Genomic DNA, 71,867 nt, shown 5'->3' on the forward strand with positions numbered 1-71,867 from the left:
ATCCATTTATTTCGTCTTTGATAGGAGGAGATATAAAACTGATTTAATTGATGAATGGTAGATGAGTAAAATCATCAGATAGATGTCAGAAAACAGACAAAATAGGTTTATTAATATTAATTATAACCATTTTTGTTGTTATGAAGAAGTAGAAGAGTTAGTACTTATGCTGCAGAATATACCACTGATATAACAAATATCTGCAGTTTGTCTACTGCTTTTTACAAAGAGCACTTAATCCATTTACAAACAAAATAAAATTGTGGAAAGATGAAGATGAGTGATTATTTACATTTCTATAAAAATGATGCCTAAAGGTCTGTCAAAAGTGACAACTGACGAGTCCTGCAAGGTCTAAACACACATGTTTATAAAATCACTGACGAGTCATGGAGAATCTAAACACCTGTGATAATAACTACACGGACAAATCATAGAAAGTCCAAACACCCATGGTAATAACATCACTGACAAGTCATAGAAAGGCCAAACACCCATGGTAATAACATCACTGAAAAGTCATAGAAAGTCGAAGCACCCATGGTAATAAAATCACTGAAAAGTCATAGAAAGTCGAAGCACCCATGGTAATAAAATCAGTGAAAAGTCATAGAAATTCGAAGCACCCATGGTAATAAAATCACTGAAAAGTCATAGAAAGTCGAAGCACCCATGGTAATAAAATCACTGAAAAGTCATAGAAAGTCGAAGCACCCATGGTAATAAAATCACTGAAAAGTCGTAGAAAGTCGAAGCACCCATGGTAATAAAATCACTGAAAAGTCATAGAAAGTCGAAGCACCCATGGTAATAAAATCACTGAAAATTCATAGAAAGTCGAAGCACCCATGGTAATAAAATCACTGAAAAGTCATAGAAAGTCGAAGCACCCATGGTAATAAAATCACTGAAAAGTCATAGAAAGTCGAAGCACCCATGGTAATAAAATCACTGAAAAGTCATAGAAAGTCGAAGCACCCATGGTAATAAAATCACTGAAAAGTCATAGAAAGTCGAAGCACCCATGGTAATAAAATCACTGAAAAGTCATAGAAAGTCGAAGCACCCATGGTAATAAAATCACTGAAAGTCATAGAAAGTCGAAGCACCCATGGTAATAACATCTCTGACTATCATGGAAGCTCCAAACGCCCGTGGTTCAGACATTAATATGTCTCTTATAGAATATAATTAGCCATATTTACTTCTTAGCCCAGCATTCCAATTCACTTACATGGTCTCTCCGTACCTCCATAAACAATTATTGTTATCGTTATTCCTCAGAAAGTTCAGAAGGGAATGGATCTCTCTCAAATTTCTTGTGTAGGGTTATCTTTGTGCGTAGTTGTACACCTCACATTTTGGCTTTGATGGGATTACACGACGGCTGACCGGCAGTCATATTTGATTTTGACAATTGAAGTTTTGTTGCTGCTATATCTCAAAAAGAACTCAAGGAGTCTATCTCAAATTTCATACGCTGGTTCCTCTTTGTTCCTATTTTTTATATCGTGTATTGGGACTGGCTGAATAACAAGATGACGGAAAAGCAGTCCTCTAGCATTTTGACAGTTGAATTTTGATATCGCATTTTTTCAGAAAGTCCTTGTAGGTTCTCCTTCATGCGTAGATTTGCACATTTAATTTAAGGCCGAGCCATATTCCAGATGGCCGACTGGCAGTCACATTGGCTTTTGACAATTGAAGTTACATGTAGTAGTGTTTTTCTCAGATAATACCGAAGGGATCTCTCGCATTTTCTAGGTTCCCATGGGTGGCTAGTTATACACATTCCATTCCATTTAAGACCGATTGGAAGGCAACATATATAATTACATGTACAGATAAAGGAAACGATGAGAAATGCCCTTCTTTCCTTTGACCAACTTAAAACATTCAATGGTGGGCACCATTAAATCCCTCTGGTATTTCTTGTTGTTTATCATTTTAGCACATTAATATGTCAATGACAAACGATTCGGTTGACTGTGGTCCCGACATGACTGAGGAGTCCTAGAAGGTAGAATAACCTCCAACATCACTGAAAAGGCTAAAGATTTAGACAATGTAAACTGGACAAGGATCTTAGAATGGTTTGTCCTGCTCGCTACTGTCTGTGGTTCATGGTAAATTGTTTTATTACTGACCAAATCAAATGTTTCTCTGTATGGAAATAAATTCAAATTACTACTTTCTTTTATTTGATACGGTGTGGCACGATGGGTTGCTATATAAACTAAATGAGATCGGTATAACGTCGAAATCATGGCATATTTTGAAATCAATATATACTGATATAACAAGTTGTGTTATGTTTAATGGTTTGAATTCAAGATGGATACGGACGGAGAGAGGGATTTTACAAGGGAGTGCGTTGTCTGCCAAAATGTACTTAGTTTTTATAAATAATTTATTAGACATGATTGAAAATTGTAATTATGGTGCACTTGTTGTAGATTTAAGAATCAATGTACCAACACAAGCTGATGATATATGTCTAGTTAGTACACAGCGTAAAAGTTTACAAAATATGCTTGATATATGTGATTTATACAGTAAAAGGTGGCGCTTCACCTTTTCTGCAGTTAAAAGTAAAATAATGCGTTTCACAAGAACAAAGAAGCGAAACTATGTTGTTAGAAATCTGTATCTATATGAGCAAATTCTTCCTGTAGTTAAGGACATCACACACGTTGGTGTGATATTAAACAATAATTGTAACAGTATGGAACGCACAGTGCGTGCTTGTAATAAGCTTAAAAGTGGTGTCATGAGTTTAATAAGAAGCGGTGCTCATCCTTGTGCCTTAAATCCCTTGACTGTGTGTAAAGTAATTAAATCAAAAGTATATGCTTCTGCCCTGTATGGATGTGAATTGTGGTGCCTTCCAAAATGTGAACTTGTTATGCTAGAAAGAGCTCAGAGGTTTATTTTAAAATCAATTCAAGGATTTCATACAAGAACTCGTACGGATATGTGTACGGGACTTCTTGGATGGTTCAGTATAGAGGCATATATAGACATGAGGAAATTAATGTTTTTTGGTAGATTATGTAACCTCGATAAAAACTGTATGTCATATCAGATATTTTTCACTCGTATTTTTATGTCAGACATGGGATCAGATATGTACAAATATGGTTTTACAAGTGATATATTGATTATTCTAAAGAAATACAATTTACACATGTTCTTACAAGAATATTTATCAAATGGTGTGTTTCCAGTGAAGAGTTCATGGAAAGCGAAAGTAAAGTATAATGTACATTTATATGAAGAAAGAGCATGGAGAGAAAGGATGCGTAGTGATTGTGATTTTAATAGATTTATTTTGGTCCATGATAATTTGTTTCCTCATACACAAATTTATTGGAGATTATTGATAAAACATCCGCAAATTAGAACATCAGTCTACAATATAATGTCATTAGTTGTTGATTTAAGAAGTCCAGAGACGGATAAATTAGATTTATGTCATAGGTGTGGGAAAATGTATAATGATATATATACGCATATTGTGTTACAGTGTGGATTTACGGAAGAGGTGCGAGATCGGTTTATGGTGTGAGCTTTTAAGTATAGATGGAATCGGTTTCAACGTATACTTTACATTCCCATTCAGACTTCCAATTATTTCATATACTTATAGGTGGTAGAATTATGTATGATTTGAACAGTATAGATATAATAGAATTTCGCCACGTTTCTGTCAGATATGTTTCAAAAATGTTAAATGATTTTTTCAAATAGTTATAAATCACGTCTAATTATGACTATTCTTACTACTTGTATGTGTAGTAAATTGATTGGGTTCATTGTGCATATATATATACTGAAGTGTTAATTTTTCCCCCTGATTTTTATTATTATTATTACTATTATTTTTTATTTATTTACTATTATCATTATCATTATATTATTGTCTATCAATTATTTTGCACCATTATACTGCACTGTAGATAGTACTAAATAGTTGTATGTACATTTACTCAACTAGTTGTCACATCACTTATATTATTCGTTGTACAGATTAAGCCATGTTGAATGTTGTATTACATGTATGTTATTCTATTTATGTAATCTTCAAACTGGAGGAAATAAAGAGAATAATAATACACATTCCATTCCATTTAAGACCGATTGGAAGGCAACATATATAATTACATGTACAGATAAAGGAAACGATGAGAAATGCCCTTCTTTCCTTTGACCAACTTAAAACATTCAATGGTGGGCACCATTAAATCCCTCTGGTATTTCTTGTTGTTTATCATTTTAGCACATTAATATGTCAATGACAAACGATTCGGTTGACTGTGGTCCCGACATGACTGAGGAGTCCTAGAAGGTAGAATAACCTCCAACATCACTGAAAAGGCTAAAGATTTAGACAATGTAAACTGGACAAGGATCTTAGAATGGTTTGTCCTGCTCGCTACTGTCTGTGGTTCATGGTAAATTGTTTTATTACTGACCAAATCAAATGTTTCTCTGTATGGAAATAAATTCAAATTACTACTTTCTTTTATTGGTGTGGCACGATGGGTTGCTATATAAACTAAATGAGATCGGTATAACGTCGAAATCATGGCATATTTTGAAATCAATATATACTGATATAACAAGTTGTGTTATGTTTAATGGTTTGAATTCAAGATGGATACGGATGGAGAGAGGGATTTTACAAGGGAGTGCGTTGTCTGCCAAAATGTACTTAGTTTTTATAAATAATTTATTAGACATGATTGAAAATTGTAATTATGGTGCACTTGTTGTAGATTTAAGAATCAATGTACCAACACAAGCTGATGATATATGTCTAGTTAGTACACAGCGTAAAAGTTTACAAAATATGCTTGATATATGTGATTTATACAGTAAAAGGTGGCGCTTCACCTTTTCTGCAGTTAAAAGTAAAATAATGCGTTTCACAAGAACAAAGAAGCGAAACTATGTTGTTAGAAATCTGTATCTATATGAGCAAATTCTTCCTGTAGTTAAGGACATCACACACGTTGGTGTGATATTAAACAATAATTGTAACAGTATGGAACGCACAGTGCGTGCTTGTAATAAGCTTAAAAGTGGTGTCATGAGTTTAATAAGAAGCGGTGCTCATCCTTGTGCCTTAAATCCCTTGACTGTGTGTAAAGTAATTAAATCAAAAGTATATGCTTCTGCCCTGTATGGATGTGAATTGTGGTGCCTTCCAAAATGTGAACTTGTTATGCTAGAAAGAGCTCAGAGGTTTATTTTAAAATCAATTCAAGGATTTCATACAAGAACTCGCACGGATATGTGTACGGGACTTCTTGGATGGTTCAGTATAGAGGCATATATAGACATGAGGAAATTAATGTTTTTTGGTAGATTATGTAACCTCGATAAAAACTGTATGTCATATCAGATATTTTTCACTCGTATTTTTATGTCAGACATGGGATCAGATATGTACAGTTATGGTTTTACAAGTGATATATTAATTATTCTAAAGAAATACAATTTACACATGTTCTTACAAGAATATTTATCAAATGGTGTGTTTCCAGTGAAGAGTTCATGGAAAGCGAAAGTAAAGTATAATGTACATTTATTATGAAGAAAGAGCATGGAGAGAAAGGATGCGTAGTGATTGTGATTTTAATAGATTTATTTTGGTCCATGATAATTTGTTTCCTCATACATTTTGGAGATTATTGATAAAACATCCGCAAATTAGAACATCAGTCTACAATATAATGTCATTAGTTGTTGATTTAAGAAGTCCAGAGACGGATAAATTAGATTTATGTCATAGGTGTGGGAAAATGTATAATGATATATATACGCATATTGTGTTACAGTGTGGATTTACGGAAGAGGTGCGAGATCGGTTATGGTGTGAGCTTTTAAGTATAGATGGAATCGGTTTTCAACGTATACTTACATTCCCATTCAGACTTCCAATTATTTCATATACTTATAGGTGGTAGAATTATGTATGATTTGAACAGTATAGATATAATAGAATTTCGCCACGTTTCTGTCAGATATGTTTCAAAAATGTTAAATGATTTTTTCAAATAGTTATAAATCACGTCTAATTATGACTATTCTTACTACTTGTATGTGTAGTAAATTGATTGGGTTCATTGTGCACATATATATACTGAAGTGTTAATTTTTCCCCCTGATTTTTATTATTATTATTACTATTATTTTTTATTTATTTACTATTATCATTATCATTATATTATTGTCTATCAATTATTTTGCACCATTATACTGCACTGTAGATAGTACTAAATAGTTGTATGTACATTTACTCAACTAGTTGTCACATCACTTATATTATTCGTTGTACAGATTAAGCCATGTTGAATGTTGTATTACATGTATGTTATTCTATTTATGTAATCTTCAAACTGGAGGAAATAAAGAGAATAATAATACACATTCCATTCCATTTAAGACCGATTGGAAGGCAACATATATAATTACATGTACAGATAAAGGAAACGATGAGAAATGCCCTTCTTTCCTTTGACCAACTTAAAACATTCAATGGTGGGCACCATTAAATCCCTCTGGTATTTCTTGTTGTTTATCATTTTAGCACATTAATATGTCAATGACAAACGATTCGGTTGACTGTGGTCCCGACATGACTGAGGAGTCCTAGAAGGTAGAATAACCTCCAACATCACTGAAAAGGCTAAAGATTTAGACAATGTAAACTGGACAAGGATCTTAGAATGGTTTGTCCTGCTCGCTACTGTCTGTGGTTCATGGTAAATTGTTTTATTACTGACCAAATCAAATGTTTCTCTGTATGGAAATAAATTCAAATTACTACTTTCTTTTATTGGTGTGGCACGATGGGTTGCTATATAAACTAAATGAGATCGGTATAACGTCGAAATCATGGCATATTTTGAAATCAATATATACTGATATAACAAGTTGTGTTATGTTTAATGGTTTGAATTCAAGATGGATACGGATGGAGAGAGGGATTTTACAAGGGAGTGCGTTGTCTGCCAAAATGTACTTAGTTTTTATAAATAATTTATTAGACATGATTGAAAATTGTAATTATGGTGCACTTGTTGTAGATTTAAGAATCAATGTACCAACACAAGCTGATGATATATGTCTAGTTAGTACACAGCGTAAAAGTTTACAAAATATGCTTGATATATGTGATTTATACAGTAAAAGGTGGTGCTTCACCTTTTCTGCAGTTAAAAGTAAAATAATGCGTTTCACAAGAACAAAGAAGCGAAACTATGTTGTTAGAAATCTGTATCTATATGAGCAAATTCTTCCTGTAGTTAAGGACATCACACACGTTGGTGTGATATTAAACAATAATTGTAACAGTATGGAACGCACAGTGCGTGCTTGTAATAAGCTTAAAAGTGGTGTCATGAGTTTAATAAGAAGCGGTGCTCATCCTTGTGCCTTAAATCCCTTGACTGTGTGTAAAGTAATTAAATCAAAAGTATATGCTTCTGCCCTGTATGGATGTGAATTGTGGTGCCTTCCAAAATGTGAACTTGTTATGCTAGAAAGAGCTCAGAGGTTTATTTTAAAATCAATTCAAGGATTTCATACAAGAACTCGTACGGATATGTGTACGGGACTTCTTGGATGGTTCAGTATAGAGGCATATATAGACATGAGGAAATTAATGTTTTTTGGTAGATTATGTAACCTCGATAAAAACTGTATGTCATATCAGATATTTTTCACTCGTATTTTTATGTCAGACATGGGATCAGATATGTACAGTTATGGTTTTCAAGTGATATATTAATTATTCTAAAGAAATACAATTTACACATGTTCTTACAAGAATATTTATCAAATGGTGTGTTTCCAGTGAAGAGTTCATGGAAAGCGAAAGTAAAGTATAATGTACATTTATATGAAGAAAGAGCATGGAGAGAAAGGATGCGTAGTGATTGTGATTTTAATAGATTTATTTTGGTCCATGATAATTTGTTTCCTCATACATTTTGGAGATTATTGATAAAACATCCGCAAATTAGAACATCAGTCTACAATATAATGTCATTAGTTGTTGATTTAAGAAGTCCAGAGACGGATAAATTAGATTTATGTCATAGGTGTGGGAAAATGTATAATGATATATATACGCATATTGTGTTACAGTGTGGATTTACGGAAGAGGTGCGAGATCGGTTATGGTGTGAGCTTTTAAGTATAGATGGAATCGGTTTCAACGTATACTTACATTCCCATTCAGACTTCCAATTATTTCATATACTTATAGGTGGTAGAATTATGTATGATTTGAACAGTATAGATATAATAGAATTTCGCCACGTTTCTGTCAGATACGTTTCAAAAATGTTAAATGATTTTTTCAAATAGTTATAAATCACGTCTAATTATGACTATTCTTACTACTTGTATGTGTAGTAAATTGATTGGGTTCATTGTGCACATATATATACTGAAGTGTTAATTTTTCCCCCTGATTTTTATTATTATTATTACTATTATTTTTTATTTATTTACTATTATCATTATCATTATATTATTGTCTATCAATTATTTTGCACCATTATACTGCACTATAGATAGTACTAAATAGTTTTATGTACATCTACTCAACTAGTTGTCACATCACTTATATTATTCGTTGTACAGATTAAGCCATGTTGAATGTTGTATTACATGTATGTTATTCTATTTATGTAATCTTCAAACTGGAGGAAATAAAGAGAATAATAATACACATTCCATTCCATTTAAGACCGATTGGAAGGCAACATATATAATTACATGTACAGATAAAGGAAACGATGAGAAATGCCCTTCTTTCCTTTGACCAACTTAAAACATTCAATGGTGGGCACCATTAAATCCCTCTGGTATTTCTTGTTGTTTATCATTTTAGCACATTAATATGTCAATGACAAACGATTCGGTTGACTGTGGTCCCGACATGACTGAGGAGTCCTAGAAGGTAGAATAACCTCCAACATCACTGAAAAGGCTAAAGATTTAGACAATGTAAACTGGACAAGGATCTTAGAATGGTTTGTCCTGCTCGCTACTGTCTGTGGTTCATGGTAAATTGTTTTATTACTGACCAAATCAAATGTTTCTCTGTATGGAAATAAATTCAAAGTACTACTTTCTTTTATTAGAGATTTGTTAACGTTGATAAGTGTATAAAATACCACACATGTGCGTAATAAGTATAGCTTGTACTTTATCTTGTTTTTGGTGCATGCACACTCAGTACTTCATTCCATAACATAGATGTAATTGAAAATTTCTCGAAGTTTTATCTTGAAGTAAAATAAGAAGCTTTAACTTTTCGAATGTGGTAATGGTATAAAGTAAGGAACTTTTGTAACCGAAGAAAAAAAAATCTTATTCGTCTGCTCCTGTTTTTGATTGAGAAAAAAAAAGTTAGCGGTGTAGCATCTTTAATGATTTAGCTGAAAACGTTCATTTTACAACGATTTGATAACTTGAGATAGATGCATGTGTAAGAATGAACCTACATGCTTTTTCATTGCCCATAATAAATAAACTTGCTAATAAATTTCTATAATTCTACATGCACGTATAGGTGAAAACTCCGGGTAAGTAATTACGTTTTGATCTTTTTATCTATTGTTATAGAATGTAGGCGTAGCGGAAACATACCAATAATACTACAAGCGAATTAAGAATATAAACTTTGTTTACCTGTGATTTTATTCAAAATGCTTTTAAAATAATTCCCCGACACCAACTCTGGTAAAGACAAAGGGAGGTGTTTATGTAGGGAACCATTTGAAGTTAAGTTATAGTCTGTTTCAAAATCTAACACCAACTCAGGTAACTTTTGATCTAGGTAATTTTTTAACTAATATGATAAGATACATTATAAGATACAATAAATGTACAATTTTGTTAATTGCAAGTATTAATTTAAGTATTTATATCAATTATTACTATTTTTTCCCAAAATAATCATATGATAATACACACTGCGTTTTATCTCCATCTATGCACAACATGTATATTTTACAATAGCACTTTTTTACACAAAGCCTACTTTAAAAAAAATCATAAATCAATAGAATTTAAAGTTTTATTAAATCATCATATATTTTATTATATCATTTAAGCACTAAGGTAATTCAATGGTTTCCAAAATAATCTATAATGATAAGATACTTTATCAAAGTGTCTCATACATTTGGATGTACATATGGTATGCAAAATATTTCATTTCTAGCTAATTTAACCAAGATGCAGCAGCTGTGATGCTGAGTCGTCGTATGTCATCAAGTCGATGGTTACAGTCTGGTAGCGGTCTTTCAGGGTTGCCAGGCGTCTGTCGATGTTTACATACTTCTTCTTGCGGGGTTGGATTGGAGCTCCAGCATCTCTCTGTATCCGGCTGATGTCGTTCATGTTCTGCATGTCCTTGAACATCTGTATAATGGTGTATATGTTGGGGATGTGAGTGCATAACTCGTCTCTTCAGTTTCCCATGCCATGCTTCCAGGTGGTTTGTAGTGCGTGGACCCTCAGTCAGGAAGTGGTTCCATGTCGTTTTTTCTCCATCTACCCACTGTTCTGTCACGTAGTCGGTGAATGGTAGGAGTGGATGAGGGATATCGGCATCATTGGCATCCTCCAGGGTCTGGAACAAGACGTCCTCTACACGCTCCATGGGAATGAGGGGCAAAACAGCAACTCGGCACACAAGGAGTCTCACGTCGTCGTTGTCGCGGTACAGTGTCTGAAGTCCTGTTGACTGAGCCTTTCTCCATATGCACTGAATGAAGTGAAATAAACATCCTTTGACATCTATTCCAGGGAAGACACTTCGGGTAGCATTGTGTGTGGCGATCTCAAAGTCGACGAATGCAGTAGTCGGGTGGAAGGGAATGTTGAAGTTGGTCATATGCTCCTGAAGTAACGTGAAGAAGCGGATGTAGATGGTCTGGCTCTTTCCGGGAAGTAGTGCATAAATCATCGGAGTCATGAGGCCGTTGTAACGTTGAAAATGGACCCTCGTTGAAATCTGACCTCGGGTCATTTTTCAACGTTGAAAAATGACCCCGAAAACCGTTGAAAACTGAACTTCAAGCGCACTTTTTACACCGACTCGTTGAAAATTGACCCCGTTGAAAAGTTACCCCATAAGAACTCTTTTTTACACAACAACACAACACGACACCAAAACACCACGAAACCACACAGCATGACACAGCACAGCAACACACCAACAACACTACACAGCACAACAACACATCACACCACACAACAAAACACAACAAAATAACACAACATCACACAAAATAACATCACACAACACAACAACGCTACACACTAAACACAACATCACACAACCACACAACACAAGACAACATTACATTACAAAACAACACGACACAACATCACAACAAAACATCACACAACACAAAAACACACAACACCTCAACACACAACCACGCAACAACAATACAACATCATCCAACAACAACACTACACAACACAACATCACACAACACAACAGCACATCGCTCAACATAACACAAATACACAACACACAAACACGCAACAACAACACAACACCACCCTACAACAACACACAACACCACAAAAACACAACACACCTCACAATACAACACAACAACAAAACATCTCACAACAACACAACACACAACCACGCAACAATACAACACCACCCAAAAACACACGACAACATCACACAACATAACAAATCACAAAATCACACAACAAAACATCACACAACAACAAAACACAAAACACAGCCACACAGCACACAACAACACACAACACAACAACACACTAATGACACACAACACAATAACATGACACAACCACACATAAATACACAACACATCACACAGCAACACAACACCACACAACATGACAACACAACAAACAAAAAAACACCACACAACAAACAACACACAACACAAAAACACACAACCACAAAACAACACAATAACACAACACAACACAACCATACGCATAACAAAACATAACTGATACATACGCAGATATATAATACATGCATTCTTGTATTGCAGGGAATAACTATATACTAACAAATACTGAATATCTGACAAACGTAAAATCGTCAAAAATGTTATTATAAAAAATCATTAAGAAACAAATTAATTATCATCATCAAGCTTTATTTCCCCCTTTAGAGGATATTGAATACAATCAAATCCACAAAAATATAAAGAAAAGAATAACGAAAATAAAAGTTAAATAGGTCGGAGCTCGCTGCTGGAATATACAACTTATGAATAAGTTATATAGCCGCGCAGATCAGTAACGTTGGTTAACCTCAATGGTTCACAAAAGGCATCGCGTAACGCGTTTGACTTTGGTCTGCAACACTGTTGAAGGGGATTCCTGTACTGGCTCCTAAAAGGCTACGGGTGAAGGAGGAATGATCCAAATTTTCAATGAAATTGAGGTCCATTTTCAACGTTACACCGTCAATCTGTGATAAAATGAAATTACAGTAAATTGGAAAATGCTAGTACAGATGTTTTACAAAATCTATATTACCTAAAACTGAAAACTAAAACAAGTCAGAAATTCTAAGAAAATAATGAGAAATTAAAAAATCTAGTACAGTATTTCTATTAAATATTTACACTAAAACTGAAAAGAAACTCAAGTATAAATCAATAAGAAACAGTAAATTGGAAAATTCTAGTACAGATGTTTTACAAAATCTATATTACCTAAAACTGAAAACTAAAACAAGTCAGAAATTCTAAGAAAATGACGAGAAATTAAAAAAATCTAGTACAGTAGTTCTATCATATTTTTACACTAAAACTGAAAAGAAACTCAAGTATAAATCAATAAGAAACAGTAAATTGGAAAATGCTAGTACAGATGTTTTACAAAATCTATATTACCTAAAACTGAAAACTAAAACAAGTCAGAAATTCTAAGAAAATGACGAGAAATTAAAAAAAAATCTAGTACAGTAGTTCTATCATATTTTTACACTAAAACTGAAAAGAAACTCAAGTATAAATCAATAAGAAACAGTAAATTGGAAAATGCTAGTACAGATGTTTTACAAAATCTATATTACCTAAAACTGAAAACTAAAACAAGTCAGAAATTCTAAGAAAATAATGAGAAATTAAAAAATCTAGTACAGTATTTCTATTAAATATTTACACTTATAAAGCTGAAAAATAGCACAAAAATGTATAGACTCAGACAAAGTCTAGTAATACAAAGACAAGTTGATAATTCAATGTACAATGTTGACAATTCAAATATCAGAGCAAGTATGATTTTTTTCTGAAATATGCCACTGTTTTATACACTATTCTACAGCAGCTTGGCAATAATTAACTGTTACTGATTTACTGATCGCCTATCAGACGAGTTGATTTACCTGAGATTTACCTGTGATCTTGCAATGAGAACAATTTTGAGATAGAGTATAACTCCATATCAACAAACCTTAATCCCTTTGTAAACACCCCACCTTAGTTGGTGTTCGGGGAAGACCCCCAATAAACTGTTACATGATGATGTATGGAATTGATATATTCATGTTGCCGATTATCTTCCATCTGATAACAATTCATTCCTTAAATAATCGCAATTTGAACAAAAAGTGATTAAATAATGATAAAGGTTTTATTATGAAATATGATTTTCTAGATCCCTACCCATTCACTACTTTATATGGAGGATGTGGTCACATTCATATCAATTATACATGTAGCTATTGTTACCGAGAATGGATTCCATTCATGCGTCTTAGTAACTAGCTGCGCATAATCATTTCCATTAATAGTTAACTCTTTGGATTTTTTTTTAAAGCTACATTTTAATCTTTGACCCATTTTCGCTTACGATTGAATTTCTTTTATTTAGCAATGAATTAGAAATCGCTTCCCCGCTAAAAGGACACAGGCCTAGGGTTAAATATTGTTAGACGCAAAATTAAATTGTCGCGAAAAAAGCTATTCACATTAAAACGCAAAATCAACTCGCCACAAAAGTTTAAAGTGTAAAGAGATAGCAGAAAGAACAACTGCTCATTCCTAATTAGATTGTATGGACATGTGCCCAAATCTACTGGTTACAAAGACTTCTTAGATAACCATCCAACTGTGGAATACCGCCTAAGTCGGACAACTTCCTTTATTACTCGGTATTAGCCGAGTTGTAAACATCTCACGGATCTAACTATGGCTGATGTATATATGTACACGATTTTGTGTGTTATCGGCGCCCGGGGTAAGGTTTTTATTACAGTAGTACATATAGTATAGGACTGGTAAATTACTTTATTTATTATAAAAATGCGACATAAACATGCCATAAACCTTTTAAGATTGATCTCGATCACGTTTGGTTTTTTCGTTGGCAATGGAATCTATCACTTTCACAAAAAATACCTAAATTACATTTGCAGGAAAATGAACCTCACACGCTATCTACTGTGAAATGTTACACGGGAAAATAGAGACGATTATCAGAAGTTTTACTTCATATGTTGTATGTGGAAAATATGTATGATACATCCATGAATAGATGGGGGAAGATCTCGTAAATTTAAACTTGTCAATTTTGATGATCTGAAGTTGACGAGTATAATTGACCCTGTATTTATTTTTTGTCTGCGTAGTAAATACATATCATGAATCTTGGTATTATAAATACTGATAAAATTAACTTCTAAATAATCCAGATTATATTTCAAATATTTTGTTTTGTTTTGTTTCGGCAGTGTTTAGTCGTCCTCAATAATGTTGGACCTTTTTTCCTATAAAGTAAATAAGCAGCTGTTGTAAAGTGCAGTCAAAGTTTAATCTACATTCTTTTTATTTTTGTTTCGTCATCTATGTCTTTATTTATATAAATACTTTTCCATTTACATGTGTAGACTACTAATATTGAAAACTGATTATCCTAATTAGTGTGGTGAAACTTAAGTCGGTATGGTTTCAGAAAAGTGTAAATTAGCCTGTATATGTTTGGATACCAACCATGAAAAAATACACCGACGATCTTTATGTAATACGACAGAGATGTAGAACATGTAGGGTGCCGATCAGTGCCACTACAATGCAATTGTGGAATTTATTTCGTTTTCTCCATCAGGTGCAATGTCCATTTATCATCAAAACGCCTCTTTATGTTTTCAAAATACCACTGATGTAGCCATTGACTTTTCGTGTGGTGACGGGGACATGATCGTCCTGGATTCAGTTTATACCCACGGGACCAATTTGCCATCAGAATGTTCAAAAAGTGTACCACTTACCAAGGCTCAGTGCTGTCATTACGATTTACGAGAATACTGCTCCTCTGCGTCCACGGAAATTAATTACAAACACTGCGACCTCCAATTAAATTGTTCTTTGGGCGGCACTTTAATGGACGGGACATGTAAACGGTCACAGACAAGCTACATATTGGTCAACTTTTACTGTATATCAGGTAAGTTACATTTTGGCAGACTTTTACTGCATATCAGGTAAGTTACATTTTGGCAGCTTGTCTGTGACTGTAGCTTGTCTGTGACTGTATATCAGGTAAGTTACATTTTGGCAGACTTTTACTGTATATCAGATAATAAAAATTGGTTGTATAATAATGATAATAAATATTCATCGTCGATGATTAATGCACACATATATGTGCCATATTTCCACAGAGAAATACCAAGAAAAACTTTTAATATGGTTCTAGAAAGAAATTAATTACTTACAATGCATTGTTCCTTATTTTACAAACACAGAGAACTCAAAACACTTAGTTGTAGCAGTATTGCCAAAATTTTATATTGTCTATAGTATTGTAGTATAAGACTTTCATGTGTGGATATGAAGGAGATTCTAAACGAAGCGAAAATCAAAGTACAAGAAGTACTGAGAGACTCGGCTCAGGAAAACCAGAAACTGGACCCAGTAAATTATTTTATTCAAAAAGTGATAATTAACACGTCGAATGTTGATGTACAATCGAACAATGAATCCAGTAAATGCGCGCTTTCCTCTGCGCGCACAGAGTTATAATGATAACAAGATTTGCCAAGATGACATTACGGAACTAGAAATAATAAACGCTCTTAAACATATGAAGAACGGCAAAGCTGGAGGTCAGGATCATGTTGTATTAGAACACATTCGATATGGAGGCGCGCACCTGTTTAAAACACTAGCTTTCTTATGTAACTCTTATTTTCGAAATCGAAGACTATCCACCTTGTTTTAAGTACGGACTAGTTATTTCCTTATATTAAGGATGGAAAGAAAGACAGATTCGACACAAACAACTATCGAGACATCACATTGACTCCAGTGTTACAAAAGTTGTTCAAAAAAATTGTCCCTGAAAGAATATTAAAGTTCTGCATTAAAATTGACTTTCCACATCGATTACAGCAAGGCTTTAGGCCCAAGTGCGGAAGTATTACTGCTGCATTCACAGTAAAGGAAGCTATATGCCACCATCTTGAACGCGATACAAGAGTCTACGCTGTATTTCTAGACAACGCAAAGGCATTCAATAGTGTATGGGTAAACGGCCTCATTTTTTAAGATATACAATATGGGACTCAATGGCCAAATATGGCGAATTATTTCTAATGTATTTAACGACGTAACTTCGTGTGTTATATGAGGAGGAAACCGGAAATCCAAACAAGGTCAAGCAAGGGGGTCGGTTAAGGTCGAACATTGTCTTCGTGGTTCTTCCTAGTAATGATAAATGATCTCATTCACGAACTGGATTCCTTTAACTTCGGTCTTCATATTCACGATCTACATTTACCAGGGACACTCTTAGCCGATGATACCCTACTTATGGACTGCTCTACTGGTAATTTGCAGAACCTCTTGGATATAGTATTCGATTTCTCCTACAAATGGCGCTTGAGTTATAATCCAATAAAACGTTCTTTAAAGATGTTTCACAGTGGCAGCAGAAAGCGCGTTCCACAGACTCCAATGGGTCACCACCAAAGAGTACGCGGGAATAAATTTTACTGCAAATCATCACTGATAAATACATAAGTCATCATGTGCCAAAGGGAGAAAGATACTGAATTCTCTGATAAGTGTTGGCATACACAGTGGAGGTATGAACCCATTGACAAGCTGTAATCTAGTGCAATTAATGGTTCAGTAACGAATTCTGTATGGATCAGAGCTTTGGGCCAATCCAACACAGCAATCTCGCCAGGAACTCCACATTGTACAACAATACGATGCGCGGAGGTGCCAAGGTTTAGAGCAAACGTCTTCATCTCTAGTTACAACACGCGCCATCGGGCTATCAGACATCTACGTCGAGGTTGAATGTAGAAAGCTCATGTAACTTCGGATGGAAAATTATCCTCACGATTAGACTGTGCTCCTTTATATTCGAATATATACATTCACATATGTAAAGATGAAAACAGAGAGTTTTGTTCACGATACACTCATAATTGCGAGAAATCTCAACATCTCCTCCCTGTTGCTGGACTGAATATATACATTCACATATGTAAAGATGAAAACAGAAAGTTTTGTTCACGATACATTCATAATTGCGAGAAATCTCAACATCTCCTCCCTGTTGCTGGACTAAGTGTTCGATTGATTTTGTCCTTTGCAAACAACATGGAATAACGTTTGCAGAAAAAACAGTCGAGGTGTTATAAAATCTGACAATACGCTTTGATGTCTTCTAAAAGGCTACAACATACAACTCCATTCACTACACTCATGGTCATAATCTGCTGTGGCTACGTGTCTAGAATACCCAAAATATACATGGAAGCTCGGAGAAGTTGTAAAATTATCCTATCGTTATGAGAAAAACACGGCGACATGTAAAATGTGTAAGAAAGAAACTGATAATATAGCGATTTATTTTCTAGTCCTATTTCCGACAATGATTTCAGAGATGAACACTCTTCTATGATTGTTTATATGCTTTGTTGTTTTGATTTGATGTAAACAAAAAATATGGCTGATTTAAATCTCTTACCAGGGGAAATAAAGAAAATATATATATATATCATGAAAATTGCTGTATATTTTAACGCAAATCCCGTCATTTTGTATGAGTGATAAACCAGTATTTCACCCGTAGGTATGAGATGAGATAAACCAGTATTTCACCCATTGGTATGAGATGAGATAAACCAGCATTACACCAGTAGGTATGAGATGAGATAACCAGTATTACACCCGTAGGTATGAGATGAGATAAACCAGTATTACATCAGTAGGTATGAAATGAGATAAACCAGTATTACATCAGTAGGTATGAGATGAGATAAACCAGCATTACACCAGTAGGTATGAGATGAGATAAACCAGTATTACACCAGTAGGTATGAGATGAGTTAAACCAGTATTACATCAGCAGTTTGAGATTTAAACCAGTATTACATGTTGTATATGAAAACATATTACATAGGTATGAGATGAGATAACCAGTATTACACCTGTATGAATGGATAACCTATTAGTATAGAATATTTCGTAGGTATGGATGAATAAACCAGTATTACACCCGTAGGTATGAGATGAGATAACCAGTATTACACCATTGGTATGAGATGAGATAAACCAGTATACACCAGTAGGTATGAGATGAGATAACCAGTATTACACCAGTAGGTATGAGATGAGATAAACCAGTATTACACCAGTAGGTATGAGATGAGATAAACCAGTATTACACCATAGGTATGAGATGAGATAAACCAGTATTACATCCGTAGGTATGAGATGAGATAAACCAGTATTACATCAGTAGGTATGAGATGAGATAAACCAGTATTACACCAGTAGGTATGAGATGAGATAAACCAGTATTACATCAGTAGGTATGAGATGAGATAAACCAGTATTACACCAGTAGGTATGAGATGAGATAAACCAGTATTACACCAGTAGGTATGAGATGAGATAAACCAGTATTACACCAGTAGGTATGAGATGAGATAAACCAGTATTACCAGTAGGTATAGAGAAAATATAATATATATGATAAAAGTTTAAGTGTTAGATAGTAAACATATTATCCATGTTGTTTAATTATATATAAACCATATTACACGTATTAAATAATATTTCTAGGTATGGATGAGAAATAATACAGTAAATAGGTATGAGATGAGATAACCAGTATTACACCCATGGTATGAGATGAGATAAACCAGTATTACACCAGTAGGTATGAGATGAGATAACCAGTATTACACATGGTATGAGATGAGATAAACCAGTATTACACCAGTAGGTATGAGATGAGATAAACCAGTATTACACGTAGGTATGAGATGAGATAAACCAGTATTACTCAGTAGGTATGAGATGAGATAAACCAGTATTACATCAGAGTAGGTGTAAGATAGTATAACATATTACACGTAGTATGAGATGAGATAACAGTATTACATCAGTAGGTATGAGATGAGATAAACAGTATTACACAGTAGTATTGAGATAACCAGTATTCCTGGTATATAGAAACAGTATTACCAGTAGGTATGAGAGAGATAACCGTATCCATGGTATGAGATGAGATAAACCAGTATACATCAGTAGGTATGAGATGAGATAAACCAGTATTACACCTAGTATAGTAGATAACAGTGATGAGATGAGATGAGATGAGATAAACAAGTATTACATCCGTAGGTATGAGATGAGATAAACAAGTATTACATCCGTAGGTATGAGATGAGATAAACCAGTATTACATCAGTAGGTATGAGATGAGATAAACCAGTATTACACCCATTGGTATGAGATGAGATAAACCAGTATTACACCAGTAGGTATGAGATGAGATAACCAGTATTACACCCATTGGTATGAGATGAGATAAACCAGTATTACATCAGTAGGTATGAGATGAGATAAACCAGTATTACATCAGTAGGTATGAGATGAGATAAACCAGTATTACATCCGTAGGTATGAGATGAGATAAACCAGTATTACATCAGTAGGTATGAGATGAGATAAACCAGTATTACATCCGTAGGTATGAGATGAGATAACCAGTATTACATCAGTAGGTATGAGATGAGATAAACCAGTATTACACCAGTAGGTATGAGATGAGATAAATCAGTATTACATCAGTAGGTATGAGAGATAAACCAGTATTACACCCGTACGTATGAGATGAGATAAACCAGTATTACATCAGTAGATATGAGATGAGATAAACCAGTATTACACCCGTAGGTATGAGATGAGATAAACCAGTATTACACCCGTACGTATGAGATGAGATAAACCAGTATTACATCAGTAGGTATGAGATGAGATAAACCAGTATTACATCAGTAGGTATGAGATGAGATAAACCAGTATTACACCCGTACGTATGAGATGAGATAAACCAGTATTACATCAGTAGGTATGAGATGAGATAAACCAGTATTACACCCGTAGGTATGAGATGAGATAACCAGTATTACATCAGTAGGTATGAGATGAGATAAATCAGTATTACACCAGTAGGTATGAGATGAGATAAACCAGTATTACACCCATTGGTATGAGATGAGATAAACCAGTATTACACCCGTAGGTATAAGATGAGATAACCAGTATTACATCAGTAGGTATGAGATGAGATAAACCAGTATTACATCCGTAGGTATGAGATGAGATAAACCAGTATTACATCAGTAGGTATGAGATGAGATAAATCAGTATTACATCAGTAGGTATGAGATGAGATAAACCAGTATTACACCAGTAGGTATGAGATGAGATAAACCAGTATTACACCCATTGGTATGAGATGAGATAAACCAGTATTACATCAGTAGGTATGAGATGAGATAAACCAGTATTACATCAGTAGGTATGAGATGAGATAAATCAGTATTACATCAGTAGGTATGAGATGAGATAACCAGTATTACACCCATTGGTATGAGATGAGATAAACCAGTATTACACCAGTAGGTATGAGATGAGATAACCAGTATTACACCCATTGGTATGAGATGAGATAACCAGTATTACATCAGTAGGTATGAGATGAGATAAATCAGTATTACATCAGTAGGTATGAGAGATAAACCAGTATTACACCAGTAGGTATGAGATGAGATAAACCAGTATTACACCCATTGGTATGAATTGAGATAAACCAGTATTACATCAGTAGGTATGAGATGAGATAACCAGTATTACATCAGTAGGTATGAGATGAGATAAACCAGTATTACACCCGTAGGTATGAGATGAGATAAACCAGTATTACACCAGTAAGTATGAGATGAGATAAATCAGTATTACATCAGTAGGTATGAGATGAGATAACCAGTATTACACCAGTAGGTATGAGATGAGATAACCAGTATTACACCCATTGGTATGAGATGAGATAACCAGTATTACACCCATTGGTATGAGATGAGATAACCAGTATTACATCAGTAGGTATGAGATGAGATAACCAGTATTACACCCATTGGTATGAGATGAGATAAACCAGTATTACACCAGTAGGTATAAGATGAGATAAACCAGTATTACATCAGTAGGTATGAGATGAGATAAACAAGTATTACATCAGTAGGTATGAGATGAGATAAACCAGTATTACATCCGTAGGTATGAGATGAGATAAACCAGTATTACATCAGTAGGTATGAGATGAGATAAACCAGTATTACATCAGTAGATATGAGATGAGATAAACCAGCATTACATCAGTAGGTATGAGATGAGATAAATCAGTATTACATCAGTAGATATGAGATGAGATAAACCAGCATTACAGCAGTAGGTATGAGATGAGATAAATCAGTATTACATCAGTAGGTATGAGATGAGATAAACCAGTATTACACCCGTAGGTATGAGATGAGATAAATCAGTATTACATCAGTAGGTATGAGATGAGATAAACCAGTATTACACCCGTAGGTATGAGATGAGATAAACCAGTATTACATCAGTAGGTATGAGATGAGATAAATCAGTATTACATCAGTAGGTATGAGATGAGATAAACCAGTATTACATCAGTAGGTATGAGATGAGATAAACCAGTATTACATCAGTAGGTATGAGATGAGATAACCAGTATTACACCAGTAGGTATGAGATGAGATAACCAGTATTACACCCATTGGTATGAGATGAGATAAACCAGTATTACACCCATTGGTATGAGATGAGATAAACCAGTATTACACCAGTAGGTATGAGATGAGATAACCAGTATTACACCAGTAGGTATGAGATGAGATAAACCAGTATTACATCCGTAGGTATGAGATGAGATAACCAGTATTACACCCATTGGTATGAGATGAGATAAACCAGTATTACACCAGTAGGTATGAGATGAGATAACCAGTATTACACCCATTGGTATGAGATGAGATAAACCAGTATTACATCAGTAGGTATGAAATGAGATAAACCAGTATTACATCAGTAGGTATGAGATGAGATAAACCAGTATTACACCAGTAGGTATGAGATGAGATAAACCAGTATTACACCAGTAGGTATGAGATGAGATAAACCAGTATTACACCCATTGGTATGAGATGAGATAAACCAGTATTACACCCATTGGTATGAGATGAGATAAACCAGTATTACACCAGTAGGTATGAGATGAGATAAACCAGTATTACACCAGTAGGTATGAGATGAGATAACCAGTATTACACCCGTAGGTATGAGATGAGATAAACCAGTATTACACCAGTAGGTATGAGATGAGATAAACCAGCATTACACCAGTAGGTATGAGATGAGATAACCAGCATTACACCAGTAGGTATGAGATGAGATAAACCAGCATTACACCAGTAGGTATGAGATGAGATAACCAGTATTACACCCGTAGGTATGAGATGAGATAAACCAGTATTACATCAGTAGGTATGAGAGAAAGTGAGTGTATAATTTGATATTTTTCTTTCATGTCTTTCATATCTTATAATGTTTTAAGTTGTTATTGATTTATGTTAACCAATAAATTATGCATTTGTTTATATTTTGTAATGTTGTTCTTCTACATATTACTATAATACCATATTCACTTGTAATTATACCCTATTTTTATATATTTTCTATAAGACTTTTATAGGCTTGAACTGTTGTCCGATTCCTGTTTTTAACATGTATCAATTTACACTGTTATGTAATTAATTAATTTATCAGACAAATTGAAATTTAGTTTACAGGTTTGTTCATCACATTTTTTTCCTGTAACCACGATAAATGATCAGCCATACTATAAACTCCTTATTGTCTGGGGACTGTTTGGTCCATGCGCCAGTTACTTTTATTACACATGCATGTAGAGCTTTCTTACTATAATATGACCTTGTATTTGGTTACCAGGACGTGAAATAAAAGACGTGAACGAGAACGGAAGTGTAACCATGACTACTGTTCTACTGCACAGTCCCGGATACCTTTCTGACACCCATCCTGGCGCGCTGCCAGCAAACTGCTCTTTCACATGTTCTGTAGCAGCGCCGCATCCAACACGTATCAGGATACAGACACTTAACTTGAAGTTTACAGAAATAGAAAGTTACTGTGGCCAGTCGCTGACCGTTACATACGATGGGGACAATCCGACGGTTCTTTCGTGTAAATCAGGAATCAATCGTGTGATTTCCATACAGACTCATTATCTTGAAATCCAAGTAAACAACTTTTTGAATATTTTCTTCTTCTCTTCTCATAGAGGGCAAGTATTCGCATTGCAAGATTCCTTGCTTATCATTGAGATGTTTATCATTTATGTTTTGGGTCAACACACTTATAATTTACTTCGTACTATGACTCGGGTAATAGCGAACTATTCCAACCCATATATTACGTAGGAAACACATAAATCATAACAGAACCTGGGCCTTCTGTATATGGGAACAAACAGGCTAATAATAAAAATCCAACCAGACAAATGCAACATTATTCACATCACACGAAAATGTAACGAAATACTCCATGACTGCACTCTACATAAGTGGACATCACTCTACACAAGTATTAGCTTCCCAAAAATCTAAGAAGGCTACCATACAGCATTATTTATAAGGCAGCAATGATAGGAAATTGGCGAATGGTTTTGTTCGCAGTTCACAGTTAGCTGGTATAGTGGATCTTTTTCCTAATGCTAAAAATTCAGTTACCAACTCATATACAATGTACGAAGTACGGATATTCTTGGACAGTGTGTGAAATACAAGGATACGCATGTAAACAAGCGTAATATATCGGTTAAAACCAGACTTTACTTTGGCGCATACAGTTCCCCAAATATCTTCTAAGTAAAGCCCACATTTTGTTTCCTACAAGCAGTTCATGATCAGCTACGTAGCTAACAGTTAGGCTATATATAGACGAACAAAACTCGGCATATCACCGAAATTTGAAAACTCTCTAGACTTATTCAAAACATGTAGCGTTGCCTTGTATGATTTCTGAGAATAATGGCCGACAATGAGAAAAAAGCATTCGGACTTTTCTGGGTTTGTCTAATGATAATTTGTTTGCGATAATTTCCCCACTGGTACCCCTTACGCACATGACATCTTCAGCAACAAGTAACCAATCAAAACACGAAAATAGATTTGGCCAACCAATCAAAGTGAACAGATTATTTTTAACCACGTGAAATCCCAACAACATGGCAGGCAAAGCGACCGATGATGGTAGCAACCAGGATGGTAGCAAAAATGGGATTGTTGCAAAAACAACCTTAAAAGGGACATGCACATAAATAATACCACCACAAATGCAAAATGATAACTAGGCTTCTTAAAACAAAATTTATATATATATATATATAAATACATATGTGAGAATAAATTCACCATATATAAAAATAAAACACGCATACACAGTACTTATATGACCCAAACTTGTATACTGGAATCCACAGATCGAAAAGTCAACAACAACACCATAACACAAATTCAGTTACTAACATGAACCAGACGAATATCCTATTTTTATATCTAGTGGTTTGATAAATCACAAACGTCCCATCCGAGGCCTGTTAAAAGAATCATTTTCAGCGCGACATTAACATTGTTACGTCGATTGCACGTCAACATTGCTGACGTCATCGACAATGCACGCCATGGTTACACCGCATAAAGTCTTTAAACATTGAACGTCTTTCAGTTGGCATTCATAGCTGATATGAATATGAACTGGGCAGAGGCAAATTCTATGAAGCGCCCTAGCCCCCGGCTCGGGTACTATGCCATCCCTCGACAATACTATCAGACCATGCCCTCAAAAGAAGGCAGTAATATGTAATTATTCTTCTCCGTTTTAATAACGTACATAGAGGTGAACGTCATAGCGATGTTCAGGAGCGGTTTCTAGACTTAAGTTATATGTGTACATATGTGTATATCCTTACAGACGTACATAGCGACAATATAACCCTAGCGTGTGGCAGTGATGTGGGGGACGGGCAAGTGACATTACCTATGCCAACAGTGACCACGGGGATCTATTCCCACCACTCAGAAAGTCATATGAAGAGTGAAACAGGTATATCTAAGCGTTATTCTCAATATTTTTGGGGTTTATGAAGTCCTAACGTCTTAGGCGTAATTAGCATTAATATCCAATTTTTCAGTATTATTCAGCGTCAATGAAAAAGAAAGTCCGTCCGTTTCTGTCAATGACTTCCAGAGCCCATAAGATACTGATGTATATTAAATTATTTGTTTAATTATGTTTTAATATCGAGATGCACCTGTGAAAATCATCGCTTCTGTCGTCATCCTGATTTGTTTAATTTTGTTTTAATATCGAGATCTACCTCTGAAATCATCTTTCCTGTCGTCGCCATCCTTTTTTGTTTAATTTGGTTTTACTATTGAGATCAACCCTTGAAAATTTTCGTTCCTGTGGTCGCCATTCATTTTTGTTTAAGTTTGTTGTAATATCGAGATGCACCTGTGAAAATCATCGCTTCTGTCGTCATACTGTTTTGTTTAATTTTGTTTATGATATCGAAATGCATCTGTGAAAATCATCGCTTCTGTCGCCATCCTGATTTGTATAATTTTGTTTATAATATCGAGATGCACCTGTGAAAATCATCGCATCTGTCGTCATACTGTTTTGTTTAATTTTGTTTATGATATCGAGATGCACCTGTGAAAATCATCGCTTCTGTCGTCATCCTGATTTGTTTAATTTTGTTTATAATATCGAGATGCACCTGTGAAATCATCTTTCCTGTCGTCGCCATCCTTTTTTGTTTAATTCGGTTTTAATATTGAGATCAAGCTGTGAAAATCATCGTTCTTGTCGTCGTCATCCTGTTTTGTTTAATATTGTTTTACAATATTGAGATCCACCCATGAAAATCATCGTTCTTGTCGTCATCCTGATTTGTTTAATTTTGTTTTGATATCAAGATTCACCCGTGAAAATCATCGTTCTCGTCGCCATCCTGCTTTGTTTAATTTTGTTTATGATATCGAGATGCACCTGTGAAAATCATCGTTCCTGTCGTCGTCATCCTGTTTTGTTTAATATTGATTTACAATATTGAGATCCACCCATGAAAACCATCGTTCCTGTCGTCGCCATCCTGCTTTGTTTAATTTTGTTTTAATATCGAGATCCACCTGTGAAAATCATCGTTCCTGTCGCCATCCTGATTTGTTTAATTTTGTTTATAATATCGAGATGCACCTGTGAAAATCATCGCTTCTGTCGTTATCCTGATTTGTTTAATTTTGTTTATGATATCGAGATCTACCTCTGAAATCATCTTTCCTGTCGTCGCCATCCTTTTTTGTTTAATTCGGTTTTAATATTGAGATCAAGCTGTGAAAGTAATCGTTCTTGTCGTCGTCATCCTGTTTTGTTTAATATTGTTTTACAATATTGAGATCCACCCATGAAAATCATCGTTCCCGTCGTCGCCATCCTGCTTTGTTTAATTTTGTTTTAATATCGAGATCCACCTGTGAAAATCATCGTTCTTGTCGTCATCCTGATTTGTTTAATTTTGTTTATGATATCGAGATGCACCTGTGAAAATCATCGTTTCTTTCGTCGTCATCCTGTTTTGTTTAATATTGATTTACAATATTGAGATCCACCCATGAAAACCATCGTTGTTCTGTAACAAATAGTTACATTATACAATTATTTCGTATCATATTACGTGTCATAGATTCGGTACATCGCCGCTTTAAAACTTTATAGTTACATTAGAGTTATCCCCCTTTTGTTTCGCTCTTTTCGCAAGATACGCCATTGGAGGGCCTCGCACCATTAGTTTGGGTGGTCCAAAAATGTGAGTTTACAGAGTTTATAATCGTTTAGACTAAATGTAATTTCATTCCTATTGTATGTTATGTTATCGATCACTCATATTTACTATGAATAGGAAATATACAGTCGACATATTAAAGTAAATCATGTCAAATTAAGGTCATATCGTTTCGAGTAACATTTATTTCATTATAGCATAGTGTTGTTTGTTATGTGTTCTGTCTATCAGAAAGAGTAATTCTTCTTTCTGTTTGTTTCAGTTCTTCACTTTGTTTCATCGTGATTAAAATAAACCTCAATGCCGAGATATGGATTCGGGTTTTTTGTGTAGTATTTCGCCCCCCTCGTATCAGGATAGTGAAGAAATTTCGGACACTCTGTAATCGTGTTTCAATGCAGCCCGATAGACACTTGTACAACTACTCGTACTAGTCTCAGTGACCAATGGAACTGTTTTCGAACAAGTAATTTCGTACAAATTAGTGTCACACGTACCACTACTTGAAAACTACTCCATATAAGACTTTCCATATATATTACACATATACAGCCTCAATTTGTGTACAGTTAACTAGAACATTCGTACAAATATGTCGATCAAATCATCTGTAACTCAGGAAAACATTCTTGAAAGCCGAAGGACACGGGTCCTGACTGAGAAGGCCAAAGAACAATATGAACAAACATTAACCAAATTCAAGGATAAATTGTCCTCTGCTTGGGGAAAGTGCCAGTCTGAGTTGGACAATGTTATGTGTGCTAGTGATGATAACGTAGAAAATCTGAAAAAAGTAAGACTTTCTCTGTCAATAGTATATGGTGGATATTGCATGATTTCAGATGAATATACATCCTACATGGACACAATCAACTCTGCAGAAAGCTAAGGTGAAGTAGCTCATCACGCAACAAATTTCAAAAGATCAGACTTCATAGTAAAAAACGTCCTTAAACAGATAGATGTAAAAATTAGTTCCGCAGAATATGAGACTCGTTCCAATCGGTCATCGAGGTACTCCGATCATTCTGGTCGCACTTCACGACACTCCGATCGCATCTCACAACATTCGAACTCTAGCTCTGATGCCGCTAGAAGGAGAGCTAAGGCAGACGCTGCTAAGGTTCGCGTCGCATATGTACAAAAGGAAGCTGAGTTACGTAAACATCAAGCATTTATTGAGCAGGAGGAGAAATTACACTTAGCAAAATTAGAACGTCAAAAACAAGAACTAAATGCGGATATGTATGTTTTACAAGAACGCAAAAACTGTGCCGCAGCGGAAGCGGAAGCTGATGCACTTGAAACAATTAGTGCTGCAGGTAAAAGTATACATATTCCTGCACATCTCAATGTTCCTGTAGTGGATACTGTGTTGCGTACAGAGAAATATGTTAATTCGCTCACAAACATTGAAAATGGGTCGCTTTACGACACAAGGGAACCGAACATTGAAAATGTGTCACATTACGAAGCAAGAGAACCGCACTTTGAGAATATGTCGCGTTACGAAGCGAGGCAACCCAACATTGGAAATGTGTCGCGCGACGAAGAAAGACAACCGAACATGGAAAATGTGTCGCAAAATGAATTGAGACAACCAGTCATGAAGGAGAGCACTGTCGCGTCTGAACTTTCGCAATTTCTATTAAAAAAAGATCTAATATTCTCGCGACTACACAAGTTCGACGATTCACCCGAAAATTATGCTGCCTGGAGAACTGGGTTTTGTAACATCATGGACGAACTCAATGTCTCGCCACCTGAAGAACTTGACTTGTTAATACGTTGGTTAGGACCTGAATCGGTGAAACACGCGACAAGTATCCGTGCAGCAAGTACGTCAAACCCAGTTAAAGGTCTTTCACGACTATGGGACCGTCTTAATGAAAGGTACGGAAGCCCCCAAATGGTCGAGAGCGCACTCAAAACAAAACTAAACAATTTTCCCAAGATCACGAACAAGGAGTTCAAGCGATTATATGAACTTGCTGACATTCTTTCGGAAATTGAATCTGCCATGGAAAACCCGACATACCGAGATCTTCTCTCATACTTTAACACCACTGCTGGGATAAATCCTATAGTCTCTAAGTTGCCGCACAACATTCAGGAAAAATGGACAAATCATGCTGTTCGGTATCGTAAACAATTTGATGTTGTTTTCCCACCCTTTTCATGCTTCACAGAATTCGTGCGCGAGATGAGTCAGATAAAGAATGATCCAGGATTTGTCTATGACAACGACACTGCGAAAGACAGCAGTATTCAGAAACAGGACAGAAATCCTGTTAGTCGTGCCCCCGCAAAGAAACGTGGAAACCAGTCGGCACCTCATGTCTCTACTTTCAAAACTGAAATCTCACCTACAGGAAACATGGAGTCTATCGACAGTTCATCGCTTTGTCCGTTGCATCACACAGGCCATTCGTTAAACTCCTGTCGTCAATTTCGATCAAAACCTATTGGAGTTAGGAGAAAATACCTTAAAGAAAAGAGGTACTGTTTCAAATGTTGTGACAGCACTGATCATGTGTACAAAAACTGTTCGAAGAACATAACATGCAATGTATGTCAAAGCACTGAACATCCGGGAGCTCTACATTTCGACGGCGGGGAGAAAAGTCGTGACAAAGAACCAGTAAAAACAGTCACCATACCACATAATGAGAAAGTTACGGCAAATTGTACGCGTATTAACAATGCCAGGGGCCAAAGTAAATCGTGTGCCAAAATCCTCATGGTAAATGTTCACCCTACACAAGAGCCACAGAATACAGTAAAGATGTATGCGTTGTTAGATGAACAAAATAATAGATCTCTTGTACGCCCTGCGTTTTTCCAACTTTTTGATAAAAAGTACGAAACTGTAAACTACTCGCTATCGACATGCTCTGGACTTGCTTCAGCTACAGGGAGGAAAGCATGTGACTTTACTGTCTCAGCACTTGATGGTTCATTTAATGCGGACCTACCATGCTTACTTGAATGTGACAATATTCCGAACGAGCGAGAGGAAATTCCAACTCCGGATGTTGCTTTGAGTTATCCACATCTTTCTGACCTCGCACAATACATTCCTGATCTCGACCCTAGTGTAGAAATTGTCATGCTTCTAGGCCGTGATATCCCTGAGGTACATCACGTGCAAGATCAACGTATTGGTCCTTCCGGTTCACCTTACGCGCAACAACTCCATCTAGGATGGACAATAATTGGAGAAACGTGTTTAGGTACTATGCATCGTCCCGACACAGTCAATGTCAATAAGACTTATCTCATCAAGGACCGACCATCGCTTTGCAAACCTTGTCCCTACGGTCTCCGAGTGAAGGAACATGCACCCTCAGATACCACTGCGCACGACGAGTGTGAACACTCAATCTTCCAAAGAACCAGAGATGACGAAAAACTGGGTCTCTCTCGTGAGGACCAGGAGTTCCTGAAAATTATGGATAGAGACTTTATAAAAGACTTACATGGGCGATGGACAGCTCCACTACCATTTAAACCACATCGACCGCGTTTGCCAAACAACAAGTCCCAAGCAGTAAAGCGAGCTCATATACTTGACAATACACTGCGTAAGGATCCCATCAAGAGAGCACATTTCATAACCTTCATGCAGAAACTGTTTGAGCAAAAACACGCCGAACTAGCTCCACCGCTTCATGACGGTCAAGAATGCTGGTACTTGCCAATCTTCGGAGTGTATCAGAAGAGAGACCAAATCCGCGGAGTCTTTGATTCATCGGCTAAACATGACGGGCTGTCGCTCAACAATGTCTTGATGTCCGGTCCAGACATGACCAACAATTTACCAGGGATCTTGTTGCGCTTCCGCAGAGAGCAGGTCGCAGTAACAGCCGACGTCCAGCAAATGTTTTACAACTTCTTTGACTGTGAGGATCATCGAAATTTCTTGAGGTTCTTATGGTATCAAGATAATGACATGTCCAAGGACTTGGTTGAATACCGCATGTGTGTGCATGTATTCGGCAATACCCCCTCACCTGCGGTTGCTACGTACGGCCTTCGGAGAACTGCATGTGAAAACGCTGACAACTTTGGCTATAATATGAAGGAGTTCGTTGAGCAAGACTTTTATGTTGGTGACGGGCTTATGTCGCTGCCATCTGCACCAGAAGCTATTGACCTCATGAAACGTACGCAACAAGCTCTCGCTACAGCTGGCATAAGGCTTCACAAAGTGGCTTCAAACTGCACACAAGTGTTAAAATCATTCCCCCAAGAAGACCTCGCAAAAGACTTAAAGGATCTGGAGATAGATACAGACAGCTTACCTGTCCAGCACAGTCTCGGACTCAGTTGGGATCTTGAATCGGACTCATTTCTGTTTCGCATATCTCCAGATGACAAACCGTACACTCGTCGCGGTGTTCTTTCAGTGACTAATAGTTTGTTTGATCCACTAGGCTTTATCGCACCTGTTGCAATCGGAGGGAAAATACTGCTGCGCTCTATGACTACGGGTATGTTCGACTGGGATGAGACTCTTCCTTCAAAGTTCTATAATGAGTGGGAACGATGGAGAGATTCATTACATGATCTTCAGGACCTCAGAATTCCACGTCAGTATACTTCATCATCCTTCAAAGAGTGCGAGAACATCAGCGTCCATGTTTTCTCAGACGCTTCTGAGAAAGCTATAGCCTCTGTCGGTTACTTGTTGACAGCGTGTGAAGATGGAACTCAAGAGCTAGGGTTCATCTTGGGTAAGACCAAGGTTGCGCCTCTTCATACCACGACGATACCACGACTTGAGCTGTGTGCTGCTGTTCTTGCGATAGAAATCGCGGAAACTATATCTGAGCAACTCAATCTGCCGTTAAGCATCTTTCGCTTCTACACAGATAGTAAAGTGGTTATAGGATACGTGTATAACCAGACTCGCCGTTTCTATAACTACGTGTGTAATCGCGTAACGAGGATCCGCAAGAGCTCAACTCCTGAACAGTGGAACTTTGTATCAACGGAACATAACCCCGCTGACCAAGGAACTAGACCTATTCACGCAAAGGACTTGTTGGAAAGCAAGTGGCTCCACGGCCCCATGTTTCTCCTCGAAGGAACAGAGTTCTCCGATGACCTTGTTCCAGAGGTATCGGCTGACGATAAGGAAGTTCGGCCAGAGGTATCCTGTCTCCTCATCAAGGCAAAAGTATCAGGTGAGACAATTCTTAAGCGCTGTGAAAAGTTTTCCAATTGGCATCAGTTGGTTACGGCTATGGGAACTTTGATTAAATTAGCAAGGCGAATTGGTGGAGGGAATTTACCTTCAACTCCGAGTTGCCTCGAGTCCTTCTCGCGTGCAAAAACTTTCATTCTACAACTTGTTCAGCGAGACACCTTTCCGACGGAAATCGAATGTTTGTCATCTGGCAATCCATGTCCTAGAGATAGTCGCATATCTGCTTTGAACCCGTTTCTGGACCAGCATGGTCTCCTGCGCGTGGGAGGACGTTTGAAACACGCAAAGATAGACACCAACGAGAAATATCCGATCATCATTCCCAGCGCTCATCATATATCCACTCTCATTGTGAGACACTATCATGAACAGATGAAACATCAGGGTCGCCATCTCACCGAGGGATCTATCAGGTCGGCTGGCTTTTGGATTGTTGGTGGCAAGCGCCTTTTATCGTCTATCATTCATAAGTGCGTCACGTGTAGGAAGTTTCGAGGCAAGGAAGGGAACCAGATAATGTCAGATCTGCCAAAAGATCGTGTCGTACCAGGACCGCCATTCTCCTCTGTGGGCGTCGACGTTTTCGGCCCGTGGAATGTTGTCGCACGTCGGACAAGAGGTGGTGTTGCCAACAGTAAACGATGGGCCGTGCTATATACATGCTTGACGACTAGAGCCATTCACATTGAAGTCGTTGAAGAACTTAGCACCTCAGCATTCATCAACGCGACTCGTAGGTTCATCGCCATCAGAGGAAAAGTGACGGAATTCAGGTCAGATCGAGACACCAATTTTGTGGGCGCTACCGACTTGATGAGAATCGACGCTGTAAAATGTAGAGGATGGTCCATTGAAGGAGTTTTTGTTTAGAAGTGGAACAGTATGGATCTTTAACCCTCCACATTCCTCCCATATGGGCGGAGTGTGGGAGCGGATGATAGGTGTTGTTCGACGGATCTTAGACTCTATGCTTTACCATACTACGACTAAGGACCTAACTCATGATGTGATTACTACATTTATGGCGGAAGTCACTGCAATGATAAACGCGCGACCTTTACTTCCGGTCTCTACTGACCCGGATAATCCAACAGTTCTGAGTCCCAGCATGTTACTTACACAGAAACCAGCTGAAACAGGAGAGTACATCACCGACACTAACAGTAAAGACATGTACAGAGCTCATTGGCGTCGAGTTCAAGCGTTAGCCAACGTTTTCTGGAAGCGTTGGCGTCTCTAGTTCCTTCAGTCTCTCCAACAACGTCGCAAATGGACTGTTCGCAGACGTGATATGCAACCTGGAGATATTGTGCTAGTTATAGAAAAGGACTCCCATAGGAACAACTGGCCCATGGGAATCGTGAAGGAGACTTTCCAAGGTGACGACGGTCATGTGCGCACCGTCACAGTTCAGTTATATCGCAATGATGAACAAAAAATCAAAAACTATGTCAGACCCATCCCGGAACTTATCGTACTCTTAGAAAAAGAGAATCAGTAATTTGTGCCAATCATGGGAAATTCAGAGACTAATTTCATGGACATTTCAAGTGTATTAATGAACTAGTTGATTGCCCTGTAGGTTAAAGTGACCACTACGAACTGAAGTATACTTGAAAGGCTTATTAGTTGTATGTTTAACTATAGTGGTATTTCCCATACTCAATACCAGACGGGAAGTGTTCTGTAACAAATAGTTACATTATACAATTATTTCGTATCATATTACGTGTCATAGATTCGGTACATCGCCGCTTTAAAACTTTATAGTTACATTAGAGTTATCCCCCTTTTGTTTCGCTCTTTTCGCAAGATACGCCATTGGAGGGCCTCGCACCATTAGTTTGGGTGGTCCAAAAATGTGAGTTTACAGAGTTTATAATCGTTTAGACTAAATGTAATTTCATTCCTATTGTATGTTATGTTATCGATCACTCATATTTACTATGAATAGGAAATATACAGTCGACATATTAAAGTAAATCATGTCAAATTAAGGTCATATCGTTTCGAGTAACATTTATTGCATTATAGCATAGTGTTGTTTGTTATGTGTTCTGTCTATCAGAAAGAGTAATTCTTCTTTCTGTTTGTTTCAGTTCTTCACTTTGTTTCATCGTGATTAAAATAAACCTCATACGCCGAGATATGGATTCGGGTTTTTTGTGTAGTATTTCGCCCCCCTCGTATCAGGATAATCGTTCCTGTCCTCGCCATCCTGCTGTTTAATTTTGTTTTAATATCGAGATACACCTGTGAAAATCATCGTTCTTGTCGTCATCCTGTTTTATTTAATTTTGTTTTGATATCAAGATTCACCCGTGAAAATCATCGTTCTCGTCGCCATCCTGCTTTGTTTAATTTTGTTTATGATATCGAGATGCACCTGTGAAAATCATCGTTCCTGTCGTCGTCATCCTGTTTTGTTTAATATTGATTTACAATATTGAGATCCACCCATGAAAACCATCGTTCCTGTCGTCGCCATCCTGATTTGTTTAATTTTGTTTATGATGTCGAGATACACCTGCGAAAATCATCGTTCTTGTCGTCATCCTGATTTGTTTAATTTTGTTTATGATATCGAGATCTACCTCTGAAATCATCTTTCCTGTCGTCGCCATCCTGTTTTGTTTAATTCGGTTTTAATATTGAGATCAAGCTGTGAAAATCATCGTTCTTGTCGTCGTCATCCTGTTTTGTTTAATATTGTTTTACAATATTGAGATCCACCCATGAAAATCATCGTTCCCGTCGTCGCCATCCTGCTTTGTTTAATTTTGTTTTAATATCGAGATCCACGTTTGAAAATCATCGTTCTTGTCGTCATCCTGATTTGTTTAATTTTGTTTATAATATCGAGATGCACCTGTGAAAATCATCGTTCTTGTCGTCGTCATCCTGTTTTGTTTAATATTGATTTACAATATTGAGATCCACCCATGAAAACCATCGTTCCTGTCGTCGCCATCCTGCTTTTTTTAAATTTTGTTTTAATATCGAGATCCACCTGTGAAAATCATCGTTCTTGTCGTCATCCTGTTTTATTTAATTTTGTTTTGATATCAAGATTCACCCGTAAAAATCATCGTTCTTGTCGTCATCCTGCTTTGTTTAATTTTGTTTTGATATCAAGATTCACCCGTGAAAATCACCGTTCTTGTCGTCATCCTGCTTTGTTTAGTTTTGTTTTGATATCAAGATTCACCCGTGAAAATCATCGTTCTCGTCGCCATCCTGCTTTGTTTAATTTTGTTTATGATATCGAGATGCACCTGTGAAAATCATCGTTCCTGTCGTCGTCATCCTGTTTTGTTTAATATTGATTTACAATATTGAGATCCACCCATGAAAACCATCGTTCCTGTCGTTGCCATCCTGCTTTGTTTAATTTTGTTTTAATATCGAGATCCACCCATGAAAATCATCGTTCCCGTCGTCGCCATCCTGCTTTGTTTAATTTTGTTTTAATATCGAGATCCACGTTTGAAAATCATCGTTCTTGTCGTCATCCTGATTTGTTTAATTTTGTTTATAATATCGAGATGCACCTGTGAAAATCATCGTTCTTGTCGTCGTCATCCTGTTTTGTTTAATATTGATTTACAATATTGAGATCCACCCATGAAAACCATCGTTCCTGTCGTCGCCATCCTGCTTTTTTTAAATTTTGTTTTAATATCGAGATCCACCTGTGAAAATCATCGTTCTTGTCGTCATCCTGTTTTATTTAATTTTGTTTTGATATCAAGATTCACCCGTAAAAATCATCGTTCTTGTCGTCATCCTGCTTTGTTTAATTTTGTTTTGATATCAAGATTCACCCGTGAAAATCACCGTTCTTGTCGTCATCCTGCTTTGTTTAGTTTTGTTTTGATATCAAGATTCACCCGTGAAAATCATCGTTCTCGTCGCCATCCTGCTTTGTTTAATTTTGTTTATGATATCGAGATGCACCTGTGAAAATCATCGTTCCTGTCGTCGTCATCCTGTTTTGTTTAATATTGATTTACAATATTGAGATCCACCCATGAAAACCATCGTTCCTGTCGTTGCCATCCTGCTTTGTTTAATTTTGTTTTAATATCGAGATCCTATGAAAACCATCGTTCCTGTCGTCGCCATCCTGCTGTTTAATTTTGTTTTAATATCAAGATTCACCCGTGAAAATCATCGTTCCTGTCGTCCTCATCCTGATTTGTTTAATTTTGTTTTGATATCAAGATTCACCCGTGAAAATCATCGTTCTTGTCGTCATCCTGATTTGTTTAATTTTGTTTTGATATCAAGATTCACCCGTGAAAATCATCGTTCCTATCGTTGCCATCCTGTTTTTGCTGTTAATGCAAGTACTGGCCTTCGTCATCTGTTACAAGAAAAACCTTATTAAATCTGTAAGTATACCTCAATAAGCCCAAGGGTACGGCCCACCAGGTAAATCATAAGAGAAAGGATACGTAAAGTTTCTAGTGATATTATGAATGCCTATTTCTCACATTTTAGGTATACTTTAACATAACTATGTTGAAAAAGTGTCTGTGCACCAGGTCTAACCTTAAGTATTACTGTCGTCTCGTCGATTTTTAGGTCGCCTAAAACGAAGTCTCAAGTGACCTATTCTAATCGCCTTTTGTCCGTCGTCGTGCGTCGTCCTTCGTGCGTCGTGCGTCGTGCGTCGTCCGTCGTATGTCCGTAAACAATTTACATTTTCGACTTCTTCTCAAAAACCGCTGAAGCAAATTGAAATTTTGCACAAACCTTCAAAGGCATAAGGCCAATCAAAATTGTGAATTATATGGTCACCAACCCCCTGGGGCTATGGGGGGCCAAAAGGGGTAAAATTGACTATAATTTCAAAAATCTTCTTCTCCACTCACAGATGTGATGGAATCAAATACTCTTCATAGATAGAAAGGTCTAAAGGTCCTTTACAAAAATTGTGAATTATATGACCCTGGGGTCTCAGGTTTCCCCTTTGGGAGGGGGTTAAGTTTCCTATAGTTTATATTGGAAAAACACATTTATGAATGTTATTTGCTTATTTTTCATAGGAAATTAGTCAAACTGGGTAAGAATTATTAGCCTGAGATAGCATTTTATCGTCATATCCATATTGGTTCTGGCCGACACCCAGGGGCCTTAGGGCCGGGGCCAAAATGGGTCAAATAGGCTAAAACTTAAAAAATCTTCTTCTGAATTCACAGATTTGATGGAACCAAATACTCTTCATAGATTGGAAGGTCTTAAAGCCCTTTACTAAAATTGTGAATTTCATGGCCCTGAGATCTCAGATTTTCCCCTGGGAAGGGGGTCAAATTTACTATAGTCTACATAGGAAAAACACATTTATGAACATTATTTGCTTAGTTTTAATAGGAAATGAGTCAAACTGGATTAGAATTATTAGCCTGAAATTGTATTTTAACACCATATCCATATTGGTCCTGGCTGACCCCCAGGGACCAGAGGGGCGGGGCCAAAATGGGTAAAAATGGCTAAAATTTCAAAAAATTTCTTCTGAGTTCACAGGTTTGATGGAACCAAATAATCTCCATAGATTAAAAAGTGAAATTTATAAAATCACTGACACTGACTGACTTCTAGTTTGGTTTTGCCGGCAAAGCGAATTATAATTTTAAGCATAAGGTTTGGTGACATAATACACTATATATCAAAATGAAAAACAAAAAATAAAAATTCTAATACGAAAGTTCAACTTTAAAGGTTATTTTAATTCGTAAATAATTTTTTATAGATTTGAACCAGTTTTGCTAAGCTCTTTCTGTAGCAGCACTCAGGTGACCGAGAAGGTGACTTAAGAAGTGATATTTAAGCATAAAAATATCACTTGTTTATTCAGTGAGACTTGTGCATATATAACTAGAGTAGACAAGACTTGATCATAATCATCTTGATCAATACTAACTACTCGTGTCTATTCCTCAATTTCCCATACCAGTAAATGGTTTCCTTTCAGAATGGAGATTCCAATCGAGACGACATACCTCTTACAGAGACAGATCCAAATCAGACTGATATTGGGATGTTCAATAACAGGGTTGTACCGATGACCAAACCTGCACTTCCTTCAATACAGGAAACGGGGTCTATTCATTATTTGGAACGAAATGAAAATAAAGGGAAACCCGAAATGCCTACAAATTATAATCATCCCGTTGAACGCTCTTTAAATAGATTGTTTCCTGGTGAAAGGTTGCCTTCTATTGATAGACGAAGTAGAAGCAGTAAATCAGAAAACTGGGAACAGAAAAAAAAAAGAAAATGACTAAAGTATCGATCATTGATAACTCGCTTGAAATTGATACTAATACAGTATCTCCCCTGGATAGGCCGGGTGGTAGTGGATATAACCAGGAGACAGACCGAAAACGTGATAGAAAGAAGAAGAAAGAGAGATCTAACAAAGTACCTGACAGGTGAAGGCTTTCTGCTCCACCAGCTGACAGGCCGGATCATCACGGTTGTGCTGTCTTGGCAAAATTAAGCTTATTTATACATGTCAACATCACAAACCCCACCAGTAAATGGAGCCTGACAGGAGGCTGAAACAGGGGGTGATATGAGGCTGAAAAGAGGGTGAAAGGAGGCTGAAACAGGGGGTAATATGATGCTGAAACAGGTGGTGGCAGGAGGCTGAAACAGGGGGTGACAGGAGGCCTAACAAGAGGGTAATAGGAGGCTGAACCAGGGTGTGACATGAGGCTGAACCAGGGGGTGGCTGGAGACTGAAACAGGGGGTGACAAAAGGCTGAACCAGGGTGTGACATGAGGCTGAACCAGGGGGTGGCAGGAGGCTGAAATAGGGGGTGACAGGAGGCTGAACAAGGGTGTGACATGAGGCTGAACCAGGGGGTGGCAGGAGGCTGAAACAAGGGATGGCAGGAGGCTGAACCAGGGTGTGACATGAGGCTGGATCAGGGGGTGATAGGAGGCTGAAACAGGTGGTGGCAGGAGGCTGAAACAGGGGTTGACAGGAGGCTGAAACCGGGGGTGATAGGAGGCTGAAATAGGGGATGACAGGAGGCTGAACAAGGGTGTGACATGAGGCTGAACCAGGGGGTGGCAGGAGGCTGAAACAGGGGATGGCAGGAGGCTGAAACAGGGGTTGACATGAGGCTGGACCAGGGGGTGATAGGAGGCTGAAACAGGTGGTGGCAGGAGGCTGCAACAGGGGTTGACAGGAGGCTGAAACAGGGGGTGATAGGAGGCAGAAACAGGGGTTGACAGGAGGCTGAACCAGGCGGTGACAGGAGGATGAAACAGGGGGGACAGGAGGCTGAAATAGGGGGTGACAGGCGGCTGACCAGGGGGTGACAGGAGGATGAAACAGGGGGAAAGGAGGCTGAAACAGGGGGTGACAGGAGGATGAAACAGGGGGGACAGGAGGCTGAAATAGGGAGTAACAGGAGGCTTAACAAAGGGGGTGATAGGAGGCTGAAACAGGGGGGACAAGAGGCTGAAACAGGGGTTCACATGAGGCTGAAGAAGGGGTTGACAGGAGGCTGAAGAAGGGGGTGACAGGAGGCTGAAGAAGGGGTGATTGAATGCTGAAACAGGGAGTGATAGGAGGCTGAAACAGGGGGTGACATGAGGCTGAAACAGGGGGTGACATGAGGCTGAAACGGAGTGATAGGAGGCTGAAACAGGGTTGACAGGAGGCTGAAGAAGGGGGTGATTGGAGGCAGAAACAGGGATTGATAGGAGGCTGAAACAGGGGGTGACATGAGGCTGAAACAGGGGTTGACAGGAGGCTGAACCAGGGGGTGACAGGAGGCTGAAGAAAGGAATGATTGGAGGCTGAAAAAGGGAGTGATAGGAGGCTGAACCAGGGGGTGACAGGAGGATGAAACATGGGGTGACAGGAGGCTGAAACAGGGGGTGATAAGAGGCTGAACAAGTAGGAACAGTATCTCCCCTGGATAGGCCGGGTGGTAGTGGATATAACCAGGAGACAGACCGAAAACGTGATAGAAAGAAGAAGAAAGAGAGATCTAACAAAGTACCTGACAGGTGAAGGCTTTCTGCTCCACCAGCTGACAGGCCGGATCATCACGGTTGTGCTGTCTTGGCAAAACTAAGCTTATTTATACATGTCAACATCACAAACCCCACCAGTGAATGGAGCCTGACAGGAGGCTGAAACAGGGGGTGATATGAGGCTGAAAAGAGGGTGAAAGGAGGCTGAAACAGGGGGTAATATGATGCTGAAACAGGTGGTGGCAGGAGGCTGAAACAGGGGGTGACAGGAGGCCTAACAAGAGGGTAATAGGAGGCTAAACCAGGGTGTGACATGAGGCTGAACCAGGGGGTGGCTGGAGACTGAAACAGGGGGTGACAAAAGGCTGAACCAGGGTGTGACATGAGGCTGAACCAGGGGGTGGCAGGAGGCTGAAATAGGGGGTGACAGGAGGCTGAACAAGGGTGTGACATGAGGCTGAACCAGGGGGTAGCAGGAGGCTGAAACAGGGGGTGACATGAGGCTGAAACGGAGTGATAGGAGGCTGAAACAGGGTTGACAGGAGGCTGAAGAAGGGGGTGATTGGAGGCAGAAACAGGGATTGATAGGAGGCTGAAACAGGGGGTGACATGAGGCTGAAACAGGGGTTGACAGGAGGCTGAACCAGGGGGTGACAGGAGGCTGAAGAAAGGAATGATTGGAGGCTGAAAAAGGGAGTGATAGGAGGCTGAACCAGGGGGTGACAGGAGGATGAAACATGGGGTGACAGGAGGCTGAAACAGGGGGTGATAGGAGGCTGAACAAGTAGGAACAGGAGGCTGAAACAGGGGGTGACATGAGGCTGACCAGGGGGTGACAGGAGGATGAAACAGGGGGAAAGGAGGCTGAAACAGGGGGTGACAGGAGGATGAAACAGGGGGGGGACAGGAGGCTGAAATAGGGAGTAACAGGAGGCTTAACAAAGGGGGTGATAGGAGGCTGAAACAGGGGGGACAAGAGGCTGAAACAGGGGTTCACATGAGGCTGAAGAAGGGGGTGACAGGAGGCTGAAGAAGGGGTGATTGAATGCTGAAACAGGGAGTGATAGGAGGCTGAAACAGGGGGTGACATGAGGCTGAAACAGGGGGTGACATGAGGCTGAAACGGAGTGATAGGAGGCTGAAACAGGGTTGACAGGAGGCTGAAGAAGGGGGTGATTGGAGGCAGAAACAGGGATTGATAGGAGGCTGAAACAGGGGGTGACATGAGGCTGAAACAGGGGTTGACAGGAGGCTGAACCAGGGGGTGACAGGAGGCTGAAGAAAGGAATGATTGGAGGCTGAAAAAGGGAGTGATAGGAGGCTGAACCAGGGGGTGACAGGAGGATGAAACATGGGGTGACAGGAGGCTGAAACAGGGGGTGATAGGAGGCTGAACAAGTAGGAACAGGAGGCTGAAACAGGGGGTGACATGAGGCTGACCAGGGGGTGACAGGAGGATGAAACAGGGGGTGACAGGAAGATGAAACTGGGGGTGAGATGAGGCTGAAACAGGGGGTGACAGAAGGCTTAACAGGGGGGTGGTAGACGGCTGAAACAGGGGTTGACATGAGGTTGAAACAGGGGTTGACAGGAGGCTGAAACAGGGGGTGACAGGAGGCTGAAGAATGGGATGATTGGAGGCTAAAACATGGAGTGATAGGAGGCTGAAACAGGGAGTGATAGGAGGCTGAAACAGGGGATGATAGGAGGCTGAAACAGGGGGTGACAGGATGCTGAAGAAGGGTGTGATTGGAGGCTGAAACAGGGAGTGATAGGAGGCTGAAACAGGGGGTGACATGAGGCTGAAACAGGGGTTGACAGGAGGCTGAAGAAAGGGGTGATTGGAGGCTGAAACAGGGAGTGATAAGAGGCTGAACCAGGGGGTGACAGGAGGATGAAACATATGGGTGACAGGAGGCTGAAACAGGGGGTGATAGGAGGCTGAACAAGTAGGGACAGGAGGATACAACAGGGGGGCATGAGGCTGAAACAGGCGGTGACAGGAGGATGAAACAGATGGGACAGGAGGCTGAAACAGGGGATGACAGGAGGCTGAACCAGGGTGTGACATGAGGCTGGACCAGGGGGAGATAGGAGGCTGAAACAGGTGGTGGCAGGAGGTTGAAAGAGGGGGGGATAGGAGGCTGAAACAGGGGGGCACATGAGGCTGAAACAGGGGTTGACAGGAGGCTGAAACAGGGAGTGACAGGAGGCTGAAGAATGGGATGATTGGAGGCTGAAACATGGAGTGATAGGAGGCTGAAACAGGGGCTGACAGGAGGCTGAAACAGGGGATGATAGGAGGCTGAAACAGGGGGTGACATGAGGCTGAAACAGGGGTTGACAGGAGGCTGAACCAGGGGGTGACAGGAGGCTGCAGAAGGGGGTGATTGGAGGTTGAAACAGGGAGTGATAGGAGGCTGAAACAGGGGATGACAGGAGGCTGATACAGGGGGTGATAGGAGGCTGAACCAGGGGAGACAGGAGGCTGAAACAGGGGATGACAGGAGGATGACCAGGGGGTGGCAGGAGGATGAATCAGGAGGGACAGGAGGCTGAACCAGGGGGTGATAGGAGGCTGAAACAGGGGGTGGCAGGAGGCTGAAACAGAGGGTGACAGGAGGCTGAAACGGTGGGTGATAAGAGGCTGAAATAGGGGTGACAGGAGGCTGAAATAGGGGGATGAAATCTGCAAACATTTTAATGTTTGAAAGGTCGCATCTAGATATATTATTAATTTATTATCTTACCTGTAGTGTGAGTGTAGATACTTTAGATGTGTCATATCCACACTCACACCAAATGCAATATATAACTGTGTAATACGGTGTTAGATTCATTCGTAGGTGACCACTTGTAGGTATGGGGTTTCCAGTCCAACCAAATGCATTGTTCCAGGTGACTTCCTCCGCACAGGATCCTCCGTGTGCTGCTACCAAGAAACGCTACTTGGAGAAGTTTCTTGATGAATACCAGTTATATAAATATTTCATTGAGTGAGGTGGGAACTTGGATATGAAGCACTCGGTAATCATGAGATGAAATATTACTGGTATTCACCAAGAAACAAGGAATATTATTTTCATTACATTTTTTTTTTCTCGCTTCAATTTACAGAAGACCATCACTACTAGTTCCGCCAGGTTATTCCGCCATGGTATTGATATTGATATTTTCATTGTCAATGCTGCATTCCGATTGGTCAAAAGCGAGTGGAAATTGATATTTTCACTGGAATGAAGTATATTGTTTTTATGTTCAACGTAAAGCCTCATGTTTCACTTTGAAAATGTAATAAATGCTGTAGACATTTGAAGTAGTTCCACTACCTTACAGTACAATAATGTCTGTGATCATCTTAACTACGCTTAGGTTTTACATTATGTCAGCAAAATGGCAAAGTTCGTTCGATGAATGATTTTTTTTATTATCTTTTGTGGTCTTAGGACATACATGTATATTCAATTACCTGTTTGTTTTTTGTTGTTGTTTTTTCTTCTTTTTGCCAAGCAAGGTTTTGTTGTCCTGATTTGTCCTGATTCACAAACACAGGTTTTATTGCGCACTTGACTATTTTATTTGTAAATTGATTTTCTCTCTGACCTTGGACCAACATTTTAATACATCTACTTGATATAATATCCTTTAAATATAAATCTGATTAAAATCAGCTGCTTGTTTCTCCGCTTATAGACTATTACTACATGCTACGTTGGTAGCGCAGGACGTAGTAATCAGATTGTTTATGAATATCAATTTATATTGCAAGTTGTGACTTAACATTTGCACCAAATTTTCAATAAATGTATGTTACTGTGACCTTGAAATATCATCCTGCGTTGCTATCCAAATTGTCCATTTAGCATATTTTGCAAATAAATTAAAAATTTGATTCAATTTATTGATTTGGTTTTCTACAAGGGTCTTACAGGCTTGCTGTGTGTGAATTCATACATAAAATATATCTTCTAATCGTGTTCGGCTTTATGAACAACAATTATAATGTTAGTACATCTGTACTGATGGCTTACGACACCAAATCAAGTAATAGTCCTACGCAGACGTTAGGAGGACGCCGGGAAACAGAGGTCGGCTTCTATTATGACCATTTGGCTTATCAACAATGTATTTAGGATTGGCCATTGTGTGATAATGTATTACTAACGGTAAGGTAATCACTTTTAGGACTTATGTTAATAAAACAAAATAGGAGTATCAATTGAATAGGATCAGACTCCAGGAAAGTTTACATACATAAATTCACTGTGCTAACACTGGGGACCATAATATACATGAAAAATGGATGCCGGCGAAATCGGTAAGTTTCGGTTTTTGGCTGACTTTTATGGTTTAAGATGACGTTGAAAGTTTTCCATTGCTCTTCGAAGGAAGAATTTAACCTGCTATATCTGAAATCATATCAGTTTACACTGGAAGTGTATGCTTTTAAGGCAATAGACGATAGAAAAATATTTCCGAGATGACCGTAATATACAACGTGCCAATAAGAACACTTCGAATTACTGAATTAGCAGTGCCATATTAACCAGCTCTTTCAGCCAGTTCATGTGACACAACTAAGAAACAAGATTTTATATTTCTTCAATGAGCCTATCCGGCCTCTTAATGGTTCTTCCCGATTTCTCAGGACTATTGGACTACTCTCGGGAGTAATGTCCTGGGCCCGGCACCATAAAACTTTCTCAGACAGTTTTTTTACTCAAGTCTATGTAAAATCATATACTTGAGTAAAAAAAATCACTCTGCGAATAGTTTTATGGTGCCGGGCCCTGGCGTTCATCATCAAGGTCTGTACATGCACGCAAACCGATCTGATCACTATCAACAATGTCTGTTGTTGGCGACTCTACCACTTCGCAATCCACGGACTTCAGGATATCCTTGCGATATCTCCGATATGTGTTTCCAGTTTCAGATTAAACTAGGGTGATACCTCTTCACTGATTACACCTTTCGTAGACGATAGTCTTCAAATGATCCTCACAGTGTTTCCAGGATCCAAGAGAGGTAACTCGCGACCACGTTTGTCATAACAAAACTTTTGCTTCACTTTATCCGCGTACCTTTACTTTCTAAATTATTTGACGACTTTAATTTTACGACAAGTTGACTGTCAATTGGTTGATTTGATCTTGCTTTTATCCCGTGGAGAAGCTCGAATGGGGATTTCCCATGTTTTAGTGGCGTCGGTCTGTAAACAAATAAGTTCATGTAGAAATTACCTTTGTCCTCTCGTGTTTTCTTGAGAAGTTTCTTCACAATGCCTACACATTTCTCAGCAAGCCCATTTGACTGAGGAAAGTTTGGACTTGATGTAGTATGCTGGAAATAATAGTCTCTCGCAAATTAACGAAACTCGCGTGACGAAAACTGCGGACTATTACCTACTTGGGTACTCCTTCACCAGCAAAAGTGTATTTCATGGCCTTAGTAACTGATGCGGTATTCAGGTTTGTAGTGGACATACTTCTGGGTAGTAATAGTGACATATTACGAAGAAATTATCACCATTTAGTGTACAAATATCTACGCCGACCTTTTTCCATGGAAACTCTGTCACCGGATGTGGATTTAAGGGCTCTAGCGCCTGTTTTGACCTAAACTTTGAGCATGTTGAGCATGACAGTATTATTTCCTCTACACTTTGGTTCATGCCTGGCCAGTACATTACTTGACGTGCTCGAAGACTACATTCGGCAATTCCTAGGTGTCCTGAATGTATGTTCAATAACATTTCTTTTCGGAGACTCCTCGGAATAACAATCCGGTTGTTTCTCAAAATCACTCCATCTACTACACCCAGTTCATATCTGATATTCCAATACTAAAGTACCTTTGTTGAACACTAGGACTTACAATGGTTTCTGTCAACAACTGTTGTTCTCGATCTTGACTAGTTTCATGTCTGATCTCATCCATTGTTCTGTCAGATACTGGAATGCTGTGCATTATAAAGTCAACATAAGCTTCAACTTCCGCTTCCCCAGACCGATCCTCAGGAGTTTCTGTAAACCCGTAAGCTTGCGACAAACCATTTGAGGTATACATGTATTTGCCTGGTGTAAATGTTACTTCTAATGCGTACTTCTGGAGACGTAACTAAACATTAACCTTTGAACGCGCACAGGACAGTCGTTTAGCGACTTCCGGAATATCGTGATAAGCGGTTTGTGGTCCGTCTACACTTGAACTTTCTGTCCATAGATATATTGATGGAATTATTCACACGCGAAGGTAATGCCAAGAGCCTCTTTCTCAATCTGAGCATATAGCTGAAGATAATGCGCCTGATGTATAGGCCACAGGAAACCAGTTTTCTTCATACCTTTGTAGAATGACGGCTCCTAATAACTAGTTTACTAGTAAGAACATCCTTGAGTTCCTCAGATCGCAAGGGACATAATCATGATAATACAATATCATCACAATACTTAGAAGTAAAGTTGCAGTTAGCTGTATTTAATCATACTTAGTTGTATTTAGTTGTAGTAAGTTAAACTTTGTAATTAGTTGTACTTACACGAAGTTATACTTAGTTACACTTAGTTGTACTTAGCTAAGATCTCTGTTATGTTTGGCTTGGCTCATACTGAAATGAAATATCATAATATACAGTAAGATACATATACTACACCAGATATGGTGTTCCTGCAGTACATTATATTGGCACTAGTCATGGCGTGGTCATGTACTTCTGAGACTAAACCCTTTGTCTGTTAGCCATTCTTACATACATGCAGATGACATCACCCAACAGATACTATCTTTTGGGTGTATAAAAACAGTCAGTTGCTCGTATAGACAGTTTATAACCAGGCTATCCATGGACAGACATTACACAGTGTTATTGTTGGTAGTCTGCATTAATGGTGAGTATATTTTAGATTTTTTAACGAAAATATCAGCTTAGTGTACCCAACATATCATAACTAAAATATACTGACTAAACAGTTCCATTTTACAAATCATCCGAAATTTATATCAGCTATAACTATATCTTAACCCGACCCTTCCATGTTATTGTCTGACATCAATGTTATTGTCTGACATCAGTTTTATTGTCGGACATCAGTGTTATTGTCTGACATCAGTGTTCTTGTCTGACATCAGTGTTATTGTCTGACATCAGTGTTATTGTCTGACATCAGTGTTATTGTCTGACATCAATGTTATTGTCTGACATCAATGTTATTGTCTGACATCAATGTTATTGTCTGACATCAATGTTATTGTCTGACATCAATGTTATTGTCTGACATCAGTGTTGTTGTCTGACATCAGTGTTATTGTCTGACATCAGTGTTATTGTCCGATAGACATTTCTGATGTTCGTTATTAATGTGTTGTTGTCTGACATCAATGTTATTGTGTGATAGACATTTCTAATGTTCGTTATTAATGTGTTGTTGTCTGACATCAATGTTATTGTGTGATAGACATTTCTAATGTTCGTTATTAATGTGTTGTTGTCTGACATCAATGTTATTGTCCGATAGACATTTCTGATGTTCGTTATTAATGTGTTGTTGTCTGACATCAATGTTATTGTGTGATAGACATTTCTAATGTTCGTTATTAATGTGTTGTTGTCTGACATCAATGTTATTGTGATAGACATTTCTAATGTTCGTTATTAATGTGTTGTTGTCTGACATCAATGTTATTGTCCGATAGACATTTCTAATGTTCGTTATTAATGTGTTGTTGTCTGACATCATGTTATTGTGGGATAGACATTTCTAATGTTCGTTATTAATGTGTTGTTGTCTGACATCATGTGTTATTGTGGGATAGACATTTCTAATGTTCGTTATTAATATGTTGTTGTCTGACATCAATGTTATTGTGGGATAGACATTTCTAATGTTCGTTATTAATATGTTGTTGTCTGACATCAATGTTATTGTGGGATAGACATTTCTAATGTTCGTTATTAATATGTTGTTGTCTGACATCAATGTTATTGTGGGATAGACATTTCTAATGTTCGTTATTAATATGTTGTTGTCTGACATCATGTTATTGTGGGATAGACATTTCTAATGTTCGTTATTAATATGTTGTTGTCTGACATCAGTTATTGTGGGATAGACATTTCTAATGTTCGTTATAAATATGTTGTTGTCTGACATCAATGTTATTGTGGGATAGACATTTCTAATGTTCGTTATTAATATGTTGTTGTCTGACATCAGTGTTATTGTGGGATAGACATTTCTAATGTTCGTTATTAATGTGTTGTTGTCTGACATCAATGTTATTGTGGGATAAGACATTTCTAATGTTCGTTATTAATATGTTGTTGTCTGACATCAATGTTATTGTGGGATAGACATTTCTAATGTTCGTTATTAATGTGTTGTTGTCTGACATCAATGTTATTGTGGGATAGACATTTCTAATGTTCGTTATTAATATGTTGTTGTCTGACATCAATGTTATTGTGGGATAGACATTTCTAATGTTCGTTATTAATGTGTTGTTGTCTGACATCAATGTTATTGTGGGATAGACAATGTTCTAATGTTCGTTATTAATATGTTGTTGTCTGACATCAATGTTATTGTGTGATAGACATTTCTAATGTTCGTTATTAATATGTTGTTGTCTGACATCAATGTTATTGTGGGATAGACATTTCTAATGTTCGTTATTAATATGTTGTTGTCTGACATCAATGTTATTGTGTGATAGACATAATGTTCGTTATTAATGTTGTTGTCTGACATCAATGTATATGGATAGACATTTCTAATGTTCGTTGTTGTCTGACATCAATGTTATTGTGGGATAGACATTTCTAATGTTCGTTATTAATGTGTTGTTGTCTGACATCAATGTTATTGTGGATAGACATTTCTAATGTTCGTTATTAATATGTTGTTGTCTGACATCAGTGTTATTTGTGGGATAGACATTTCTAATGTTCGTTATTAATGTGTTGTTGTCTGACATCAATGTTATTGTGTGATAGACATTTCTAATGTTCGTTATTAATATGTTGTTGTCTGACATCAATGTTATTGTGTGGGATAGACATTTCTAATGTTCGTTATTAATTGTTTTGTATGTTATGGATAGACATTTCTAATGTTCGTATTATTGTTGTCTGACATCAATGTTATTGTGGGATAGACATTTCTAATGTTCGTTATTAATGTTTTGTTGTTGTCTGACATCAATGTTATTGTCTGATAGACATTTCTAATGTTCGTTATTAATGTGTTGTTGTCTGACATCAATGTTATTGTGTGGATAGACATTTCTAATGTTCGTTATTAATGTGTTGTTGTCTGACATCAGTGTTATTGTCTGATAGACATTTCTAATGTTCGTTATTAATTGTTGTTGTCTGACATCATGTGTTATTGTCTGATAGACATTTCTAATGTTCGTTATTATATGTTGTTGTCTGACATTGTTCTGATAGACATTTCTAATGTTCGTTATTAATTGTTGTTGTCTGACATCAGTGTTATTGTCGATAGACATTTCTAATGTTCGTTATTAATATGTTGTTGTCTGACATCATGTTATTGTGGGATAGACATTTCTAATGTTCGTTATTAATATGTTGTTGTCTGACATCAGTGTTATTGTCCGATAGACATTTCTAATGTTCGTTATTAATGTGTTGTTGTCTGACATCAATGTTATTGTGTGATAGACATTTCTAATGTTCGTTATTAATATGTTGTTGTCTGACATCAATGTTATTGTGTGATAGACATTTCTAATGTTCGTTATTAATGTGTTGTTGTCTGACATCAATGTTATTGTCCGATAGACATTTCTAATGTTCGTTATTAATGTGTTGTTGTCTGACATCAATGTTATTGTGTGATAGACATTTCTAATGTTCGTTATTAATGTGTTGTTGTCTGACATCAATGTTATTGTGGGATAGACATTTCTAATGTTCGTTATTAAATGTGTTGTTGTCTGACATCAATGTTATTGTGGGATAGACATTTCTAATGTTCGTTATTAATGTGTTATTGTCTGACATCAATGTTATTGTGGGATAGACATTTCTAATGTTCGTTATTAATGTGTTGTTGTCTGACATCAATGTTATTGTGGGATAGACATTTCTAATGTTCGTTATTAATGTGTTGTTTATTGTGCTGATATCAATGTTATTGTGGGATAGACATTTCTAATGTTCGTTATTAATATGTTGTTGTCTGACATCAATGTTATTGTGGGATAGACATTTCTAATGTTCGTTATTAATATGTTGTTGTCTGACATCAATGTTATTGTGTGATAGACATTTCTAATGTTCGTTATTAATATGTTGTTGTCTGACATCAATGTTATTGTGTGATAGACATTTCTAATGTTCGTTATTAATATGTTGTTGTCTGACATCAATGTTATTGTGTGATAGACATTTCTAATGTTCGTTATTAATGTGTTGTTGTCTGACATCAATGTTATTGTGGGATAGACATTTCTAATGTTCGTTATTAATGTGTTGTTGTCTGACATCAATGTTATTGTGGGATAGACATTTCTAATGTTCGTTATTAATATGTTGTTGTCTGACATCAATGTTATTGTTGATAGACATTTCTAATGTTCGTTATTAATATGTTGTTGTCTGACATCAGTGTTATTGTGGGATAGACATTTCTAATGTTCGTTATTAATATGTTGTTGTCTGACATCAATGTTATTGTGGGATAGACATTTCTAATGTTCGTTATTAATATTTGTTGTTGTCTGACATCAGTGTTATTGTCCGATAGACATTTCTAATGTTCGTTATTAATATGTTGTTGTCTGACATCAGTGTTATTGTCTGACATCAGTGTTATTGTGGGATAGACATTTCTGATGTTCGTTATTAATGTGTTGTTGTCTGACATCAGTGTTATTGTGGGATAGACATTTCTAATGTTCGTTATTAATGTGTTGTTGTCTGACATCAATGTTATGTCTGATAGACATTTCTAATGTTCGTTATTAATATGTTGTTGTCTGACATCAATGTTATTGTGGGATAGACATTTCTTATGTTCGTTATTAATGTGTTGTTGTCTGACATCAGTGTTATTGTCCGATAGACATTTCTAATGTTTGTTAATAATATGTTGTTGTCTGACATCAATGTTATTGTGGGATAGACATTTCTAATGTTCGTTATTAATATGTTGTTGTCTGACATCAATGTTATTGTGGGATAGACATTTCTAATGTTCGTTATTAATGTGTTGTTGTCTGACATCAATGTTATTGTGGGATAGACATTTCTAATGTTCGTTATTAATATGTTGTTGTCTGACATCAATGTTATTGTGGGATAGACATTTCTAATGTTCGTTATTAATATGTTGTTGTCTGACATCAATGTTATTGTGTGATAGACATTTCTAATGTTCGTTATTAATGTGTTATTGTCTGACATCAATGTTATTGTCTGATAGACATTTCTAATGTTCGTTATTAATATGTTATTGTCTGACATCAGTGTTATTGTGGGATAGACATTTCTAATGTTCGTTATTAATATGTTGTTGTCTGACATCAGTGTTATTGTCTGATAGACATTTCTAATGTTCGTTATTAATATGTTGTTGTTCTGACATCAGTGTTATTGTCTGATAGACATTTCTAATGTTCGTTATTAATATGTTATTGTCTGACATCAGTGTTATTGTCCGATAGACATTTCTAATGTTCGTTATTAATGTATTGTTGTCTGACATCAATGTTATGTCTGATAGACATTTCTAATGTTCGTTATTAATATGTTGTTGTCTGACATCAATGTTATTGTGGGATAGACATTTTCTAATGTTCGTTATTTTAATGTGTTGTTGTCTGACATCAATGTTATTGTGTGATAGACATTTCTAATGTTCGTTATTAATATGTTGTTGTCTGACATCAGTGTTATTGTGTGATAGACATTTCTAATGTTCGTTATTAATGTGTTGTTGTCTGACATCAGTGTTATTGTGTGATAGACATTTCTAATGTTCGTTATTAATGTGTTGTTGTCTGACATCAATGTTATTGTGTGATAGACATTTCTAATGTTCGTTATTAATGTATTGTTGTCTGACATCAATGTTATTGTGGGATAGACATTTCTAATGTTCGTTATTAATATGTTGTTGTCTGACATCAATGTTATTGTGGGATAGACATTTCTAATGTTCGTTATTAATGTGTTGTTTGTCTGACATCAATGTTATTGTGGGATAGACATTTCTAATGTTCGTTATTAATGTGTTGTTGTCTGACATCCAATGTTATTGTGGGATAGACATTTCTAATGTTCGTTATTAATGTTGTTGTCTGACATCATTGTGTAGACATTTCTAATGTTCGTTATTAATGTGTTGTTGATGTGGGATAGACATTTCGACATCCCCCCCCCCCCCCCCCCCTGACTCCCCCCCACCCCCCCCCCCCCCCCCCCCCCCCCCCCCCCCCCCCCCCCCCCCCCCCCCCCCCCCCCCCCCCCCCCCCCCCCCCCCCCCCCCCCCCCCCCCCCCCCCCCCCCCCCCCCCCCCCCCCCCCCCCCCCCCCTTCCCCCCCCCCCCCCCCCCCCCCCCCCCCCCCCCCCCCCCCCCCCCCCCCCCCCCCCCCCCCCCCCCCCCCCCCCCCCCCCCCCCCCCCCCCCCCCCCCCCCCCCCCCCCCCCCCCCCCCCCCCCCCCCCCCCCCCCCCCCCCCCCCCCCCCCCCCCCCCCCCCCCCCCCCCCCCCCCCCCCCCCCCCCCCCCCCCCCCCCCCCCCCCCCCCCCCCCCCCCCCCCCCCCCCCCCCCCCCCCCCCCCCCCCCCCCCCCCCCCCCCCCCCCCCCCCCCCCCCCCCCCCCCCCCCCCCCCCCCCCCCCCCCCCCCCCCCCCCCCCCCCCCCCCCCCCCCCCCCCCCCCCCCCCCCCCCCCCCCCCCCCCCCCCCCCCCCCCCCCCCCCCCCCCCCCCCCCCCCCCCCCCCCCCCCCCCCCCCCCCCCCCCCCCCCCCCCCCCCCCCCCCCCCCCCCCCCCCCCCCCCCCCCCCCCCCCCCCCCCCCCCCCCCCCCCCCCCCCCCCCCCCCCCCCCCCCCCCCCCCCCCCCCCCCCCCCCCCCCCCCCCCCCCCCCCCCCCCCCCCCCCCCCCCCCCCCCCCCCCCCCCCCCCCCCCCCCCCCCCCCCCCCCCCCCCCCCCCCCCCCCCCCCCCCCCCCCCCCCCCCCCCCCCCCCCCCCCCCCCCCCCCCCCCCCCCCCCCCCCCCCCCCCCCCCCCCCCCCCCCCCCCCCCCCCCCCCCCCCCCCCCCCCCCCCCCCCCCCCCCCCCCCCCCCCCCCCCCCCCCCCCCCCCCCCCCCCCCCCCCCCCCCCCCCCCCCCCCCCCCCCCCCCCCCCCCCCCCCCCCCCCCCCCCCCCCCCCCCCCCCCCCCCCCCCCCCCCCCCCCCCCCCCCCCCCCCCCCCCCCCCCCCCCCCCCCCCCCCCCCCCCCCCCCCCCCCCCCCCCCCCCCCCCCCCCCCCCCCCCCCCCCCCCCCCCCCCCCCCCCCCCCCCCCCCCCCCCCCCCCCCCCCCCCCCCCCCCCCCCCCCCCCCCCCCCCCCCCCCCCCCCCCCCCCCCCCCCCCCCCCCCCCCCCCCCCCCCCCCCCCCCCCCCCCCCCCCCCCCCCCCCCCCCCCCCCCCCCCCCCCCCCCCCCCCCCCCCCCCCCCCCCCCCCCCCCCCCCCCCCCCCCCCCCCCCCCCCCCCCCCCCCCCCCCCCCCCCCCCCCCCCCCCCCCCCCCCCCCCCCCCCCCCCCCCCCCCCCCCCCCCCCCCCCCCCCCCCCCCCCCCCCCCCCCCCCCCCCCCCCCCCCCCCCCCCCCCCCCCCCCCCCCCCCCCCCCCCCCCCTCCCCCCCCCCCCCCCCCCCCCCCCCCCCCCCCCCCCCCCCCCCCCCCCCCCCCCCCCCCCCCCCCCCCCCCCCCCCCCCCCCCCCCCCCCCCCCCCCCCCCCCCCCCCCCCCCCCCCCCCCCCCCCCCCCCCCCCCCCCCCCCCCCCCCCCCCCCCCCCCCCCCCCCCCCCCCCCCCCCCCCCCCCCCCCCCCCCCCCCCCCCCCCCCCCCCCCCCCCCCCCCCCCCCCCCCCCCCCCCCCCCCCCCCCCCCCCCCCCCCCCCCCCCCCCCCCCCCCCCCCCCCCCCCCCCCCCCCCCCCCCCCCCCCCCCCCCCCCCCCCCCCCCCCCCCCCCCCCCCCCCCCCCCCCCCCCCCCCCCCCCCCCCCCCCCCCCCCCCCCCCCCCCCCCCCCCCCCCCCCCCCCCCCCCCCCCCCCCCCCCCCCCCCCCCCCCCCCCCCCCCCCCCCCCCCCCCCCCCCCCCCCCCCCCCCCCCCCCCCCCCCCCCCCCCCCCCCCCCCCCCCCCCCCCCCCCCCCCCCCCCCCCCCCCCCCCCCCCCCCCCCCCCCCCCCCCCCCCCCCCCCCCCCCCCCCCCCCCCCCCCCCCCCCCCCCCCCCCCCCCCCCCCCCCCCCCCCCCCCCCCCCCCCCCCCCCCCCCCCCCCCCCCCCCCCCCCCCCCCCCCCCCCCCCCCCCCCCCCCCCCCCCCCCCCCCCCCCCCCCCCCCCCCCCCCCCCCCCCCCCCCCCCCCCCCCCCCCCCCCCCCCCCCCCCCCCCCCCCCCCCCCCCCCCCCCCCCCCCCCCCCCCCCCCCCCCCCCCCCCCCCCCCCCCCCCCCCCCCCCCCCCCCCCCCCCCCCCCCCCCCCCCCCCCCCCCCCCCCCCCCCCCCCCCCCCCCCCCCCCCCCCCCCCCCCCCCCCCCCCCCCCCCCCCCCCCCCCCCCCCCCCCCCCCCCCCCCCCCCCCCCCCCCCCCCCCCCCCCCCCCCCCCCCCCCCCCCCCCCCCCCCCCCCCCCCCCCCCCCCCCCCCCCCCCCCCCCCCCCCCCCCCCCCCCCCCCCCCCCCCCCCCCCCCCCCCCCCCCCCCCCCCCCCCCCCCCCCCCCCCCCCCCCCCCCCCCCCCCCCCCCCCCCCCCCCCCCCCCCCCCCCCCCCCCCCCCCCCCCCCCCCCCCCCCCCCCCCCCCCCCCCCCCCCCCCCCCCCCCCCCCCCCCCCCCCCCCCCCCCCCCCCCCCCCCCCCCCCCCCCCCCCCCCCCCCCCCCCCCCCCCCCCCCCCCCCCCCCCCCCCCCCCCCCCCCCCCCCCCCCCCCCCCCCCCCCCCCCCCCCCCCCCCCCCCCCCCCCCCCCCCCCCCCCCCCCCCCCCCCCCCCCCCCCCCCCCCCCCCCCCCCCCCCCCCCCCCCCCCCCCCCCCCCCCCCCCCCCCCCCCCCCCCCCCCCCCCCCCCCCCCCCCCCCCCCCCCCCCCCCCCCCCCCCCCCCCCCCCCCCCCCCCCCCCCCCCCCCCCCCCCCCCCCCCCCCCCCCCCCCCCCCCCCCCCCCCCCCCCCCCCCCCCCCCCCCCCCCCCCCCCCCCCCCCCCCCCCCCCCCCCCCCCCCCCCCCCCCCCCCCCCCCCCCCCCCCCCCCCCCCCCCCCCCCCCCCCCCCCCCCCCCCCCCCCCCCCCCCCCCCCCCCCCCCCCCCCCCCCCCCCCCCCCCCCCCCCCCCCCCCCCCCCCCCCCCCCCCCCCCCCCCCCCCCCCCCCCCCCCCCCCCCCCCCCCCCCCCCCCCCCCCCCCCCCCCCCCCCCCCCCCCCCCCCCCCCCCCCCCCCCCCCCCCCCCCCCCCCCCCCCCCCCCCCCCCCCCCCCCCCCCCCCCCCCCCCCCCCCCCCCCCCCCCCCCCCCCCCCCCCCCCCCCCCCCCCCCCCCCCCCCCCCCCCCCCCCCCCCCCCCCCCCCCCCCCCCCCCCCCCCCCCCCCCCCCCCCCCCCCCCCCCCCCCCCCCCCCCCCCCCCCCCCCCCCCCCCCCCCCCCCCCCCCCCCCCCCCCCCCCCCCCCCCCCCCCCCCCCCCCCCCCCCCCCCCCCCCCCCCCCCCCCCCCCCCCCCCCCCCCCCCCCCCCCCCCCCCCCCCCCCCCCCCCCCCCCCCCCCCCCCCCCCCCCCCCCCCCCCCCCCCCCCCCCCCCCCCCCCCCCCCCCCCCCCCCCCCCCCCCCCCCCCCCCCCCCCCCCCCCCCCCCCCCCCCCCCCCCCCCCCCCCCCCCCCCCCCCCCCCCCCCCCCCCCCCCCCCCCCCCCCCCCCCCCCCCCCCCCCCCCCCCCCCCCCCCCCCCCCCCCCCCCCCCCCCCCCCCCCCCCCCCCCCCCCCCCCCCCCCCCCCCCCCCCCCCCCCCCCCCCCCCCCCCCCCCCCCCCCCCCCCCCCCCCCCCCCCCCCCCCCCCCCCCCCCCCCCCCCCCCCCCCCCCCCCCCCCCCCCCCCCCCCCCCCCCCCCCCCCCCCCCCCCCCCCCCCCCCCCCCCCCCCCCCCCCCCCCCCCCCCCCCCCCCCCCCCCCCCCCCCCCCCCCCCCCCCCCCCCCCCCCCCCCCCCCCCCCCCCCCCCCCCCCCCCCCCCCCCCCCCCCCCCCCCCCCCCCCCCCCCCCCCCCCCCCCCCCCCCCCCCCCCCCCCCCCCCCCCCCCCCCCCCCCCCCCCCCCCCCCCCCCCCCCCCCCCCCCCCCCCCCCCCCCCCCCCCCCCCCCCCCCCCCCCCCCCCCCCCCCCCCCCCCCCCCCCCCCCCCCCCCCCCCCCCCCCCCCCCCCCCCCCCCCCCCCCCCCCCCCCCCCCCCCCCCCCCCCCCCCCCCCCCCCCCCCCCCCCCCCCCCCCCCCCCCCCCCCCCCCCCCCCCCCCCCCCCCCCCCCCCCCCCCCCCCCCCCCCCCCCCCCCCCCCCCCCCCCCCCCCCCCCCCCCCCCCCCCCCCCCCCCCCCCCCCCCCCCCCCCCCCCCCCCCCCCCCCCCCCCCCCCCCCCCCCCCCCCCCCCCCCCCCCCCCCCCCCCCCCCCCCCCCCCCCCCCCCCCCCCCCCCCCCCCCCCCCCCCCCCCCCCCCCCCCCCCCCCCCCCCCCCCCCCCCCCCCCCCCCCCCCCCCCCCCCCCCCCCCCCCCCCCCCCCCCCCCCCCCCCCCCCCCCCCCCCCCCCCCCCCCCCCCCCCCCCCCCCCCCCCCCCCCCCCCCCCCCCCCCCCCCCCCCCCCCCCCCCCCCCCCCCCCCCCCCCCCCCCCCCCCCCCCCCCCCCCCCCCCCCCCCCCCCCCCCCCCCCCCCCCCCCCCCCCCCCCCCCCCCCCCCCCCCCCCCCCCCCCCCCCCCCCCCCCCCCCCCCCCCCCCCCCCCCCCCCCCCCCCCCCCCCCCCCCCCCCCCCCCCCCCCCCCCCCCCCCCCCCCCCCCCCCCCCCCCCCCCCCCCCCCCCCCCCCCCCCCCCCCCCCCCCCCCCCCCCCCCCCCCCCCCCCCCCCCCCCCCCCCCCCCCCCCCCCCCCCCCCCCCCCCCCCCCCCCCCCCCCCCCCCCCCCCCCCCCCCCCCCCCCCCCCCCCCCCCCCCCCCCCCCCCCCCCCCCCCCCCCCCCCCCCCCCCCCCCCCCCCCCCCCCCCCCCCCCCCCCCCCCCCCCCCCCCCCCCCCCCCCCCCCCCCCCCCCCCCCCCCCCCCCCCCCCCCCCCCCCCCCCCCCCCCCCCCCCCCCCCCCCCCCCCCCCCCCCCCCCCCCCCCCCCCCCCCCCCCCCCCCCCCCCCCCCCCCCCCCCCCCCCCCCCCCCCCCCCCCCCCCCCCCCCCCCCCCCCCCCCCCCCCCCCCCCCCCCCCCCCCCCCCCCCCCCCCCCCCCCCCCCCCCCCCCCCCCCCCCCCCCCCCCCCCCCCCCCCCCCCCCCCCCCCCCCCCCCCCCCCCCCCCCCCCCCCCCCCCCCCCCCCCCCCCCCCCCCCCCCCCCCCCCCCCCCCCCCCCCCCCCCCCCCCCCCCCCCCCCCCCCCCCCCCCCCCCCCCCCCCCCCCCCCCCCCCCCCCCCCCCCCCCCCCCCCCCCCCCCCCCCCCCCCCCCCCCCCCCCCCCCCCCCCCCCCCCCCCCCCCCCCCCCCCCCCCCCCCCCCCCCCCCCCCCCCCCCCCCCCCCCCCCCCCCCCCCCCCCCCCCCCCCCCCCCCCCCCCCCCCCCCCCCCCCCCCCCCCCCCCCCCCCCCCCCCCCCCCCCCCCCCCCCCCCCCCCCCCCCCCCCCCCCCCCCCCCCCCCCCCCCCCCCCCCCCCCCCCCCCCCCCCCCCCCCCCCCCCCCCCCCCCCCCCCCCCCCCCCCCCCCCCCCCCCCCCCCCCCCCCCCCCCCCCCCCCCCCCCCCCCCCCCCCCCCCCCCCCCCCCCCCCCCCCCCCCCCCCCCCCCCCCCCCCCCCCCCCCCCCCCCCCCCCCCCCCCCCCCCCCCCCCCCCCCCCCCCCCCCCCCCCCCCCCCCCCCCCCCCCCCCCCCCCCCCCCCCCCCCCCCCCCCCCCCCCCCCCCCCCCCCCCCCCCCCCCCCCCCCCCCCCCCCCCCCCCCCCCCCCCCCCCCCCCCCCCCCCCCCCCCCCCCCCCCCCCCCCCCCCCCCCCCCCCCCCCCCCCCCCCCCCCCCCCCCCCCCCCCCCCCCCCCCCCCCCCCCCCCCCCCCCCCCCCCCCCCCCCCCCCCCCCCCCCCCCCCCCCCCCCCCCCCCCCCCCCCCCCCCCCCCCCCCCCCCCCCCCCCCCCCCCCCCCCCCCCCCCCCCCCCCCCCCCCCCCCCCCCCCCCCCCCCCCCCCCCCCCCCCCCCCCCCCCCCCCCCCCCCCCCCCCCCCCCCCCCCCCCCCCCCCCCCCCCCCCCCCCCCCCCCCCCCCCCCCCCCCCCCCCCCCCCCCCCCCCCCCCCCCCCCCCCCCCCCCCCCCCCCCCCCCCCCCCCCCCCCCCCCCCCCCCCCCCCCCCCCCCCCCCCCCCCCCCCCCCCCCCCCCCCCCCCCCCCCCCCCCCCCCCCCCCCCCCCCCCCCCCCCCCCCCCCCCCCCCCCCCCCCCCCCCCCCCCCCCCCCCCCCCCCCCCCCCCCCCCCCCCCCCCCCCCCCCCCCCCCCCCCCCCCCCCCCCCCCCCCCCCCCCCCCCCCCCCCCCCCCCCCCCCCCCCCCCCCCCCCCCCCCCCCCCCCCCCCCCCCCCCCCCCCCCCCCCCCCCCCCCCCCCCCCCCCCCCCCCCCCCCCCCCCCCCCCCCCCCCCCCCCCCCCCCCCCCCCCCCCCCCCCCCCCCCCCCCCCCCCCCCCCCCCCCCCCCCCCCCCCCCCCCCCCCCCCCCCCCCCCCCCCCCCCCCCCCCCCCCCCCCCCCCCCCCCCCCCCCCCCCCCCCCCCCCCCCCCCCCCCCCCCCCCCCCCCCCCCCCCCCCCCCCCCCCCCCCCCCCCCCCCCCCCCCCCCCCCCCCCCCCCCCCCCCCCCCCCCCCCCCCCCCCCCCCCCCCCCCCCCCCCCCCCCCCCCCCCCCCCCCCCCCCCCCCCCCCCCCCCCCCCCCCCCCCCCCCCCCCCCCCCCCCCCCCCCCCCCCCCCCCCCCCCCCCCCCCCCCCCCCCCCCCCCCCCCCCCCCCCCCCCCCCCCCCCCCCCCCCCCCCCCCCCCCCCCCCCCCCCCCCCCCCCCCCCCCCCCCCCCCCCCCCCCCCCCCCCCCCCCCCCCCCCCCCCCCCCCCCCCCCCCCCCCCCCCCCCCCCCCCCCCCCCCCCCCCCCCCCCCCCCCCCCCCCCCCCCCCCCCCCCCCCCCCCCCCCCCCCCCCCCCCCCCCCCCCCCCCCCCCCCCCCCCCCCCCCCCCCCCCCCCCCCCCCCCCCCCCCCCCCCCCCCCCCCCCCCCCCCCCCCCCCCCCCCCCCCCCCCCCCCCCCCCCCCCCCCCCCCCCCCCCCCCCCCCCCCCCCCCCCCCCCCCCCCCCCCCCCCCCCCCCCCCCCCCCCCCCCCCCCCCCCCCCCCCCCCCCCCCCCCCCCCCCCCCCCCCCCCCCCCCCCCCCCCCCCCCCCCCCCCCCCCCCCCCCCCCCCCCCCCCCCCCCCCCCCCCCCCCCCCCCCCCCCCCCCCCCCCCCCCCCCCCCCCCCCCCCCCCCCCCCCCCCCCCCCCCCCCCCCCCCCCCCCCCCCCCCCCCCCCCCCCCCCCCCCCCCCCCCCCCCCCCCCCCCCCCCCCCCCCCCCCCCCCCCCCCCCCCCCCCCCCCCCCCCCCCCCCCCCCCCCCCCCCCCCCCCCCCCCCCCCCCCCCCCCCCCCCCCCCCCCCCCCCCCCCCCCCCCCCCCCCCCCCCCCCCCCCCCCCCCCCCCCCCCCCCCCCCCCCCCCCCCCCCCCCCCCCCCCCCCCCCCCCCCCCCCCCCCCCCCCCCCCCCCCCCCCCCCCCCCCCCCCCCCCCCCCCCCCCCCCCCCCCCCCCCCCCCCCCCCCCCCCCCCCCCCCCCCCCCCCCCCCCCCCCCCCCCCCCCCCCCCCCCCCCCCCCCCCCCCCCCCCCCCCCCCCCCCCCCCCCCCCCCCCCCCCCCCCCCCCCCCCCCCCCCCCCCCCCCCCCCCCCCCCCCCCCCCCCCCCCCCCCCCCCCCCCCCCCCCCCCCCCCCCCCCCCCCCCCCCCCCCCCCCCCCCCCCCCCCCCCCCCCCCCCCCCCCCCCCCCCCCCCCCCCCCCCCCCCCCCCCCCCCCCCCCCCCCCCCCCCCCCCCCCCCCCCCCCCCCCCCCCCCCCCCCCCCCCCCCCCCCCCCCCCCCCCCCCCCCCCCCCCCCCCCCCCCCCCCCCCCCCCCCCCCCCCCCCCCCCCCCCCCCCCCCCCCCCCCCCCCCCCCCCCCCCCCCCCCCCCCCCCCCCCCCCCCCCCCCCCCCCCCCCCCCCCCCCCCCCCCCCCCCCCCCCCCCCCCCCCCCCCCCCCCCCCCCCCCCCCCCCCCCCCCCCCCCCCCCCCCCCCCCCCCCCCCCCCCCCCCCCCCCCCCCCCCCCCCCCCCCCCCCCCCCCCCCCCCCCCCCCCCCCCCCCCCCCCCCCCCCCCCCCCCCCCCCCCCCCCCCCCCCCCCCCCCCCCCCCCCCCCCCCCCCCCCCCCCCCCCCCCCCCCCCCCCCCCCCCCCCCCCCCCCCCCCCCCCCCCCCCCCCCCCCCCCCCCCCCCCCCCCCCCCCCCCCCCCCCCCCCCCCCCCCCCCCCCCCCCCCCCCCCCCCCCCCCCCCCCCCCCCCCCCCCCCCCCCCCCCCCCCCCCCCCCCCCCCCCCCCCCCCCCCCCCCCCCCCCCCCCCCCCCCCCCCCCCCCCCCCCCCCCCCCCCCCCCCCCCCCCCCCCCCCCCCCCCCCCCCCCCCCCCCCCCCCCCCCCCCCCCCCCCCCCCCCCCCCCCCCCCCCCCCCCCCCCCCCCCCCCCCCCCCCCCCCCCCCCCCCCCCCCCCCCCCCCCCCCCCCCCCCCCCCCCCCCCCCCCCCCCCCCCCCCCCCCCCCCCCCCCCCCCCCCCCCCCCCCCCCCCCCCCCCCCCCCCCCCCCCCCCCCCCCCCCCCCCCCCCCCCCCCCCCCCCCCCCCCCCCCCCCCCCCCCCCCCCCCCCCCCCCCCCCCCCCCCCCCCCCCCCCCCCCCCCCCCCCCCCCCCCCCCCCCCCCCCCCCCCCCCCCCCCCCCCCCCCCCCCCCCCCCCCCCCCCCCCCCCCCCCCCCCCCCCCCCCCCCCCCCCCCCCCCCCCCCCCCCCCCCCCCCCCCCCCCCCCCCCCCCCCCCCCCCCCCCCCCCCCCCCCCCCCCCCCCCCCCCCCCCCCCCCCCCCCCCCCCCCCCCCCCCCCCCCCCCCCCCCCCCCCCCCCCCCCCCCCCCCCCCCCCCCCCCCCCCCCCCCCCCCCCCCCCCCCCCCCCCCCCCCCCCCCCCCCCCCCCCCCCCCCCCCCCCCCCCCCCCCCCCCCCCCCCCCCCCCCCCCCCCCCCCCCCCCCCCCCCCCCCCCCCCCCCCCCCCCCCCCCCCCCCCCCCCCCCCCCCCCCCCCCCCCCCCCCCCCCCCCCCCCCCCCCCCCCCCCCCCCCCCCCCCCCCCCCCCCCCCCCCCCCCCCCCCCCCCCCCCCCCCCCCCCCCCCCCCCCCCCCCCCCCCCCCCCCCCCCCCCCCCCCCCCCCCCCCCCCCCCCCCCCCCCCCCCCCCCCCCCCCCCCCCCCCCCCCCCCCCCCCCCCCCCCCCCCCCCCCCCCCCCCCCCCCCCCCCCCCCCCCCCCCCCCCCCCCCCCCCCCCCCCCCCCCCCCCCCCCCCCCCCCCCCCCCCCCCCCCCCCCCCCCCCCCCCCCCCCCCCCCCCCCCCCCCCCCCCCCCCCCCCCCCCCCCCCCCCCCCCCCCCCCCCCCCCCCCCCCCCCCCCCCCCCCCCCCCCCCCCCCCCCCCCCCCCCCCCCCCCCCCCCCCCCCCCCCCCCCCCCCCCCCCCCCCCCCCCCCCCCCCCCCCCCCCCCCCCCCCCCCCCCCCCCCCCCCCCCCCCCCCCCCCCCCCCCCCCCCCCCCCCCCCCCCCCCCCCCCCCCCCCCCCCCCCCCCCCCCCCCCCCCCCCCCCCCCCCCCCCCCCCCCCCCCCCCCCCCCCCCCCCCCCCCCCCCCCCCCCCCCCCCCCCCCCCCCCCCCCCCCCCCCCCCCCCCCCCCCCCCCCCCCCCCCCCCCCCCCCCCCCCCCCCCCCCCCCCCCCCCCCCCCCCCCCCCCCCCCCCCCCCCCCCCCCCCCCCCCCCCCCCCCCCCCCCCCCCCCCCCCCCCCCCCCCCCCCCCCCCCCCCCCCCCCCCCCCCCCCCCCCCCCCCCCCCCCCCCCCCCCCCCCCCCCCCCCCCCCCCCCCCCCCCCCCCCCCCCCCCCCCCCCCCCCCCCCCCCCCCCCCCCCCCCCCCCCCCCCCCCCCCCCCCCCCCCCCCCCCCCCCCCCCCCCCCCCCCCCCCCCCCCCCCCCCCCCCCCCCCCCCCCCCCCCCCCCCCCCCCCCCCCCCCCCCCCCCCCCCCCCCCCCCCCCCCCCCCCCCCCCCCCCCCCCCCCCCCCCCCCCCCCCCCCCCCCCCCCCCCCCCCCCCCCCCCCCCCCCCCCCCCCCCCCCCCCCCCCCCCCCCCCCCCCCCCCCCCCCCCCCCCCCCCCCCCCCCCCCCCCCCCCCCCCCCCCCCCCCCCCCCCCCCCCCCCCCCCCCCCCCCCCCCCCCCCCCCCCCCCCCCCCCCCCCCCCCCCCCCCCCCCCCCCCCCCCCCCCCCCCCCCCCCCCCCCCCCCCCCCCCCCCCCCCCCCCCCCCCCCCCCCCCCCCCCCCCCCCCCCCCCCCCCCCCCCCCCCCCCCCCCCCCCCCCCCCCCCCCCCCCCCCCCCCCCCCCCCCCCCCCCCCCCCCCCCCCCCCCCCCCCCCCCCCCCCCCCCCCCCCCCCCCCCCCCCCCCCCCCCCCCCCCCCCCCCCCCCCCCCCCCCCCCCCCCCCCCCCCCCCCCCCCCCCCCCCCCCCCCCCCCCCCCCCCCCCCCCCCCCCCCCCCCCCCCCCCCCCCCCCCCCCCCCCCCCCCCCCCCCCCCCCCCCCCCCCCCCCCCCCCCCCCCCCCCCCCCCCCCCCCCCCCCCCCCCCCCCCCCCCCCCCCCCCCCCCCCCCCCCCCCCCCCCCCCCCCCCCCCCCCCCCCCCCCCCCCCCCCCCCCCCCCCCCCCCCCCCCCCCCCCCCCCCCCCCCCCCCCCCCCCCCCCCCCCCCCCCCCCCCCCCCCCCCCCCCCCCCCCCCCCCCCCCCCCCCCCCCCCCCCCCCCCCCCTCCCCCCCCCCCCCCCCCCCCCCCCCCCCCCCCCCCCCCCCCCCCCCCCCCCCCCCCCCCCCCCCCCCCCCCCCCCCCCCCCCCCCCCCCCCCCCCCCCCCCCCCCCCCCCCCCCCCCCCCCCCCCCCCCCCCCCCCCCCCCCCCCCCCCCCCCCCCCCCCCCCCCCCCCCCCCCCCCCCCCCCCCCCCCCCCCCCCCCCCCCCCCCCCCCCCCCCCCCCCCCCCCCCCCCCCCCCCCCCCCCCCCCCCCCCCCCCCCCCCCCCCCCCCCCCCCCCCCCCCCCCCCCCCCCCCCCCCCCCCCCCCCCCCCCCCCCCCCCCCCCCCCCCCCCCCCCCCCCCCCCCCCCCCCCCCCCCCCCCCCCCCCCCCCCCCCCCCCCCCCCCCCCCCCCCCCCCCCCCCCCCCCCCCCCCCCCCCCCCCCCCCCCCCCCCCCCCCCCCCCCCCCCCCCCCCCCCCCCCCCCCCCCCCCCCCCCCCCCCCCCCCCCCCCCCCCCCCCCCCCCCCCCCCCCCCCCCCCCCCCCCCCCCCCCCCCCCCCCCCCCCCCCCCCCCCCCCCCCCCCCCCCCCCCCCCCCCCCCCCCCCCCCCCCCCCCCCCCCCCCCCCCCCCCCCCCCCCCCCCCCCCCCCCCCCCCCCCCCCCCCCCCCCCCCCCCCCCCCCCCCCCCCCCCCCCCCCCCCCCCCCCCCCCCCCCCCCCCCCCCCCCCCCCCCCCCCCCCCCCCCCCCCCCCCCCCCCCCCCCCCCCCCCCCCCCCCCCCCCCCCCCCCCCCCCCCCCCCCCCCCCCCCCCCCCCCCCCCCCCCCCCCCCCCCCCCCCCCCCCCCCCCCCCCCCCCCCCCCCCCCCCCCCCCCCCCCCCCCCCCCCCCCCCCCCCCCCCCCCCCCCCCCCCCCCCCCCCCCCCCCCCCCCCCCCCCCCCCCCCCCCCCCCCCCCCCCCCCCCCCCCCCCCCCCCCCCCCCCCCCCCCCCCCCCCCCCCCCCCCCCCCCCCCCCCCCCCCCCCCCCCCCCCCCCCCCCCCCCCCCCCCCCCCCCCCCCCCCCCCCCCCCCCCCCCCCCCCCCCCCCCCCCCCCCCCCCCCCCCCCCCCCCCCCCCCCCCCCCCCCCCCCCCCCCCCCCCCCCCCCCCCCCCCCCCCCCCCCCCCCCCCCCCCCCCCCCCCCCCCCCCCCCCCCCCCCCCCCCCCCCCCCCCCCCCCCCCCCCCCCCCCCCCCCCCCCCCCCCCCCCCCCCCCCCCCCCCCCCCCCCCCCCCCCCCCCCCCCCCCCCCCCCCCCCCCCCCCCCCCCCCCCCCCCCCCCCCCCCCCCCCCCCCCCCCCCCCCCCCCCCCCCCCCCCCCCCCCCCCCCCCCCCCCCCCCCCCCCCCCCCCCCCCCCCCCCCCCCCCCCCCCCCCCCCCCCCCCCCCCCCCCCCCCCCCCCCCCCCCCCCCCCCCCCCCCCCCCCCCCCCCCCCCCCCCCCCCCCCCCCCCCCCCCCCCCCCCCCCCCCCCCCCCCCCCCCCCCCCCCCCCCCCCCCCCCCCCCCCCCCCCCCCCCCCCCCCCCCCCCCCCCCCCCCCCCCCCCCCCCCCCCCCCCCCCCCCCCCCCCCCCCCCCCCCCCCCCCCCCCCCCCCCCCCCCCCCCCCCCCCCCCCCCCCCCCCCCCCCCCCCCCCCCCCCCCCCCCCCCCCCCCCCCCCCCCCCCCCCCCCCCCCCCCCCCCCCCCCCCCCCCCCCCCCCCCCCCCCCCCCCCCCCCCCCCCCCCCCCCCCCCCCCCCCCCCCCCCCCCCCCCCCCCCCCCCCCCCCCCCCCCCCCCCCCCCCCCCCCCCCCCCCCCCCCCCCCCCCCCCCCCCCCCCCCCCCCCCCCCCCCCCCCCCCCCCCCCCCCCCCCCCCCCCCCCCCCCCCCCCCCCCCCCCCCCCCCCCCCCCCCCCCCCCCCCCCCCCCCCCCCCCCCCCCCCCCCCCCCCCCCCCCCCCCCCCCCCCCCCCCCCCCCCCCCCCCCCCCCCCCCCCCCCCCCCCCCCCCCCCCCCCCCCCCCCCCCCCCCCCCCCCCCCCCCCCCCCCCCCCCCCCCCCCCCCCCCCCCCCCCCCCCCCCCCCCCCCCCCCCCCCCCCCCCCCCCCCCCCCCCCCCCCCCCCCCCCCCCCCCCCCCCCCCCCCCCCCCCCCCCCCCCCCCCCCCCCCCCCCCCCCCCCCCCCCCCCCCCCCCCCCCCCCCCCCCCCCCCCCCCCCCCCCCCCCCCCCCCCCCCCCCCCCCCCCCCCCCCCCCCCCCCCCCCCCCCCCCCCCCCCCCCCCCCCCCCCCCCCCCCCCCCCCCCCCCCCCCCCCCCCCCCCCCCCCCCCCCCCCCCCCCCCCCCCCCCCCCCCCCCCCCCCCCCCCCCCCCCCCCCCCCCCCCCCCCCCCCCCCCCCCCCCCCCCCCCCCCCCCCCCCCCCCCCCCCCCCCCCCCCCCCCCCCCCCCCCCCCCCCCCCCCCCCCCCCCCCCCCCCCCCCCCCCCCCCCCCCCCCCCCCCCCCCCCCCCCCCCCCCCCCCCCCCCCCCCCCCCCCCCCCCCCCCCCCCCCCCCCCCCCCCCCCCCCCCCCCCCCCCCCCCCCCCCCCCCCCCCCCCCCCCCCCCCCCCCCCCCCCCCCCCCCCCCCCCCCCCCCCCCCCCCCCCCCCCCCCCCCCCCCCCCCCCCCCCCCCCCCCCCCCCCCCCCCCCCCCCCCCCCCCCCCCCCCCCCCCCCCCCCCCCCCCCCCCCCCCCCCCCCCCCCCCCCCCCCCCCCCCCCCCCCCCCCCCCCCCCCCCCCCCCCCCCCCCCCCCCCCCCCCCCCCCCCCCCCCCCCCCCCCCCCCCCCCCCCCCCCCCCCCCCCCCCCCCCCCCCCCCCCCCCCCCCCCCCCCCCCCCCCCCCCCCCCCCCCCCCCCCCCCCCCCCCCCCCCCCCCCCCCCCCCCCCCCCCCCCCCCCCCCCCCCCCCCCCCCCCCCCCCCCCCCCCCCCCCCCCCCCCCCCCCCCCCCCCCCCCCCCCCCCCCCCCCCCCCCCCCCCCCCCCCCCCCCCCCCCCCCCCCCCCCCCCCCCCCCCCCCCCCCCCCCCCCCCCCCCCCCCCCCCCCCCCCCCCCCCCCCCCCCCCCCCCCCCCCCCCCCCCCCCCCCCCCCCCCCCCCCCCCCCCCCCCCCCCCCCCCCCCCCCCCCCCCCCCCCCCCCCCCCCCCCCCCCCCCCCCCCCCCCCCCCCCCCCCCCCCCCCCCCCCCCCCCCCCCCCCCCCCCCCCCCCCCCCCCCCCCCCCCCCCCCCCCCCCCCCCCCCCCCCCCCCCCCCCCCCCCCCCCCCCCCCCCCCCCCCCCCCCCCCCCCCCCCCCCCCCCCCCCCCCCCCCCCCCCCCCCCCCCCCCCCCCCCCCCCCCCCCCCCCCCCCCCCCCCCCCCCCCCCCCCCCCCCCCCCCCCCCCCCCCCCCCCCCCCCCCCCCCCCCCCCCCCCCCCCCCCCCCCCCCCCCCCCCCCCCCCCCCCCCCCCCCCCCCCCCCCCCCCCCCCCCCCCCCCCCCCCCCCCCCCCCCCCCCCCCCCCCCCCCCCCCCCCCCCCCCCCCCCCCCCCCCCCCCCCCCCCCCCCCCCCCCCCCCCCCCCCCCCCCCCCCCCCCCCCCCCCCCCCCCCCCCCCCCCCCCCCCCCCCCCCCCCCCCCCCCCCCCCCCCCCCCCCCCCCCCCCCCCCCCCCCCCCCCCCCCCCCCCCCCCCCCCCCCCCCCCCCCCCCCCCCCCCCCCCCCCCCCCCCCCCCCCCCCCCCCCCCCCCCCCCCCCCCCCCCCCCCCCCCCCCCCCCCCCCCCCCCCCCCCCCCCCCCCCCCCCCCCCCCCCCCCCCCCCCCCCCCCCCCCCCCCCCCCCCCCCCCCCCCCCCCCCCCCCCCCCCCCCCCCCCCCCCCCCCCCCCCCCCCCCCCCCCCCCCCCCCCCCCCCCCCCCCCCCCCCCCCCCCCCCCCCCCCCCCCCCCCCCCCCCCCCCCCCCCCCCCCCCCCCCCCCCCCCCCCCCCCCCCCCCCCCCCCCCCCCCCCCCCCCCCCCCCCCCCCCCCCCCCCCCCCCCCCCCCCCCCCCCCCCCCCCCCCCCCCCCCCCCCCCCCCCCCCCCCCCCCCCCCCCCCCCCCCCCCCCCCCCCCCCCCCCCCCCCCCCCCCCCCCCCCCCCCCCCCCCCCCCCCCCCCCCCCCCCCCCCCCCCCCCCCCCCCCCCCCCCCCCCCCCCCCCCCCCCCCCCCCCCCCCCCCCCCCCCCCCCCCCCCCCCCCCCCCCCCCCCCCCCCCCCCCCCCCCCCCCCCCCCCCCCCCCCCCCCCCCCCCCCCCCCCCCCCCCCCCCCCCCCCCCCCCCCCCCCCCCCCCCCCCCCCCCCCCCCCCCCCCCCCCCCCCCCCCCCCCCCCCCCCCCCCCCCCCCCCCCCCCCCCCCCCCCCCCCCCCCCCCCCCCCCCCCCCCCCCCCCCCCCCCCCCCCCCCCCCCCCCCCCCCCCCCCCCCCCCCCCCCCCCCCCCCCCCCCCCCCCCCCCCCCCCCCCCCCCCCCCCCCCCCCCCCCCCCCCCCCCCCCCCCCCCCCCCCCCCCCCCCCCCCCCCCCCCCCCCCCCCCCCCCCCCCCCCCCCCCCCCCCCCCCCCCCCCCCCCCCCCCCCCCCCCCCCCCCCCCCCCCCCCCCCCCCCCCCCCCCCCCCCCCCCCCCCCCCCCCCCCCCCCCCCCCCCCCCCCCCCCCCCCCCCCCCCCCCCCCCCCCCCCCCCCCCCCCCCCCCCCCCCCCCCCCCCCCCCCCCCCCCCCCCCCCCCCCCCCCCCCCCCCCCCCCCCCCCCCCCCCCCCCCCCCCCCCCCCCCCCCCCCCCCCCCCCCCCCCCCCCCCCCCCCCCCCCCCCCCCCACCCCCCCCCCCCCCCCCCCCCCCCCCCCCCCCCCCCCCCCCCCCCCCCCCCCCCCCCCCCCCCCCCCCCCCCCCCCCCCCCCCCCCCCCCCCCCCCCCCCCCCCCCCCCCCCCCCCCCCCCCCCCCCCCCCCCCCCCCCCCCCCCCCCCCCCCCCCCCCCCCCCCCCCCCCCCCCCCCCCCCCCCCCCCCCCCCCCCCCCCCCCCCCCCCCCCCCCCCCCCCCCCCCCCCCCCCCCCCCCCCCCCCCCCCCCCCCCCCCCCCCCCCCCCCCCCCCCCCCCCCCCCCCCCCCCCCCCCCCCCCCCCCCCCCCCCCCCCCCCCCCCCCCCCCCCCCCCCCCCCCCCCCCCCCCCCCCCCCCCCCCCCCCCCCCCCCCCCCCCCCCCCCCCCCCCCCCCCCCCCCCCCCCCCCCCCCCCCCCCCCCCCCCCCCCCCCCCCCCCCCCCCCCCCCCCCCCCCCCCCCCCCCCCCCCCCCCCCCCCCCCCCCCCCCCCCCCCCCCCCCCCCCCCCCCCCCCCCCCCCCCCCCCCCCCCCCCCCCCCCCCCCCCCCCCCCCCCCCCCCCCCCCCCCCCCCCCCCCCCCCCCCCCCCCCCCCCCCCCCCCCCCCCCCCCCCCCCCCCCCCCCCCCCCCCCCCCCCCCCCCCCCCCCCCCCCCCCCCCCCCCCCCCCCCCCCCCCCCCCCCCCCCCCCCCCCCCCCCCCCCCCCCCCCCCCCCCCCCCCCCCCCCCCCCCCCCCCCCCCCCCCCCCCCCCCCCCCCCCCCCCCCCCCCCCCCCCCCCCCCCCCCCCCCCCCCCCCCCCCCCCCCCCCCCCCCCCCCCCCCCCCCCCCCCCCCCCCCCCCCCCCCCCCCCCCCCCCCCCCCCCCCCCCCCCCCCCCCCCCCCCCCCCCCCCCCCCCCCCCCCCCCCCCCCCCCCCCCCCCCCCCCCCCCCCCCCCCCCCCCCCCCCCCCCCCCCCCCCCCCCCCCCCCCCCCCCCCCCCCCCCCCCCCCCCCCCCCCCCCCCCCCCCCCCCCCCCCCCCCCCCCCCCCCCCCCCCCCCCCCCCCCCCCCCCCCCCCCCCCCCCCCCCCCCCCCCCCCCCCCCCCCCCCCCCCCCCCCCCCCCCCCCCCCCCCCCCCCCCCCCCCCCCCCCCCCCCCCCCCCCCCCCCCCCCCCCCCCCCCCCCCCCCCCCCCCCCCCCCCCCCCCCCCCCCCCCCCCCCCCCCCCCCCCCCCCCCCCCCCCCCCCCCCCCCCCCCCCCCCCCCCCCCCCCCCCCCCCCCCCCCCCCCCCCCCCCCCCCCCCCCCCCCCCCCCCCCCCCCCCCCCCCCCCCCCCCCCCCCCCCCCCCCCCCCCCCCCCCCCCCCCCCCCCCCCCCCCCCCCCCCCCCCCCCCCCCCCCCCCCCCCCCCCCCCCCCCCCCCCCCCCCCCCCCCCCCCCCCCCCCCCCCCCCCCCCCCCCCCCCCCCCCCCCCCCCCCCCCCCCCCCCCCCCCCCCCCCCCCCCCCCCCCCCCCCCCCCCCCCCCCCCCCCCCCCCCCCCCCCCCCCCCCCCCCCCCCCCCCCCCCCCCCCCCCCCCCCCCCCCCCCCCCCCCCCCCCCCCCCCCCCCCCCCCCCCCCCCCCCCCCCCCCCCCCCCCCCCCCCCCCCCCCCCCCCCCCCCCCCCCCCCCCCCCCCCCCCCCCCCCCCCCCCCCCCCCCCCCCCCCCCCCCCCCCCCCCCCCCCCCCCCCCCCCCCCCCCCCCCCCCCCCCCCCCCCCCCCCCCCCCCCCCCCCCCCCCCCCCCCCCCCCCCCCCCCCCCCCCCCCCCCCCCCCCCCCCCCCCCCCCCCCCCCCCCCCCCCCCCCCCCCCCCCCCCCCCCCCCCCCCCCCCCCCCCCCCCCCCCCCCCCCCCCCCCCCCCCCCCCCCCCCCCCCCCCCCCCCCCCCCCCCCCCCCCCCCCCCCCCCCCCCCCCCCCCCCCCCCCCCCCCCCCCCCCCCCCCCCCCCCCCCCCCCCCCCCCCCCCCCCCCCCCCCCCCCCCCCCCCCCCCCCCCCCCCCCCCCCCCCCCCCCCCCCCCCCCCCCCCCCCCCCCCCCCCCCCCCCCCCCCCCCCCCCCCCCCCCCCCCCCCCCCCCCCCCCCCCCCCCCCCCCCCCCCCCCCCCCCCCCCCCCCCCCCCCCCCCCCCCCCCCCCCCCCCCCCCCCCCCCCCCCCCCCCCCCCCCCCCCCCCCCCCCCCCCCCCCCCCCCCCCCCCCCCCCCCCCCCCCCCCCCCCCCCCCTCCCCCCCCCCCCCCCCCCCCCCCCCCCCCCCCCCCCCCCCCCCCCCCCCCCCCCCCCCCCCCCCCCCCCCCCCCCCCCCCCCCCCCCCCCCCCCCCCCCCCCCCCCCCCCCCCCCCCCCCCCCCCCCCCCCCCCCCCCCCCCCCCCCCCCCCCCCCCCCCCCCCCCCCCCCCCCCCCCCCCCCCCCCCCCCCCCCCCCCCCCCCCCCCCCCCCCCCCCCCCCCCCCCCCCCCCCCCCCCCCCCCCCCCCCCCCCCCCCCCCCCCCCCCCCCCCCCCCCCCCCCCCCCCCCCCCCCCCCCCCCCCCCCCCCCCCCCCCCCCCCCCCCCCCCCCCCCCCCCCCCCCCCCCCCCCCCCCCCCCCCCCCCCCCCCCCCCCCCCCCCCCCCCCCCCCCCCCCCCCCCCCCCCCCCCCCCCCCCCCCCCCCCCCCCCCCCCCCCCCCCCCCCCCCCCCCCCCCCCCCCCCCCCCCCCCCCCCCCCCCCCCCCCCCCCCCCCCCCCCCCCCCCCCCCCCCCCCCCCCCCCCCCCCCCCCCCCCCCCCCCCCCCCCCCCCCCCCCCCCCCCCCCCCCCCCCCCCCCCCCCCCCCCCCCCCCCCCCCCCCCCCCCCCCCCCCCCCCCCCCCCCCCCCCCCCCCCCCCCCCCCCCCCCCCCCCCCCCCCCCCCCCCCCCCCCCCCCCCCCCCCCCCCCCCCCCCCCCCCCCCCCCCCCCCCCCCCCCCCCCCCCCCCCCCCCCCCCCCCCCCCCCCCCCCCCCCCCCCCCCCCCCCCCC

General features: G+C 53.9%; 3 protein-coding genes and 1 pseudogene across 3 annotated transcripts in view; 2 read left to right on the plus strand and 2 right to left on the minus strand.

Annotated features, from left to right (window-relative positions):
• The window catches only part of LOC138307770 (nucleoporin Nup37-like), an 11,333-nt gene extending 11,058 nt beyond the window's left edge, over positions 1-275 (plus strand). Inside the window, exon 7 of the mRNA XM_069248651.1 lies at positions 1-275. This exon is cut by the window's left edge and continues 408 nt beyond it. The gene's annotated coding sequence lies outside the window, so the exon portion shown is untranslated.
• Positions 276-10,251: 9,976 nt separating this feature from the next.
• Positions 10,252-11,002, minus strand: LOC138314267 (uncharacterized; annotated as a pseudogene).
• A 14,284-nt stretch (positions 11,003-25,286) lies between these two features.
• Positions 25,287-34,684, plus strand: LOC138307784 (uncharacterized). Its single transcript, XM_069248671.1, has 2 exons — positions 25,287-25,553; positions 27,560-34,684. Exon 2 carries the CDS (start codon positions 28,541-28,543, stop codon positions 33,377-33,379), a length of 4,839 nt encoding a protein of 1,612 aa, XP_069104772.1. The 5' UTR covers positions 25,287-25,553; positions 27,560-28,540; the 3' UTR covers positions 33,380-34,684.
• A 4,351-nt stretch (positions 34,685-39,035) lies between these two features.
• On the minus strand, positions 39,036-46,576 carry LOC138314274 (uncharacterized). The gene is made up of 6 exons (XM_069254532.1): positions 46,385-46,576; positions 45,751-45,850; positions 41,505-43,108; positions 40,810-41,418; positions 40,004-40,396; positions 39,036-39,917 (listed from the first exon to the last, which is right to left on the minus strand). Exons 1-6 carry the CDS (start codon positions 46,574-46,576, stop codon positions 39,036-39,038), a joined length of 3,780 nt encoding a protein of 1,259 aa, XP_069110633.1.
• Positions 46,577-71,867: the final 25,291 nt, after the last annotated feature.

The sequence above is a fragment of the Argopecten irradians genome, chromosome 1, assembly GCF_041381155.1.
Source record: "Argopecten irradians isolate NY chromosome 1, Ai_NY, whole genome shotgun sequence".
NCBI classification, from domain to species: Eukaryota; Metazoa; Mollusca; class Bivalvia; order Pectinida; family Pectinidae; genus Argopecten; species Argopecten irradians.

Coding starts and splice junctions, on each gene's coding strand:
- LOC138307784 (XM_069248671.1), top strand. CDS start 28,541: ATGTATGTTTTACAAGAACGCAAAAACTGTGCCGCAGCGGAAGCGGAA.
- LOC138314274 (XM_069254532.1), bottom strand. CDS start 46,576: ATGTATACCTCAAATGGTTTGTCGCAAGCTTACGGGTTTACAGAAACT. Junction 43,109..45,750: donor GAAAACACGAGAGGACAAAG/GTAATTTCTACA, acceptor CCTCTGTTTCAG/CCTCCTGCCACCCCCTGTTT. Junction 39,918..40,003: donor AACCCCTTCTTCAGCCTCAT/GTGAACCCCTGT, acceptor TCCCTATTTCAG/CCTCCTGTCCCCCCTGTTTC.